The following is a 66,466-nucleotide window of genomic DNA, read 5'->3' as shown; positions in this document are numbered from 1 at the left end:
GAGCTTGTCTACATAATATTAGTCAAGTGGATGAGTAAGAATCTCTTTGATAGTGATTTTAGGAAACGTTTCCAATATTTTTAACATTTCAAAATTTTTATCATTTAAGTATTAGGAATATTATAAACGTTTTATAGAATGACTGTCCAATGTACTCTAAATATCAAGATAACGTAAAAGGTAAGATATCCATATGAGTTTAGCAACAATGGAGAAGGGTTTGCAACCTGCCATTTGAGCTCATTCCTGTAAGGGATTCACATACTTAGATTGGTATAGAAATAGTACTTCTCCATCAATCTTCTAAACAACACAGCCTAAGAAATAATGAAGGGACTCAATATATCTTCTATGGCGAATCCTCTTTAATGACACTGGGTAATGCGTTGAAGGGGGATTGCTTTGCTGCTTGTTAAAATAATATTATGATCAAGGTACGTAAAGTAAAAGAATGATAATGCCTTCATCATGGTAATGAACAAACAAGATCAAACCAAGTTCATGGGTCTTCAATTTGCAAACATAGTAGAGATGAGTAAAATTCTTAAAACCCGGAGGTTTTTCCATACTAGTAAGTTTTGGAGAAGAACCTTAAATCATATAGATTGTCTGATAAAAATAAGTTTTGTCAAGTGCCCATGTAAAAGGGTGTCTTCAGTATCATGTTGATATAAACCCTAATCGCGGGCGATGGAAAGGAGATTGTATATGTGGGGTTCAAGTTGGTGGACGATAAATGAGCCGAACTGCAATCATAAAAGCCTCCCACCTAAAGTCTTCTTGGGAACCTGCCATGATACATCAAAGAGTCTAAGACCAAGCTCTAATATGTGGGCGATGCTTTCTTGCTAACTCTAGCCCATTCTTCTTTGGTGTATGCACACATGACATATAATGGATAATTTTATTTTTGGTTAAATATTAATTAGTAAATGATTTCCCAACAAATTAGCCACCTCCATCCAGTTGAAAAATACAAATCCCTCCGTTAAATTGTATGTGGATCCTCATGTGAAAGTTTATAAGCTAGCGAGTGAAGTAAAATTTCAATTTCAGAAGAAAAATCCATCGAAATTGAGAGTATTCATCAATAAATATCTCCTAATATTGGAACCATTAAAAGATGATATAAGAGCAAATCAAGTATCATTTAAGCTTTAAAATGTAACCTAAGAGTTTTGCCCGATGACAACTTTGACAAAAGCTTCTATTCATAATAATACTAGAAATTACTTTAGGTTGTTTGGTAATTGTTTTTTTTTTTTTTAAACAATTTTTTAAAATAATTTTTTAAAATAATTTTTTTTATATTTTATGGAACAAAAGTCCATTTAAGAACTTAAAATATTTTTAACTTATTTTTAAAAATAATTCTTATGTCCGATGATTTATTTTTTATCAATTATTTTTTAAAAATAATTATCAGAAAATAAGTAAAAATAACTGAAAATAACTAAAAAATGTTATCTTAAAAAATCATATTTTTTATTTTTAAAAACAAAAAAATATAAAACAATTTGAAATCTAAACATATTTTCCTATTTTTTTATTTTAAAAAACAGAAAACTATTTTAAAAAATTATTTTTGAAAATAGTTGTGTGGACCCCGTATTTCGGCTCAATGTGCTTCCACTCGATGACGAACTTGATTTTATTTGAAAAAAAATGATTTATTGTTATTTAGAAAATGATTTACAGTCATCACTTATTTTTGTTATTATTTTTTTTAAGGGTAAAACAAAATAAGAAAAAAAAACCCTAAGTGTGACTCCTTATTTGGAAAAGGTGGTCTGTGAAAACAGCATTAGGCTTGGGGGTCAGGTTACTTATCGGGAAGGTACGGTAAAGACCATAACACCCCTCTAAGTCCCTAAAGTCGAATCTCTACTAATAAAATGAAGCTGACGTGACCATCGATAAGAGAATCAATGAATATCGACATGATCACATATTGAAAGTCAAAGCATATATGGATGATGGTCAGAGTGAGAAAAGATGCGTACCTGATCAGCAAACAATAACACGCTATCATCAAATGAGGTTAGTGCATAGTAATGAACATAAAATATGTCACTCATATCGCCAAACAAGAGGAAGAACCACCAATAGCACGCATGACATTTCATTCGAATTCATTTTTATTTTAAAGAAAATTTATTTGATGTTGGGCTCCCACCAAAGCCCAATTTTATTTTTGCATGAATTAATTTCGTAATTTCCATTAATAAGAATCATAAAATTAAATTCATGCTTATTTTTAAAACATTTTAAAAATCATGAAAGTTCTTGAAAATTGCATGCCAAAGAAAATGACAAAAACTTTATTAAGAATGTGATTTTTGGGGACCTAAAGACTCAAAGGATGAAAAATGGGAGAGTTGGGATCATTTAAGAAACTAAAGTCCTGAAAATTATTTGAGGAAAAGAGATTTGGAAAATTATTTTCGAGAGCAAAGGCAGTGAGATAGAGGATGGTATATGGCCCAAAGATGGCCATGCAAACTAAAGTCATGAAAGTGGGTCCGGAATGTAAGTGCTAAGGATGGGAATAGATTTATGCACTCCTCCCGCTTTAGATCCAGGTAGACAACACACGGCTGTCGAGGAAATTCAAACTCCACAACCTTGACTGAACAATACTTGTAGGCCCGCTCCACGAAGCAACGGTAGATGAGGGCAGTGTCCTCTGCAGCCAGGCTTCGCTGCCGATGAGGGGCCTCGGCCTTGAAAAATGGAGCCTCCAGCACAGCCTTGGATGTAAGGTCGTGATCAAAGTCATGGAAAATTCTAGGGTACCTCTTCGGTACCTACCCAAAAAGCTTTTCAAGCCATTAGATGTCCAAGATTACATCTTGGCCATCCATTTTAAATTTGAAATAAGAATTCCACTTAACCAGTTAAGGGAAGAACCGGTTATGGCATTCTTTCTTCCTCCATTCTCAACAATTTTGGGTTTAAATAAAATAAATATTAGATAAAAATAGAATTGGAAAAAAATAAAAAATAAAATGATATAAAATTTGAAAACATATTTATTAACAAAAAAAATCATCATATATCATAATTACATTATTTTATTTTTAACAAATTATTAAACATTTAAATTCAACATAAAAATGAATATGGTAATATTTTAATATGAAATGAGTATTTTCATAAAAATTCAACATTTTGGTAATCATACGTAAAGTTTAGGTAATTAGATCGTCCTAATTTTTTTTCCGTACTTTCCAAATTTTACATTTTTTGAATTTAAGGTTTTTAAAGTTAAATTACAATAAAATAAATTACTAATACTCTTTTAAGTTACTAATGATAGTATTTTCAAAAATAAATTTGTAATTTCAAAAATTTTTAAACTAAAAATCAATATGAAAAATGTGATAAAAGTACCAAACATGTATTTATCACATTTTTCATACCATTCTCATATTTTTCGTACCCTAAATTATTTATATTTTTAAAATTTAAAATTTACTTTTTAACTTGAAATAACAATAACATAGTTTAATAATATTATTTTGAGTTATTATTGATAGAATTGTTATAAAAAAAAATTAAGCATTAAAAAAATTTTAAATTGGAAATAATGTAAATTATCCTAAAAAATTAAAAAATTAAAACACTAAAAAATTAGAGAGGATATGAAAAATGTGAGAAAAGGTATGAAGATTATGAGAAATCCTCACATTCTTCATACCTTACCTCACATTCTCCGTACCCTAAAATTTAACAATTTTTCGATTTTTTTTCCACTTAAAAATATAAATAATATTGTTTATTGATATTAATCAAGCTTAGAAATGATGAATATTACTTTTAAGAAAATTAAAAAATTTAAACACTAAGTAATTGTAGAAGGTACGAATAATGTGAGGAATTGTACAAAGAATGTGAGGATTCCTCACATTCTTAGCACCCTTCGTCACATTCTCTTTACCCTCGAAAATTTTACAAATTTTCAAACTTTTCAAAAAAAATTTCCACATGGAAATACAATAATATTATTTATTGATACTAATTAAGCTTAGAAATGATGGAAATTACTATTAAAAGAAATTAAAAAAATTACTCTTAAAGAAATTATGGAAGTTCGTAGCCCATCTCACAAAGTTCGTACCCTCTCTCACAAAGTTCGTACTCTCTCTTAGAAAGTTCGTACCCTCTTTTAGAAAGTTCGTACCCTCTCTTAGAAAGATCGTACCCTTTCTTAAAAAGTTTGTAAGTTCGTACCCTCTCTTAGAAAGTTCGTACCCACTCTTAGAAAGTTCGTACCCTCTCTTAGAAAGTTCGTACTCACTCTTAGAAAGTCCGTACCATCTTTTAGAAAGTTCGCATACTCTATTAGAAAGTTCGCACCCTCTCTTAGAAAGTTCGCACACTGTCTTAGAAAGTTCGCACTCACTCTTAGAAAGTTCGTACCATCTCTTAGAAAGTTCGTACCATGTCTTAGAAAGTTTGTACCCTGTCTTAGAAAGTTCGTACCCACTCTTAGAAACTTTGTACCATCTCTTAGAAAATTCGTACCATCTCTTAGAAAGTTCGTACCCACTCTTAGAAACTTCGTACCATCTCTTAGAAAGTTCGTACTCTCTCTTAGAAAGTTTGTACCCATTTTTAGAAAGTTTGTACCCTCTCTTAGAAAGTTCGTATCCACTCTGAGAAAGTTCGTACTCTCTCTTAGAAAGTTCGTACCATGTCTTAGAAAGTTCGTACCCATTCTTAGAAAGTTCGTACCTTCTCTTAGAAAGTTCGTACCTTCTCTTAGAAAGTTCGTACTATCTCTTATAAAGTTCGTACTGTAAGGGAAACATGCGTGGATTCTACTCAAATCAAAACAGAGCATGTTTAGCCTAAAAATCATGACAAATATTCGGTCATCAATTCCATACTTGTAGCTGATTCTATTTTTGTATTATATAGCTGTCTGCTGTAAACTTTAGCATAATTCTAGCATTACCGTATATGTATTTCCTAAATTAGCTTCTCTTCATTCTTGTATATAACAATACAGATTTCTATCAATGAGAGTGTGGGAATATATTCATTGAAACCTCTGCAGTACTTATTCACTATATGGTATCAGAGCAGCCGATCTCCACCGAGCCACCGATCCAAGTACCTATAATGTCTTCCTCCTCCGATCAAACTCCCAATTTTACCCTTCACACCCAACCCCCTTCCGCATCCGAAAAATCTCTCGTCGCTCTCAACATCACTGCCCAAATCAATGAAAAATTAACTCCCTCCACCTTTCCTCAATGGCGTGCTCAATTTGAAGCACTTCTTATTGGTTATGACCTCCTCGACTATGTTGAAGGCACCTTTCGGTGTCCCTCTTCAGATGGCACCCCGGCTGAAGCACTACGCAAGACCCACTGGGTCCGACAAGACAAGCTTATCCTGAGTGCGATTTTAGCCTCTACCTCTCCTTCCATCACACCCCTCATTGCTACAGCTAAATCCTCTCATGAAGCTTGGAAAAAGCTTACTCACCTTTATGCTAGCCGATCTCGAACTCGTGCAATGCAGTTAAAGGAAGAACTTACCTTAATCCAGCGTGGAAACAGGACCATCACCGAATATCTCCATGCTGTGAAGGCTTTAGCCGATGAACTAGCCATCATCGATCATCCAATTTCGGATGATGATCTAACCCTTTATGTGTTGAATGGTTTAGGTCCAGATTTTCGGGAGATTGCAGCGCCGATTCGTGCCTGAGAGTCATCTCTCACCTTTGAGGAGTTGCACGACCTGCTGGTTGGCCACGAGGCCTATCTGAGGCGCCTAGAAACTGCAACGCAAAACTTAGTTACGTCTGCCAATTTTACGAAGACAAAGCCGTCTGCAAATGGGGGAAGTCATCAGCGTTTCTTTAAACAACATGATCATTCCCGTGGGCCTCAAGCCTCCAGTCCAGGCCGGTACTCAAATGGAGCCCAACGTGATGGACGACGCCCCAATTCAAGTACTGGTAAGCCCAACCACTCTACTCGGCGCTATCAGCCCAAGTGCCAACTGTGTGACCAGTTGGGCCACATTGCCAAGGCCTGTCCTCAGTTTCATTCACAGAATGTCTATAAATTGTGCCACCACTTCTACGGGCAAAGATAAAAATTGGCTGCTTGATTCAGCCGCTTCTCATAATATTACGGGTGATCTTTCAAATTTATCTATTTATTTTGAATATGATGGAACTAACGAAGTAATTCTCGGTGATGGTTCAGGTTTGGCCGTCTCACACATTGGTTCTTTGGCTTTACACTCTTCGCACCGCACATTTACCTTACGTGATACTCTTTATGTTCCCAATCTTTGCAAAAATTTAATTTCTGTGCATCATCTCACCAAACAAAATGATGTCTTTATTGAATTTCATCCCTTTCATTTTTTTGTGAAGGACAAGATCACGGGGGCGATCCTACTAAAAGGAGCATATAACAATGGCATCTACACCTTCCCGAAATCATTGGTGGTATCCAAAAAGGTTGCTAATGTGCATGAAAGGACCTCCATTGATGGATGGCACAAGCGTCTTGGGCATCCTTCTCTTAAAATTGTCCATCATCTTGTTAAGAATTTTTCTCTTCCTATTTCCTCGCATAAAAGGTTATCTTCATTATGTCATTCATGCTCTATTAATAAAGCACATCAACAACCTTTTCGTATCACCAGTCTCCAAAGTCATGAGGCCCTTGAACTTATTTACACGGATGTGTGGGGACCCGCTAGTTATACTGGGATTGATGGATCACGATATTACCTTATTTTTGTTGATCATTATACAAAATATATATGGTTTTATCCCATGACCACTAAATCTGGTGTTTCTACAATTTTTCCGCACTTCAAAAAATTTGTTGAAACCCGCTTTCAAAAATCCATCAAAACATTATACTCCGATAATGGAGGTGAGTTTATTGCTTTAAAATCCTATCTCTTACTTCATGGCATAACTCACCTCACCACTGCCCCTCACACTCCACAACAAAATGGTGTTTCTGAACGTCGTCACCGTCATCTCGTTGAAACGGGTCTCACGCTCCTGTCTGATGCAAATCTTGATTTTTCATATTGGCCCCACGCTTTTCAAACAGCCTCTTATCTCATAAACCGTCAACCCACGCCTCTCCTAAAAAACAAATCACCCTTTGAAGGCCTTTTTGGTCACTCACCAAATTATTTAAAATTTAAAAAATTTGGGTGTATTTGTTATCCTCTCACAAGGGCCTATAACTCAAATAAAATGCAACCCAAATCCAAAGCCTGTATTTTTCTCGGCTATTCACCAACTCAAAATGGCTACAAGTGTTTTGAGCCCCAAACAAAAAAATTCTTCATATCGCGCCACGTGTTGTTTGATGAAACCCAAAATCACGTTAGCCCATCCTCACCCGTGCCTTCCGAGCTCACTCTGCTCCTTCGAGACCTTCATCAACTGCTTCCTCTTCACTTCGGTGCCCAGCCGACTGCAGTGCCATCCTCAACGGTTTCCGATGCACCGGCACCCTCGCTGCCTCCGGAACGTTCACCTGCCATTGCTGCGTCCTCCCCAGGTAATTTCGCACCCTCTGTTCCTTTATTTTCGGATTCATTGCAAGCTGTAGATCCCAACCCCGCCCATCCGAATCCTCATCCAGGTGACAATCGGACTGGGTCTTTCTTGGATTTACCGCTGTCTCTTTCACATGATACAACTTCCCGTACAGCTAATCCTCTTCCCAATCCGAATCTCACAAACCCCAACCCAACAAATCCTCAACCTCAACGCACTCACACCATGACCACAAGATCAATGAACCAAATCTTTAAACCTAAACAAATCCACACCGTGTCCAAACATCCTCTCCCTCCTACCATTGAACCAACAAGTGTGAGTCAAGCCATCTCTCAACCTCACTAGCGTGAGGCCATGTCCACAGAGCTTACTGCTTTGATGAAACATGGGACTTGGGATCTCGTTTTACCCACTGCTGATTGTAAACCCGTAGGGTGTAAGTGGATATTTCGGGTAAAACGGAAAGCTGATGGTTCTGTTGATAAATTCAAAGCCAGACTCGTGGCTAAGGGCTACAATCAACGTCCTAGTGTTGATTACACCGAGACCTTTAGCCCTGTAGTTAAACCAGCTACTATTAGAGCTGTACTGTCTATTGCAGTGATGAATGGATGGAATTTAAGGCAGATGGACGTTAATAATGCTTTTCTAAATGGTGACTTAACTGAAACTGTTTTTATGGCACAACCTCCGGGATTCAAAGATCTGTCCAAACCCCACCATGTGTGCAGACTCAAAAAGGCTATCTATGGGCTTAAACAAGCCCCACGGGCTTGGTACACTGCCCTCAAAACGGCCATTCTTCAACTGGGTTTTCGAAACTCCAAGGCAGACACTTCTCTCTTCATCTACAGCCACGGCTCCACTCTTTGCTATCTCTTGGTGTATGTTGATGATCTCATCATCACAGGAAATAATCCATCTCTTGTGACTTCCATCATTAAACAGTTGGGTGATAAGTTTTCTCTCAAGGATATGGGTTCCCTTCATTTTTTCTTGGGGATTGAAGTTATTCCTACCAGAGCAGGGTTATTTCTCTCACAACATAAATACATCCGTGAGCTGTTAGACACTACAAGTATGAGTGGTGCGAAAGATGTCTCAACCCCTCTCTCCACTACTCAACCTCTTCAACTGATTGATGGCATGGCTGCTGTGGACAACTCTGTTTTTCGTCGAATCATTGGCAGTCTTCAATATCTGTCCTTGACACGTCCAGATATCTCCTTTGCAGTCAACAAACTATCTCAATTTATGCATAAGCCAACTGCAAATCACTGGACAGCAACCAAACGGCTCCTCCGCTACTTAAAACAAACCATTTTTTATGGTATTCAGATCCAAAAAGCTGGACCTTCTGTCCTAAGGACATACACTGATGCCGATTGGGCTGGCAATATGGATGACCGCACGTCAACTTCTGCTTACATCAGTTTCTTGGGTCCTAATCCAATTTCTTGGAGCTCCAAGAAACAACGTGCAGTTGCAAGATCCTCAACCGAGGCTGAATACCGGGCACTAGCTAATGCGGCTTCCGAGACAATGTGGTTGTTTACACTTTTCCAAGAACTTGAACTTCCATTCAAAGACTCTCCTCATCTGTTATGTGACAATATTGGAGCCACACACTTAAGTTTCAACCCAGTCAATCATTCGCGCATGAAACACATTCAAATCGATCTTCACTTTGTGCGTGACTTAGTCCAAAAAGGAAGCCTTCAAGTCAGACATGTACACACTCAAGACCAGTTAGCTGATCTCCTCACCAAGCCACTGTCCAAACAGCGTACAGAATTGCTGCGTTCCAAGATTGGTCTTGCCGATGGAAGCCCAATCTTGCGGGGGCGTATAAGGGAAACATGCGTGGATTCTACTCAAATCAAAACAGAGCATGTTTAGCCTAAAAATCATGACAAATATTCGGTCATCAATTCCATACTTGTAGCTGATTCTATTTTTGTATTATATAGCTGTCTGCTGTAAACTTTAGCATAATTCTAGCATTACCGTATATGTATTTCCTAAATTAGCTTCTCTTCATTCTTGTATATAACAATACAGATTTCTATCAATGAGAGTGTGGGAATATATTCATTGAAACCTCTGCAGTACTTATTCACTATACGTACCCTCTCTTAGAATATTAGTATTATGTCTTAGAAAGTTCGTACCATCTCTTAGAAATTTCGTACCATCTTTTACAAAATATTGATGACAATTTCATAACAAATTACTAAATGCTCTCAATTTGATTAAAAATAACTCAGAAAAAAAATTAAAAAATCTAGATATTATAAATCATTACATATTTAAATGTCATTTAACATGACATTTCTACCTACAATAGTTATATGTAAATGGAAAAAAAAAAAAATCAAATGTTACCTTTTAACACTTGTAATCACTTGACATCCTTCAAGACATATAAAGCTTCATCTTCAAATTTAATATATGAACAAAAAAAAATTATATAAAAATATTAATAACAATTTGAGAACAAAATTTTATAATAAATTCATAAAAAATTCTAAAATCGTTATTTAACATCACATTTCTTCCTACAACAATTATATTTGGATAAAAAAATATAAAATATTACCTTTGACATTTGTAATCACTTGAAATCCTTCATCTTCTTCATATAATACAAATTTTAAATTTTCTCTCTCAAAAAGTTTTAAACTTGATCTTGAAATTTGATTCATCAAAATACATCTTACATATTTTGTAATTTGGTAATTGAAATTATGTAATTTTCATATTAAATTACTATCTTTTTTTATATATATGAATAATGAGAGTATAAAAGTAGTAAGTAAGATTTTCTTTTTTTAGATAAGAGTTAGGTAATGTATTAAATAACAAATTATATTTGATATTTAATAATAAATTATAAAAAAGTTGTAATATTTAGATATATATGAAATGCATGTGATTATTTCTCACCAACAAGTTATCTTTACCGGTTTGACAAGTTTTTATAAATTTTTTAATGATATGCACTTTACACATGTCATATTTTTATTAGAGTCAAATGGGTAGGTACCCCCAAAATGAAAAGTGGGTACCATAGAACAACCCCAAAGTCATTGCAGGTTAGAACCTTCTTAAGCTTCCTGCATGTCACCTAGGCGCGTACCAAGGATTTCATGTCGCTCCAATTTTGGGTACCGAGCCCTGGCCCACTTCAACACAAAATCATACACTGCATCCTCTGACGCAACCTGGAGATCATCACTGGACAAAACTGCTTCAATCCCGACAAGGGGTAAGGCCATCGCCTCTTCTTGAAACTTGGTTGTGTCTTTGTAACGACTAGCAAGGTATTGCTTGGCTGCATCTGTCAAAGGCTGAACTGCCTCAGCCATTAGGGCACTAGAAGGAAGCTCTAGACAGAGCAATGCAGATTCAGGTATCATGGGTAAGTTCCTTAAGAGTCTGCTGCAGTGCCTCATACATGAAACAACCTCAAATTCATCAGCAGCCATCGGCACATCCAGCGAACCAGGAGCTGTACTTGTGGACAGGGTATTGCTATACATGAAATTCAAGAGCTCCATGAGAGCAGCTTCCTCAGACGCATTAATTCGTAATGTTACACGCCTCTGCTCTGACTCCCTCATCTCATTTGAGAAGAGCTTGTAGAAAAATAGCTAAAATAGGGGAGCTAATGTGTAGAGTTTTAATTCTCACGACTGTAGAACAATCCATGTTCCAGGCTGAATTATTGCCAACTTCAGCTTCATCACCTGATGCAGATTCTTCAATAATCGCGACTGCTTCTTTGTCTTCATTTTCACAGGCCACAACATCATCCACGTCAGACTGGTTACAATTTAAAATCTGTTCTTCAGGACAAGTAACAATATCTGCACCGTTCTCCTTCTTGATATCCTCTCTCCTCCTCTTACGGTGCCTAGCCCAATCAGCGATGCTCGTGCATCCCTCACCTTCAGACCTCGAATCCGATCGGAGAAGTTAATGTCATTGAAGGCGCATCCGAAATCGCAAGACGAAACCGTGGGTGTGGATCCCGGCGAGGAATCAGAATCCATGGCCGTTCTTGGGTCGAACAGATCCGTGTTGGAATCTCTCATCTGGGGTGTATTCCCTTTCTTCTCTTCTATCTTCTTCCCTCTCCTCCAAACATACAACTCTCTCCCTCTCACTCTCAGCTGGTATTTTATCCTCAGCGAGCTTCACTTCCTGTAACTTCCAGAAACTCTCAGAAAAAAAAACTTGCTTCCCCCCCAAGCTTAAACTCTCTTCCCCTCAGTCTTTTCCTTATCTCAAGCTATTTCTCCTGAAGAAATGCTCTGTTACTCCCCCTCTTCCCCTAGGCTGTTCATTCTGGTTCTCTCTCTAAAAACAATGCTGTAACAAAACCAGTCATCATCCCATGTCCTGCTCTTTTGTTGGCATCTCTATGAGCTTCCTTTAACATGAACTTACTCGTCTTTGCCCTTCCATAAATCTCAACCCATACATGGCATTGATGAAGCAGTTACTAAGGAACTGGAGCATCTCTTCGAGCAACAACAAATAGTGAAAGAGAAGAAAGAAAAAGAAAAAGAAAATAAAATAGAAGAAAATAATAATCACTAAAGATAGGGATCCCATGTAGTCTCATCTCAAGATCAATCTATGGGCTCAAAACAGGTGGGATGAAAAAGGAAGTTAAATCAATTCATACGGATCCACGTGATAACTTCAAATGAAACCCAAGAGAATGATATATTAGCAAGGCAAGCATATCTAAACAACGAATGAGAGAGTTAGGTGGTGTTTGTTTTTTTGGTTTTTTACTTAAAACAATTTGTTTTCGTAATTTAGGTTGTTTGTTTTTCTACTTTTTTATAACTTATTATAAACTTTTTACTAAATAGAAAAAGTTAAAATATGTAACTTTTTCTAAATAGAAAAAATAACATATTGGTTTTTTTTTACTTTTTAATACTTAACAGAAATAAAATACTATAAAAACAAACGACCTAATATTTAATACTATTAAACATTAAATTTCTATTTAGAATTAAGTAAAAAAATAAACATCACCTTAAACAATTAGAAAAACGCATGAAAAACAATGTGATAGGAAAATATGAACTGAAAATCAACCATGCCCGCACTAGGAAGAACTCCTCTCTAGCAGAAATGAACAGGAAACTCACAAGCTCCTCTTCTTCCTGGCTTCTTTGCTCTCCTTTCCTTTTTCCCCTGCTTTTTCTCTCTAGCTAGATACTCTCTTCTCTTTGCTCTGTTACCTTGCTTCCTCCTTTCTTTGGCCTCCTTCCCCAGCTCAAATAATACCCTCCAAAAATCTCCCCAAAAACAGCAACGAAAAACAACCCCCAACCCCCTGCAGCTTGCTGCCCCTAGCTAAACAAATACTCCCTCAGAAGCTCCCGGACCTTTCCTCCTCCATCTAGCTCCTTTTTTTTTCAAGAAAGAATCCCCCTCCAAAATATCTCCAGCCAGCACGTCTTAGGTAGCAGGATACCTCTCCCTCTCAAGCAACTCAGAAAATCTCCGGTGTCCTCTCCCTCAAGGCAAAACTTGCCCCTCTAGCTTGCTGCCTCAAGCTCCAGTAAAACCCCCAAAAATATCTCACCCAAAACGGCAGCCAAAAGCACCACCCTCCCTGGCAACGGGCTACGCTTCCCTCACAGAAGAACGCTTCTTTGATTTCTCCTTTACAGGTATTTCACTCTCATTGCCTTGGAACCACTAAGGTGATTCTACAAAAAGGTAACGTGATTCTAAAAAAAAAAGGGAGCCCCAAAATGGGGTCTACAAGTTGTCAAAACCACTTGTTATTCATCCACCAATAAACTACATTAGAAACTAGAATGCACAAACTTTGATGTCATATATCACCACTTTCTGCTCTTAGCCAGTTTGAAAAGAATGCTACTTTGTTTGTGCTGAGCCAACTTTCTACGTTTCCGTATTCTTTAATAAGAAAACCATTTGAAAGAGAATTGAGACACGTATGGATGGGCAGTTGACAATTTGGCTAATTGAGATAAGATTTTTCTTGATTTAATAATCTAACCGTCCTAAACCAAAGCAAATCAGAGATGAAATTTCAAATCTTTATCAAAAACTCCCAAAATGAAATTGCCCAACCAAAAATTGTTTAGCCACTCATAAATTTCAAGATGGAACTCCTTCCTCATATTTGGTTTTATAGGCATGAAAATGTAATTTGTAACTGATTTTCATTCTCAGGTATGAAAATGACTGTAAGCCCACTGCCATCGCACATCCCAGAAGCCATGACAACTATCAATAATTTACGTTGGGAGACATTGAAATAAAGAAACAAGATTAAAGAAAAGGGCAGCTGTTCAATTTAAGAAGACGCGGCTAAGCAACCGACTGGCTGATTTAGTCAAGGCATTGGGCTTCACAGTCACCCTTCTCTGCCCTTGGTTGCTTTTTTCTGCTTCTAGAAACACTCAAGGAAAACTATCTCGATGCCTAATAACAACCCCTTGCGACCGCTGGTAGTCTTCGACCTCCTATAAATAATGGCCTCAGATCTCCTCAAAATTCCAAATTAATCTAGCTTCCAGAACCAGCAACGATCTCGTCCTCACAATTTTCATCTGCTCCAACCAAAGATGGACAGCACCACCCAAGGATCGCAGCCTCTTTACCCCTCCTTGTCCCCAACCACGCCTGAGGAAACTGCCCAAGAAGGATCGAAGCCTCTTTACCCCTCCTTGTCCCCAATCACGCCTGAGGAAACTGCCCATGAACCATTAACATCCCTGCCTTCATCTTCTTCACAGCAGGTCAACCCTGAAGAAGCTCAGCCTCATCATCAAGCCGGTCCATCGTCATCAGCGCCGCCTGTTCCACCGTGTAAAGAGAACGCTGAGAAGTGGGGGACACAAATCATGGGGCCTCCCGCAGTCCCAACATGCCACCCAGACAACAAGAAGGCAGCGTTGTGGGGTGCTGCTCATGATCAGCAAAACAACCACCATCATCACCCTTATCTCCAGTACAACCCCATTGAAAAGCCGAGCAGCAGCCCTATGGAATCTGTTCTCCATATGTTCAACTCCTGGAGCAACAAGGCTGAGAGCACCGCCAACAATATCTGGCATAACTGTATGTTTCTTTTTTCTTCTGCTTTCGATTTCCATGAAAAACGCCTTGGTTTATTTACCAATTGTTGCCAAGTCATTGACATTTTTGCTTTCGATTACCAGTGAAAACGGGGCCATCTGTATCCAAAGCGGCTTGGGGGAAGGTGAATTTGACCGCCAAAGCAATAACAGGAGGTGGGTTTGAGTCCTTGTACAAGCAGACTTTCGCAACTCATTCCAGCGAGAAGCTGAAGAAGTCTTTTGCCTGTTATCTTTCCACATCAACTGGACCAGTAGCTGGAACTCTTTATCTCTCAAATATTCATGTAGCTTTCTGCAGCGACCGCCCCTTGTCCTTCACTGCACCATCTGGCCAGGAAACTTGGAGCTACTACAAGGTGAGATAAACTGTTACAACACTAGTATTAAAATGATCAGCCACACACGGACACTACAAACAAATTCTTAGTTTTACGAATTGACATATTTACTTGGAACAGGTCATGGTACCTTTGAGCAAAATCGGTACAATCAACCCTGTAATCATGAGGGAAAATCCATCTGAAAAGGAAAATCCATCTGAAAGATATATCCAGACTGTCACAGTGGATGGGCATGATTTCTGGTTCATGGGTTTTGTTAATTATGACAAAGCATCTCAGCATCTCTCCGAAAGTATGACAAATGTTATAGCAACTGACATAGCAGTACAGCCGCCCGTTGCATAACATAAGAGTGGATTATTGTCTTCCTTTTTAAGTTTTCTTGGACTCCAGCCTTTTTCTGATATGAGAGATCGTCTTCTCTTCCATATTTTCCCCTTTCTTTTCAAATTTTTGATATATATAATATACGTGTGTAATAATGACATAGCTATGTTTCACGGGTTTTTTTTTTTTAATATATATAACATTTTATTCTCATTGAATATGTTTTGATGCTGATACATTTAAATTATACTTTCGGTGAGAAAAATCAGAGGTGGATCTCCAATATCACTAATCTCATCACAAGTAGGTTGCAAATGCCTACAAAATAAAATATGCATCCTTTCTTCGGGTACATCATTCAGACCATGATAAAGAACAAGACTCAATCGGTTACTCTTAAACTGTCTCTGTACATCCACGTTCAACTTATGTGCAACTTACAGCATCATTACCTTCCAATAATTCCTGGCTCTACAGAGTACAACAAACAATTCCTTGATTAATTTCCAGTTCCTGCTGTATTCCAAATGCTCTACTTGTCAATAGATATCGTTATTTTTTACCACATACAGTGTTGGTTTCCTATTTTACCGTGGGATTTCTCTTTATTATTCCTGATATATATATATATATATTTTATAAAAAAAAGGCAATCCGAATTGTTCAGTATGCCAAACAATTCTTAATCTCCAAAACTAGTGTCCCCAACCACTATAAACCCTCCATCAAATGGAAGGCAAACCAGAGGAGTCAGGTACCATATCAGAGTCCTAGTCAGGGCATTAGATAATAACGAAGGACAAAGGTATCCATATCAGAGTCCTAGTCAGGGCATTAGATAATAACGAAGGGCAAAGGTATCCAATGCAAAATTTTAAGTAGTCACCAGATATGAAAAATATACAAAGTCAAATAAAACATAAAGATTAAATCCCTTCTGGCGGGCGCTGACCAACCAATCTGCTCATCTTGAAGTTTCTAATTAGAAACTACCTATTCTGAAGTTCTCAAAAACAGTCTCATGAATTCAGGGCAAGAAAACTGTGACAGGTCATAATAGGGGATGCTCTTTGCCCAACCCAATCACATATATGCTACCCAATTGTTTTGTTTTTCAGCTTGAATGGTTAACGCTTCTTCTTGCTTCCTTTCCCAGCACCGGATTTTGATGGACTGGCAACCAGATACACAAAGACAGACACAATGGAGATCACAGAGATCTGGGACCCATATTTTGCCAACAACCTCTGCAAATAGAAAAAGTTGAAAGCAATGAAAAAGAAGGATTTTATGTCACATTGTCCTAATTTCATAAAAGAAATACTTGAGGCATGATAATATACCATTAAAGAATGGTGCCAATTTTCAAAAGAACTTATTTGAAGGGAAAAAGAAATAAGGCACTAGCTTCCACATCACCAACATACATGTGGTCGTTTTGCTATCATTTAACAGTACCACTTTCAGATGTCGTCAGGCCAAGATTAACCTTTAAAGATGATTGTAATGCTACAAGTGAAACACATTTATCCTTGCCATTGTTGAGGGACAAGATGACCCAGGAAATTGAGAGCATGCAACTATTTTTGTGGTCATTTTTACTATCATTAATGGCACCTAGTACCAATGCCTAACCATTCCCATGCAAGTTTTAACAACCTCTTACATACTCTAGGTATTTAACCATTGCGAGAATAACAGGAATGAGTCATACCTTAGCCTGCAATTTGACCACCATCGAAGATAATTCCATGGAAAAACAAAGAAAAGGCTTAAGTCAACACAGAAAAAGGTGCATAAAAGATAATGATTAATATAACTGCTACTTTTATGGGAAACTTACCCACTCAAACTTCTTCTCTGGAGGTCTCACTGCAAGGATATCTAAAGGTAATATTGGAGTTGAATATGCCTCCTAAAAACAGGCAAAAGTCAAGAGATTAGAAATTCTTCACATGAAACGAGAAACAAATCATAAATAAAAAATGTCAAACCTGCAGAGCAGCCGTGGTAGGGATGCGGAATGTAATGACTGCTGGTGCACCATAAAACATTCCTTCCACTTTGGACTCCAATTCAAAAGCATGTGATAGAAGACCACCACTGCATGTTATACATGTTTATACTTACAAAAAAATAAACAACTAAAAAATTGGAACACATGGTTATGTTAAGTGATTGCTATTAGAAAGAGGAACTCACGCATCAAGCCTTTCCCATGATATTGAAGTGTTGCCACTGACAACATTAAATACATCTTGAGACCAGCTATCATCAGTGAGACTTACATCATATGCAGTCCTACAAATTTTAACAAGAGAAAACCAAGAATGCATGAAAATTCTATATAAGCAAACATGAGAAAATTTTAAAATTACCCAAGTAGATGAAATTGATTGTATATAAATTGAATTATTGAACATGAAAAATTAAATAAAAATCTACGTAAAGATGAAAATAGAGATATACAAAGAGATGGTAGTTTTTCGATTCCTTTACATACATACACATAGTAGGTGGGAGGCAAAAATAAGTAAGAGCATTCATCAGAAACAAGCATTTATTGCAAAACATCAGTAAAGGCAAAATGTTCCTTTCAAGTTCCACAAAGTAAAAGGGCTAAAAGGAGCAAATACCATTCATTGTTAAACACCTCATCCATAGAATCGATATAAACAAAATGATGCAATGAAGATCATGGTCCCGATATTTTATTTTATTTTTTTGATAGGTTAGAACAAAAAGCGTATATAAATAAAGGGGAGACCCCAAAACAGCGCCCCCAATCATATAGGATGTATATAGCAGAAGCCTAAAGGCTCACCCAAGAGGGAAAGGAAAAGAAACAAAAAACAACACCTGCCCTTACTTAGAGCTTAACCAATCAATGAAACTAACAAGAGAATTTGGGCACATATCTACAACACCATCCCGATATTAAAATGCAGATTGGCAGAAGATACAACTAGATTCCTTGGGTTCACTCAATGTCTTGCCATATGTTACTTCAATAGATACTAGCTAAAATAATTTCAAGATTCCTAGGGAAGTGTCTGCAAGATATATGCATGACGAGATCAAGGTGACAGCAAGAAAAGGGAAGTTGCCGAGAATAAATTAGCATAGCCTCAACCCTCAAACTGAAGAGTTTGATGACAAAACCTAACCAGTATTATGTTGCATACCTCAATTCAAACACCTGCTAATATGAATATTCACTGAACAAATCTAACAGGTTTCTCTTTTCACTAATCTAATTCTACCCATTACAAAGTTCCCCCACATAAATCCTTACATATTTAAGATGTAGTTTTCAGTCAATCCAATATTCAAATATTAGATTCCATTTTTTCAAAAACTAAATTCTATATCAGAACCAGAAAATCTCTACAATTTCAGCTGTTCCTAAACACCCTTTTCAGGCCATTCCCTCAAGATTACTCTCCAAAGACCAAATCCATCCTTATACAAAATCACAGACATTAGGAAAACCTCTTCTTTTCTCACCATCAAACTCTTCCTTCAGGAATTCCTACTTCTTCATGAAAAGACAACACCAAAAGGGTTATCAATTGCATCACACAAAAGAGGACAAAGAAGAATCTTCTAAAGCATACCTATGAAGTGCTTCCCCCGTATTAGAGCCAGACTTAGATGACTCCACACCATAAAAGATCTTTCTTCAAACAAAATACAAATCAATTATGAAATTAGAGAATCCCATCAATAACTTGGCAATTCTTTTTCTCTCAACTATGTTAGATAAAACCCAATACACTGAAGGGCATTTTCTAAACAAGTGAAGGATCCAAACAAAGCAATTCAAGTAACCGAATAAATGAACATTTACATTCCGTATCAACTCCAAAATCATGAAAAATAAATTGATCCCAACAATTAAATAAAGCAAAATCAAAGATATATACACAACAAGTGTTTCACATCACATTACATATTCGATAGCACAATTGACCTAAATCAAGGCAATAATCATGAAAATAAGTGTCAAAAAATTGCATCTATATTTACTTATATGACCAGGAACAGTATAACATGAAAATAATCCCATTATCTTTTATTCTTTCCTCACATGTCTTTAAATAGGGAAAGAAAGGTTTAAAAATGCTTAAATTTTTAGATAATCTTAACTATATGAAGTTTTCCTTCGCAGTTTCCATCCCAAGCAAACGTGGGAAATGAAGATTCCTTCAAGAAAAAAAAAGAATACACATCTTAGTAATTTCCAAGATCCAATCGAAGCTTACAATCAAACACCAAAATCTGATCTCAGATCACAAGCATCCATTCGCAGATCCATCCGATAACTTTACGAAGTAGAATCACGAACAGAAATTTTAAAGAAAGCTAATTCAAATATAAAATATTTGGATCAGAGAGGGCAGATCCACATAGTTAACATATCAGATCTAACAGAATGAAAACGTACGTGGATCCTTGATTGTAGATGTCGATGGACACGGAGACTCGCTCGGCGCCGGACTTAAGCCTGGTGAGAGAGGCCTTCTTGTGGGCCACGATGAACGGAACATCTGAGCTCCCGAGCGTCGACGAAACGAGTATCAGAGCCACGACTACAGAGATCAGAGTCTTCGCCATCGCTTATTGCTTCGGCTCAGCGCACTAGATGGCTCGAACAAGGTGAACGACTAGGGTTCGTCCCTTACCAAACCCAGAATACATATAGGGTTTGGTTGAATTTTCTTTGTCAACGACGACGAGGGCCCCAATGTGAGAAAGTAAAACGCTGTCGTTTTGACTTCACCCTTACGTAGAATCAAAACGACAGCGTTTTATTAGCTCTTTCCCACTCTCTCAATTCTATTTTACTTTTTTTTTAACGTTAACATTATTTTATAAAATGTTATTACCATACAACAAATTTAATAATTTAAAATAACTTAATAATTTAATTTAAATTATTAAATATATTTGATAAAATAATTTAATGATATGATTTAAATTAAAAAATAACTTTTAAATAATAAATAAAAATAATTAACTTATTTTTAAATCCACATTTTCATTTAATCTTTTTATCCTTGTTTATCTCAATTACCTCTAAAATCTCTTTTATTACTCCAGAATCTCCATTATTACTCAATATTATTTATTATAATTTTAATTTATAAGAATAAATATATTAAATATTATAAAAAATTTTAAATTAATTTTATCAAACAACCTTATACTTAAAATAAGAATTAAATACTAAGTTTTAAATTATAATTTAAGTATAATTTAAATTAAATTTTTAATTAATAAATATTAAATTTTACCAAACGATGCCAAACTTGCATATTGGTTATAAGGTAAACATGTAAAATTAAAACCAAATTCGAGTTTGATAAACTTTAATAATATTAAAACAAATAATTCATTTTAATAAAATTTAACAATGTCAAAATAATATTTTTTTTAATGTGTTTTTAATAATATATTATATAATAAATGTTTTTTTTTTTTTTGAAAGAATCTACTATGAGTTATCGTACAATAATCACTTTAAATGATTTTTTCAATTTTAAAAAATTTATCACATATTTAATTTTTTATAAAATAAGCTTCCAAGCATTAATCATTTTTATCTCAAAGATCGAATTAGCTCAATTTTATGTATGTTTAGATGAGAAATAAATTTATTATAAATTAATAAAATTAACATAAAAAATAATAGAAGATAACTAAAATATATTATATTTATTTTTATCTTTTCTCTATTTTTTTTTTAAAATTACATTTAAATTTTTCTCATGAATTATTACATAAGAACAATACCAATAATATAAAAATTATTTGAAGAAAGTTTCAAAATGGGAGCCAAAATTTAGCATCTAAAACCATAATGTTGCATCATAACTCATCCATTCTCAACAAAATTAAATCCTATAAGAGAGTGTTTGGTACTAGGGAATAAAAAGTGAGAATAGACATCTCATTTATTATCTCTATTATTCCCATGTATGGATAAATTTTATCAAGATAGGAATGAAATAAAAAATAATTTTGGTAAAAATCAAATCTCACTTATATAAATAAATTTTCAATTCACCGCAAGTAAGTAATATTATGATACATTTATTCTATAAGAAAATATAAAATAGTTTAAAATTACTATTTTATTATTTGATTTCATTCATCAAAATGCCTCTTTATCCAATAATAAGACCTTTTTTAGTCTTATTATTTAGTTAAAAAAAAAATTTAATTATGTGTAAGGGTATTATTGTAAGTTTAAATTATTACCAAATATTAGAACACAAATAAATAATTATTCCAATATTAAATTCCTAGATTTATCCAAACATTAAAAATAAAATTATCAAATTCATTTCCATTTACTAAAAAATAGGAATGAAAAAAATATTCATTTCTATTCCTTACCAAACACCCCCTAAAATTCTATAGTTTCCTCATTAAAAATGACAATAATATTGCTAAAATCATAATTTTTGGATTAGAAATAAATTTATAGAAAATTCTCAAAATTGAACCTCTTACCATACAATAAAACAAAAATAAATTACCATCTTTTCAGACAAAATACTTTTAATCAAACTCCAAAATATAATTTATACTTGTCTAAATATCCAAATAATCAATAATTTTCAATTAACTTAAAAAATAAAATATTATGATTTGATGTCTTTTACTAATTAAAAATTTAAAAATTAATGGATTAATCTCAATAATGTAATTTCAATAACAAATTCATAAATCCAAAAAATATACTAATCAATAAAACTTAGAAAATCTCTAACATTTTCTTATCAACAAGCATAACTAGAAAACAATAATTACCATCTAATTATCATTTTATTACATAATTACATATTTTTTTTATTATTGAAATAAATTTTGGTATTTTGGGATATTTGGAAATATATTAATTTATTATTTTTTAATTATTAATTTTTTATAACTCAATTTAAAAAACATTTTTTAGTTTTTATTTCCTATTTGAAAAAGAAAACATTTTATTTCTTATTTTGTTTCTGTTTTCTAAAATGCATTCGATTCCATTATGAAAAGTGAAAACTATTTTGAAAAAATAAAATTTGTGAAATCTTGTTTGGGGTTGAATTTTCCACTAACAAAAAAAAAGTGAAAAAAAATATGATTAAAAATTTATATAATATACATATCATGATATAAGATATATCATTAAAAAGGATAATATATTTGCTATATATATATATGGCTTTATTATTATATTGTATCTGTTCATTATTTTTTATAATTTTTATTTTAGAATAATTTGATAAATATTTTAATATAAAAATATATTAGTTTATGATAATACATAGTCTAATAAATAAATAAAATATTTATATCATAATTCTAAGATAATATTTGATTTCAAATATATATATATATAAAAGGTCTTTTATTTTATTATTTTATTTTTTATTTTTTTTGTTTTTAGTAGTTTAAAAAACATTTGTTACTTCTTGTTAAAGAAAAAAATTGAAAACATCAAATTGGTATTTTCATTTTTTTCAGCTCAATTTTCTAGAAAATAGAAAAATACCATCCAAATATGTTTTCCATCTTAATTTATAATTTATTTTTAAAAAAAAAATGAAAATAGAAAACAACCTAAATAAATAGAATCTAAATATTCCTAAAACATGAAATGTGAATCAAATTCATATTTGAATTGAAATTGAGATTCTGAAGTTATTTTCTTCCTTTGTGATGTAATATTCTTTCCCTTTTCGATAAAAGGATTCATATTTTAAAAAGGTTGAAAACAAGGTCTTTCAAAATCGACGATTTATCCTTCAAATAGATCTATACATGGAAAAGCATGGATGCATTCGTTATCAGCATATTTTGAGTAGCAAACTTAGAATTCAGATAGTCTTTTTCAACTTAATCTTTGTTTTTTCCACCTTTTTAGCATAGAATACAAATAATTTCAAGACGTAGATAGGATGCAGAGAATTTGGATGCAATCGATGTGTATTTCAATGTCTTGTGGAAAAAATATGAAGGAGAAAAGAAGTTTGTAGTGGTGCACATTCCTGATGTGAGCAGTAGATCGATGGTTTACCAATATCGGTGAGATAGTGCAGAGCAGTGTTATAAGGAAGACATGGAATGAAGGAACAATGGAATATTGGTGAAGAAGAGAAGGCCTAGCATGAAAGAGAAGTGCCTGTCAAGTTAGCCAAGGTGACTGCCTGAGGACCACACAGGGGTCTATAATCTATATCCCCACGAACCACTCGGGAGGAGCAGGCAAGTCATCCTTGGCTACCACACAAGGCGCTTATCTTCATGTTACACCTCTCTTCCTCTCAAATTCACTCTGCAATGTCCTGCTAATGAGGGGCTCGGGCCGAAGAAGAGAAGGCCTATCATGAGAGAGAAGAGCCTGTAAAATTAGCCAAGGTGACTGCCTGGAACCCAAACAACCGGATTCATGATATATCAAATATCAAACACTACTTGGAAAAAAGAAAGAAAATTGACCCACTTGGGATAGGAGCAGGCAAGTCATCCTTGGCTATCAGACAAGACTCTTATCTTCATGTAAGACCTCTCTTCCTCTCATTACTCATGCTCCAACACGACGCTCCCAATGTCTCCATATATAGGCCAATGAGAGAATAGAGACCAGATTCGTATCGCCACATGAATTTTCGGCACCCTCTTCTCTCCTCAATTTGCCTTGTCCATAACCTTTTTTTTTTCCCTTATTTTTCTTCCACCTCTCATCTGCGTTATAGCTAGGTGCCCATAAAGGAATATATTCTTCTACAGTTGCAGGGACCCCATTGTATTTAAGTTCATGACCTACCAGCTCTACGGTGGGGATGCAATTTCCAGGACAAAGATGAAAAAACCCCTCATTAAGAATTCAATTGTGGCACTGCTCTCCCTGCCACATTGCCCCAGCAACTTGCGCTGAGCCCATTTTTTGGCCCCACCTTTCCCTCCAACAAGAGTTGCTTGATTTAATATGAGCTACCAAAGTTTTGTCCACTCCCCCATCGATTCATTAAATATTGAGATGCCAATTTTGGGGGCTCGGTTACGGCCCTGTGAGCTCAAGCTCAGCTTGGCTCACCTAAAGTGGATTTTTCCACTGAAAGATTCCGATTAACTCCGGGTCCAAATTGCTGGGTTTTGAGGCTAATTCGACACTGTTTTTTGAGTAAATAGTGATTTAACAAGATTAAATAGGATCGTGGAGCTAAAATTTAGCTAAATAAATATGAATGACAACTTGCAGACGGCTAAAAAGCAGCAACACCGAACCATGGCTAGCTACTCTTATCTGTTTATGTGGAACCAAGCTCTGAGTTTCTTGATCCTATCCTCATGTATGGTCCTGTCTGACGACCTGCGTGCTCTTTCCAGTATTTTCTGACCTTCTCAGTGGCTTGATATCAGATATGGCTTTGACCTCATCCCAAAGGCCGGCAAGAAAAAAGGGAAAGAAAAAGGGAAAAAAAGGAAGAAAAAAGCACAAAATCTATATAAAGAATAAAGACGTGTAATTGATTGTTGATGAGGCCCTAACAAGGAGATTGCGGGGTCATGCAATCCCTTCATGTCCTCTACTTTATAAGCTCAGGATTCCATTGGCGACATCAGCCCATTTGACACGCCCCACCCATAAAGTAAAGTCAATCCCTTTATTTGTTCTCATTGGATCTAATTTTTGACTCTCCTCATGCATGATGCATCCTATCGAACCCTTTTCTTTTCTTTCCTGCATAGTCTCTGCAACCGGGCTAAGAATATAAGTATATAATGGAGTTTCATGCTCCCAAGACCCCCAATTTTTTAGGTAATTTTTCCATTAGCATCGTTAAAAAAATCAGCCTCTTAATGGGCACTTAGAAAAAGTAATTCTGCTGTATGGGAATCTTTAATGATCGTAAAACTTTATGGATCGGTCAAACAATAAGGGAATTTCTAAAATCATGCCCCACGATAAAGGAGAAAGTATGGGAACCTTCCCTAGTAGGCTGGTACATATCAGCATACAACCACCTATTTATATTCGGTCATTTAATTAAAAAATAATTATTTTCTAATTTTATTTATTTTTAAATTTGATTTTCATAATAATAAATTTTTTATTTCAATTTTTAATTTAAAAACATTTCGAATATGGAAATGGTAATGGAAATGAAATTGATTTCGCGGGCATATTTTAAGCATATTCCAAAGGAAATCACATATAATGACCCAGAGCCCATCACCTGATCTAGGGAGATAAATCTTAGCCTAAACCCATGTATGAAAAGTCCAACCCAGGGCCCAATTTCTTCCTTGTTCATCGAGTCCAATAATTTGGGCCTTGAAACGGCCCAAGGGAGGGTGTCAGCGCCAGCTTGGCCAAAAAGCGAGGATATTTTCACACGTCGGCCCCACCTATCATTATGTCCTGGCCCATTACGTGTACGGACTTTTTCAAGCTTATCATGAGCTCATATACATCTTCTCTCGCTTTCGGGTATTAGGATTCTGATTTAAATTTCTGTATCAACTTCTCTGATATTTTTAGTAAGGTTTGATGTGATTTTTTTATCAGGTTCCACAAAAAAGGGTAGAAAAAAAAAACATTTCTTCTAAAAATGGAAACCTCGTCTAAATCCAGACCCTCTGCGGCGGTTCCCTGCGATTTCTGCGACTCAAAAACGGCGGTTGTACACTGCAGAGCCGACTCGGCAAAGCTCTGTCTGTTGTGCGATCGACATGTGCACTCGGCCAATGCCCTGTCTCGCAAGCACCTCCGCTCACAGATCTGTGACAACTGCAGGACCGAACCGGTGTCCTTTCGATGCTTCACCGACAATCTTGCTCTCTGCCAGAGCTGCGACTGGGACTCTCATGGTAATTGCTCAGTCCTGTCTCTCCACAAGAGGACTCCCGTGGAAAGCTTCTCAGGGTGTCCCTCTCCACTCGAGCTCGCTTCTGTGTTTCGAGTGGATTTGAAGGATGGGAATTGGAGTAGTTGGAATTTCGGGTCGGTGAATGTTCAGGATTTTGTGGTTCCGGGCGAGAATTGCTATGTTGGGTGTGGTACGAAAGTAGAGAAGAACGGGATAAGCGTGGTGTATGAGCAATTGGTGGACTTAATACGGAGCGATGTGGATGTGGTGCGGGGGGATGTGGACGGAGATGGAGATGAGGGTGAGGATGGTGCTGAACTGGGTCCAGGGACGCCGGGTAGGTGTGCTAATATGGGGAATTTTCAAGGTGTTGATTTAGATAATGGTGGTGATGAAGAGTTGTTGCGGCAGCAAACGCCGTTTACGTCTTTGCTTATGTTGCCGACGCCTGTTGATGCCAGAGACACTGGCTGTGGTTATGGTTGCGCAGTGGAAGGAGACGCTATGTGGGATCGTGGCCACCTTTCATATCAGGCACCCCAGGTTTTGTATTCGACATTGTGATGAATTGCTTCTTGTCTCTTCGGTTTCTCTAAGTGTAGTGCTATGAGATTATACTTAAAAGTTAAACCCCACAATCAAACAAAAATCATAATTCAAGTGTGTGCACAGTTGCAGTAGCCTTGGAATGAACTTCCAAGCCCTTTATTGCTTCTCTATAAATTTTCCGGTCATGTGGCATTTAAGGAGTATGCTAGTTTTGGGGATTTTTTTTTTTACTTTTGAGCAAGATATCCTCTAATCAATTCCAATTTTTCATCTAGCTGTCTAGTTTCATGTTTGTTGTGCTGATAACATACTGTGATATGGGTATTCGGTATGTGGAGGCCTCTTTTCCATATTTATAGTGTATGTTCTGTGAAATGTCATTTCCTAGTGGCTAAAGGTGGATGGATGATCTTCCCTCTCTTCCTTTGGCATCTGCTAGTAATAGAGCAAGCATGAACCAACATGGGAACACACCATGAACTTGTGGAATTCTAGGTTGTTGCATAGAGTTGTGAAAATCATGGTTGGGTTTTGGGTGATTGGAAGAGTTGGTGTGAGTTTAGTTTTCAGTAGATTTGTTGGGCTCTGCTAAAAAATTTCAGCCAACAAACGTTTTTTTCATTACCCACTCCCAACTCTATTGCCGGCAAATCTGGCAGTTTGGGATAATGCTTGTACAAACTCAGTTGTTCGCTATCGTGGTACCTATCTTTTACACCCATCTTGCTTGTACCTTCTTTGTAAGTGTATGCGTAAATATACTAAAGTAGTATTTGCAATGTATGTTTCTGTATTTGGTTGAAAATTTAGCAGTTGCATTTCTGTTTGTGTAATCTTGTCCAATGTAAGGGCTCCTTATATGCTTTATATTGGACTCAAATTAGAAACATGTGCTGCTGGTAATCTTCATTTGTACCCTCACAGATATGGGATTTTCATTTGGGAAGATCAAGGATTTGCAAAGAAACTAGTCCAGAAGCAGGATACGATGTGAACAATTCTGGTTTTGTGATCAAGAATTATAGTGAAATTACCAAGGGATCTTCCTTGACAAGAACAAAAGCGTTACAAGGCATGTATGAGATGAATTGCACAACAACCCATGAGGATATCCTGTCAAAAAATGTAAGCCATTCTGACTTCTGTAAGATATATGATTAGAAATATCATCATTCAAATCATTGCCAAAGAACATTCATACATTAATGGGTTTAGTATGTGACAATTAACAATGGTCAACTTGCTACTTGATCTGTCATGCAGGCTGTTCTGGTTGTGACTCATGATTGGAGAAATAGGATGAAGTTACTCTTATGTACTTGTTCCATTCAATTAGAGTACATGGACACATAATGGTTAAGTTCAAATTATAAACTTATGCAAGATATGTTTTAAATTTAGTTGCAATGTTTATGGTGAAAATCAGAAATTTTTATTCACTCAAAGAGTTATCCCTGTTAGGCTTCTCTTTAAAGTATGCCAATGTTTCTCTAGCTCACCATTTGCTTTTATGTGTGGGGTATATGTGACAACACTTGGTTTGTAAACCTACATTTCTTAGTATCCTTTAGGTGATATGTAGTAGTATTTGGTTTCTCCAGGGTTCTTTAAATTAAGGAAGGAAAAAAAAAAAGAATCATTTTTTTGTTTGACTATTTCTTGAAATTTAAGTGCACTCTGGGACATGGCTCTATGATTTACTCCAAGACTGGTGGTTTAGGCACTCCTTTGAACCATGTGGCAATCTGTAAGGGGTTAGAATTTTGTTCATGCTGCCCTTTTGAGAAGCACACATCGCGCTATTGCTGTGAGTTCAGTGAAGATACAGGAACACCTGATGGAGGAAATGGGATTGGGGTTATAGTGGTCCCATTTCTCAAAAATGTGAACAAACAAAGGCTCTATGTATAATATCAGCCTTAGGAACTCCTGATGGAGGAAATGGTATTGGGGTCATGGTGATGGTGACCCTACTTCTCAAAAATGCAAGCAACAGAGGCTGTAAACGGGTTTGCAGATCTCAGTCTCTTATCTATAATATTAGTCTTACTATTGACATAACATCATAGTTTATGAATTTATTTGTTCTTTCATGGATTGTTTTTATCACAGCTGGTATTTATAAGCCTGATAAAAAAAATGCAGTGTCATTCAAATAAAGCATTGTCAAGCCAGGGAACAACGACGGCAGAGAGCAACAACATACCTATAGTAGGGCCATCATCAGAGTCCTGGTCAGCTGAACCCAATACAAACAGCATTAAAAGTATGCAGTTCAAGGATCTCCTTATTGGGAGTGGAACTGCAAGAACAGAGACAACCAATGTTGATATGGAGCTGCTGGCACAGAACAGAGGCCATGCCATGTTACGCTACAAGGAGAAGAAGAAAACTCGAAGGCACGTTTCCCATGTCATTTTCTTTTATTGCTATATGTTTATCCTTCTTTTTTGCATTTTAAGAAGTACAATAAGTTCAATGTATTCTTGTGACTGGTGTGATAAAATGATGAACATTGAACAGATACGAGAAGCACATCCGCTATGAGTCAAGGAAGGCCAGAGCTGACACTAGAAAGCGAGTGAAAGGTAGGTTTGTGAAGGCAAGTGACTCCTGATGTCAAAATTTAGTAGCTGAGTGGTTGTATCAGTTCCCTGCATTAGGCCTTGTGTTACATCAGAAGAACCTCTCTTTTTCTTCGTTTCTTTTTTGTAATAAAATAGGTTTAGTTTCAGCATTATATGTGTCTATGTTTGTATGCAAAGCTATGGAATCCGATCTCAATTATCTACAAGAGTTTTCTCAGGGGGCTTCTACATGGGTTTTGTTTTATTTTATTTTATTTTATTTTTTAAAATAAAGTGCAACATTATCATCTTGATTCTTGCTTCATACATTTACAAATTACTACTCCATTAATATAGTGTCAATTGGTACAACCACTACTCTGATGTGATGTTTGTTAATCAAACAACACTTACATGAAAGGAAAAAAAAATAAAAATTAAAGTAGTTTGACAATTAATATAATCTATATGTTCATTGAGTGCACCGACATTCAAAAATCCATTAATAAAATGAAAGCGAAAGAGTACAATGGTAAAAACTTTCACTATTCCTTCGATTCCAACCACAAACTTTAAAAATAAATACCTTAAGTCATAAAAGGTTTAAATTTATAACGGGTTAAACTCGTTATTCATCAAATAAATTTTAAAACTTTTCGAAAAGGTGTTGTCCCTTCTTTAACCCTGCAAGTTGATTGGATAGCTCAATCCCCACTAACTCAATGGGGCACTCGATTCTCGATATCCCTACAAATTGTAATAAAATTGATTTATTTTTTACAATTTAACAATATCATAACAAACTTAAGTTTGAGCAAATAAAAAACAATCCAACAATATTATAATCAACTTAAGTTTGAGTTCCCTTTTAACCTTGTGTACTGATTAGATAGCTCAATCCCCAGTAGCTCAATGGGGTGATCATAACAAAATTGATTTAAGTTTCATAATCCAATAATGTTAGAACAAACTTAAGTTTGAGCAAATAAAAAAAAAAGTCAACAATATTATAACAAACTTAAGTTTGAGCAAGTAAAAAGAAAAAGACAATTTCTTTGTAGATATTTATTCTAAAATTCACATTCTATTACTAATATCACTTTAAAAACATTGGTTTGCTTTATACTTAAATAGCAAATGATTCTCTATAAAAGTATTTTAGATTAAAAAAAAAAAAAGAGTTATTAACAAAGGCATTATACACTTGAACATTTGTAGATTGACGAGAATTACTCCCAAACGGATTCTAAGTTTGAGGGAATTGGAATGGAGTTATTCCTAAGGTTGGACAAGAACTTCGAGCAAGTCAAACAAGGGAGACACTGTGATTGAATGTTGAAAGCAACAAAGGCAAGGAAGCATTTTGTGATCTAAAATGCAGGCAAGGGATTGAGGGTGTTTAGTGGGAATTACAAGCATATCAAACAGAGAGCGAAACCCATGAAATTGAAAGCCCGAGGGGTTTAGCCTCAGATCAAAAGATATTCAAAAACCTGAAAACAGCTGTTCTCTTGGTAAACATAAGGCATCTTTGAGACTAGGAAACTGGAAGATCTGTTTCAAAGATACATGGGTCGGTCGACAGAGGATCCATCAACAACCGTGAATTTTTTCTGTCTGTGTTTCCTCAACACTAGATATCTATTTTTATTGGATTTCGCTTTACCCAAAGGGTTCCTTGTGACATGGCAGAGCCTGTTCTTTGGAATGAAAGGGAGCATGCATACTACTACCTTCGACTGCTGCATAGAAAATTATTATGTATTTGCCATTTGGTAACCAGTTTGGAAATACATACATGTCATGTCACTTTTACTTATCATAATATCTCTAGACCTTTTGGTGGAAGAAGATACGGCCTACCCATTTAGTGCCGGATCACAAGGCCACATGTCCACATCGAATAGGGACAAGGATGGAGCAGATGTAGGGCTGGGATTTTATAGGATTTACCCTTGGTGGGCCCAACCTAAGACACTGAACCATCTCACCCAGTTGGGATTAAAGAAATAATTAAATTGATGGCAACGTCAATGCCAACTCCATCATCGACGCTGAGATGCAGCTTCTCTTCCTTCTCCTCCGCCATGTGAGTGATTTCTCGGTCCCAGAGCTCCTTTTCCCCAGATTCCTCTTTCTCTCTCTTTCCCATGAATCCCCCATTCACTACAACTCTCCTCCTCTCTCCCTCTGGAGACCAGTAAGCCTCTTTTATTTTCCTCCTTCCGCCTCATGCTCTGAATTTTTGTTTTGATTTTTTGTTCTTCCAAATTTTGTTGGATTCTGTAGGATGTTATGTTTGGTAGTGATCGGAGGAGGCCAGAAGAATGGGGTGCACAACTTCAATCTCGAAGATATACACAGTTGGGAGGAGGAAGAAGACGATAAGTATTCCCGAAACTGTGGTTTTCGTCCCCTCAATGCGTGTTCCGGTTCGGTCTGACCTTCAGAGGACTCTTAGAGGGTTGATTCCGCCGGATGTTGCTGATAAGTTATCTTCACTTCGGAATCAGATTGTTTTAGTGGCGGAGGAGACTGGTCTGGTCTTACAACGCCTGTTATATCTTTGTATTTTCTGTTTGGTTGCTGAGAAAATGTAGGAAAAATTGGAATTCAAAAGTTTAGCCTAGATAGCGGTGAACGTCGAGTCAAGCGATCCTACTAGAAAAATTGCTTGATTTCTAACTTATGCCTCTTTCCTCAGTTTCCCGAGCAACCAAATGGATCTTTGTTGAATTTTCCCTTCTAAAGAGAAGTTAATAGTTTTTGCAGGTGGATCTGCTGTTACAGAACTAATGCGGGTTCTAGAGGAGTACTATTCTGTTCTTCTTGGATTGACTAAAAATGGTTTTAGTACTAATCCTCTCTGTAATTCTGCCTTTCTATCTTGAAAAGTGAATGATGTGCATATATCTATATCAAACAGAATATGGGCTTGAAGAGTTGGTGGAATTCAAGTGGAAAAATCTTGAAGGTGGACTGCAAGTGAGAAAATAGTAAAGTTATAAGTTGCCTTTCTTTAGTAGCATTTGTGATCGTATACAGTCTGCTAATTGGATCTGAAATTTGATGACTAGGAAACAAATGTAGCAAACTCCTGGTTTGAATTACTGTCCATTGTCCACATGATGGCTGTTCTGACACTTTCTGAGGCTAACTCTTTGCTGATTCCTAAGGATCACTCTGGTTCTGGTGAAAGAACGGTGTCTGCAGGTGTATCTCTTTGTCTATACGGCCTTTTATATGTTTGTAGCCTGAAATTTTTCTTGGGTGATATCCCAATTTGGTGCTCTAAACCTTAACTAATTGCTAATAGTAAGAAATGTGGGCCACCAGATTTCAAGAGGGATGCTGTGGAATTATTGCTCAAGGCTTCAGGTTACTTGGAATTCTGTGTTCGGGATGTACTGGCTCACTTACGACCAGATATTAAGTATATAAATGCACTCATGTAGAATAATGCTATTCTTAGACTATTCCCTATCAAACTTTGTCATTGATAATCGATATACATATATCCAGAAGGAGGTTTCCAAAAGATCTGCAGGAGGGTGTATTGGAGGCTATGTCAATTCAAGCACTAGGCCAGGTATTTGTTGATCATGGTCTGTCTAATTTTGCGAAACTAATTTGGGTTTATGGTTCAAAACATTAACACCGGTTTGCAAGTATCGGTAAGGTACTAGACACTGATCCTGGCGAGAATTTCAGGGAACTGAATTGCAGCTCAGTTTAGCTGTTGAAAGCCAAAAGGCCACTTTATCCGTGAAGAGGAGGCTGGCATGTGAACAAATGAGCTATTTCAGTCAGGTCTGTAGTTGTTGTCTAAACTTTCACAAGTGAATATTTTACTTTCATGTATTGCTCTAACTAGTGGAGTTCCTTCTGCTTATTTTTTATTGATGACTCTGATTAACATGGTATTCCCTTATTAAGGTGATGCAACTGATGGATTTTAAGTAACTTTCAAGTGAATTTGATTGAAAAAATTGTATGTTTACCTGAACCTCAGAAACTGTTTTACTCTCAAGATTTAATCCCCTTGCTTTTTTGTTTGATCAGGCTCATTACTGTTTGTCAGGATGTGACATGAGTCATGGATATGGAAAGAAGCATCTCCTGTTCATAAAATGGAAGTACCTTGAAGCAAAGGTACCTCTGAATTTTTAGAACATTCCTCTTCCTAGATTTGACTGATTAGATTCTACTTTTCTAATTGACTATCCTCTGATATTATTAGGCTGCAGCATACTACTACCACGGCCTGATCCTTGACAAGGGTAATGAACCATCTTGTCATGTTAGTGCTGTATGTTGTTTTCTTGCTGCCGAAGAACTTCTCGCAGATAGCAAGAAGGTCTTTTTGAGCTTTTGCCTTGCAGTTCCTGTGACCAGGTTGGCACTGAAGCTGTTGTTTCGTGTAGTGCAGGAGAACCTGTTCCCTTGTAGTATTCTTATTCTTTGGAAAATTAATTATTTGGTTCTTTTTCCTTCTTTCCTTTATTTCTTTTGTTAAGGGCTCCTCCTTTGTGTGACGCCATGAAGCATTTACATCAGAAAATTCCCGATATTGCATTGAAAAAGTCTCAGATGTATGGCTATCTCTTAGAACAAGAGAAGTACGTGCAGGGTTTCCTTTCCTACCTTTCTATGTCATTGGATTCATTTCACCTTTCTATATATGTGATTGTATTCATTTGATTTTAGCTCATTGATACATTATTGTCTGCCAGATTAATAGAGAGGTTTTTTGTAGCTTTATTTAATTGGTGATTATTTATGCAGGTCTCTCCAAGTACTACCTGATCTTCCAGAGTTTCAGCTGTCCTTAAGACCCGATGACTACCAGTTGCCTGAAATCCATCCAGCTTGGAACAATGAAACATGGGAAAACCAGTGCCAGACCCTCAAAGAGCACCTCAGAGATGGTGAAGATGAGACTGAAACTGAATGATAGGGCATTGTCTTCTCTCCTTGCCTAAAGATGTACCATTTTTCCCTTCTGAACTTTATCCCCAGTTGTGAGGACTTGACATTCTCAAACAAGCTTAAATATTTACTACAAGATTACAGTTACGATGGTTTCATGTTTCATTTTTCGTTAGGTTGGGAAGTATTGGAAGTTCTGTTGATCATCTTTGCATCTCCCTGTCAATTGTAAAACCTTGTCATGACTCATGATTTACTAAAAACCAGGTGGGGAAAGTAGGAATGGATTCATGCAATCAGTACATGTACCTTGATTTTGTCTTGCAGCTACCCTTTGTCTAGCTCTTCACTTCATATAAAAACTACAGTGATGATGGATCTCCAGATATGGGGCTCCAAATTAACATTCTTTGGGAGAGGGTAGACTTGCAAGATTTGATGGTTGCCATAAACACTTGGTTTTGCCGGAAATCACATCTTAGCTAGCTTGGGAACTTCTGAGTCTGTCTGTATATAATTACAGTTTGAAGTTCTTATTGTAGGCCATCTTAGTGTGCTGATGCATGTTTGGAATGTAATGATGAGACTTTTTTAGCATATTTAGAGGAAGATCGAATAGTAAATTTATTCAAATCTAAGCTCAGGCCAATGCGAAAAAAATTTTCAAACAAAAATTCATTTATATCTTGGTGGCTTACGAATATAAATTCATATAGGTTGATCAAGCAAAGTCCAGCAACTCATCCGAATGCTGCTTGATGACCACACTAAACTCCTGCAAATAAAGATAGTTGGGCGTCCCCAACTATGCCTTCGGACGTTCAAGTTAGTGAGAGAACTACAGGAAAGAGGAAATCAATAAGAATTGTTTGGCTTAAGATGGGGGCTTAAACCGGTGTGGGACGAACATGCCAAAGATGGTTGCTGTTTTTTAAAATTGGAAAATAATTTTTGAGAACAGTTTTTTGTGTTTTCAGAAAAAAAAAATAAATAAATAAATTGTGTTTGGGAACTGGAAAATAGTTTTTGATATATATATATAAAAAAAATGTTTGGTTGAGTTAATAAAAAAGTTTTTTAGAATAAGTAAAAAGAAATATATATGTTTGAAAGTTTTTAATTAATAAAGTGTTTTCTTCTATCAACTTGATATTATAAATATACAAATAATTTTCATATGCACAATTTATTTAAATTAAAAAAAAATATTTAATTTTGAAATTTTTACACCAGTTATAATTTTCTTAAACAAATAATGACTTTATCATCATATGTAAGTATATTAATTTCAATAATTTAAGAAAGAAGAAAGGGTTTGCGGGTGGTGGTGTGATGATTAGGTGAAGCTCACATTTGTGGAAATACAAAAAACAGTTAAGAAAACACAAAAAACAATTTATTCTTTGAGCATCCAAAAACAACGAAAATATCTTTTTATTGTTCTAAAAAAAGTGGTTTTTAATAATATAGAAAATACAAAAAACAAAAACATATCCCTTTCCCTAAACAAGTTTTTTGTGTTTTTTGTTTTCAAGAACAGAAAACAGTTCTTAAAAACAGGAACCAAACAAGCCCCAATATTTTCATAGTCTGGAAATATTATAGAACCAAAAAAGTTATCAATTAAAGGTTGATAGTTCATTTGTTGAATTGGTGGTCATACCCTAGTCTGACCATTATAAATATATAATAAATTACATAAAATTAAAATTAATTATAATAAATTAGAGATATAAATATAATCCAAACTTTTAAGAATATTTTATCTTTTATACTTGGTATCATCAAATTAAATTACGATAAGTTTAAATATAAATATATTAATATTTTTAATTTTATTTAATAAAATATATATAATATTTAAATGTAAAGATAGATTTAAAAATTGAAGGAAAAAATATAATATTCAATTCTATTATGAAAATAGTATTTACATATAAATATTACATTTTATAATTTTAATACTTATCATTATAAAAATAAATATTCACATAAATATTTATGTTTATTTAAGGATTTAAATTAACGAAACTTTAAAAGAAAACAAAAACAAAAAAACAAAAGCCCTTACATTATTGTTTTTCGTAAAAATTTAAATAACGCTTACAAATAAGGGAGAATTATGTTTTAGGGGTAGATGGACCCCCAAATTAACAAAAGGTCCGTGTAACTCTTCAAATTGAGCCAAAGACTCAATGAAAGTATGGAAATTGAGTTGAAGGATATTATCTTTCAGTATTTCCAAAAATACCCTTTGTTGATTTTGAGAAAAAAATTAATATTTTTGAAAAATATTTTTATTTAATTTAATATTTTTTTTGAAATATTTTTGATTTAATTTAATATTTTTAAAAAATACTTTTATGTAATTTAATATTTTTTAAAAATACTTTTATTTAATTTAATATTTTTGATTTAATTTAATATTTTTTTAAAATAATTTTATTTAATTTAATATTTTTTTAAAATAAATTTATTTAATTTAATATTTAAAAAAATTATTTAATTTAATATTTTTTAAAATAGTTTTATTTAATTTAATTTTTTTTATAAAATATTTAATTTAATATTTTTGAAAACCACTTTTATTTAATTTAGTATTTTTGAAAAAAAATTATTTAACTTAATTTTATAAAATATTTTATATGTGTTCTTAAAGGGTATATTTGTCCGTTACTATTTCATATCCTTCAACTCAATTTGAAGAGTTATATGGACTTTTTATTAATTTTTGGGCTCAGCTGGACCCAAAACACAATTCTCCCTACAAATAACCTAGTGATAGCTATTTCCTTATTTGTGTGCTACAACCCAAGTTTGATTCCCCACCTTACCCACGCTGCCGCTTTTATTTTCTACCCATCCAGATACAAAAATCCCCCCGCCCCCACATAACTTTTGATGAGCTTCAATGCAAATTAGCAAATTGGCCCATTAGGCCTGTGCATATAGTTTCTGGCCCGCTCGGTTCACATTGACCCGCCCGGTTCAATTCGGTTCATGGTTGGACTGCTGGTTTAGGCAGTTCACATCCGATTGGACCTGCAACAGGGTTGATAATGTGAACCAAACCGGAAACTGGACCGTTCGATTTTAGAAAAACTGGTAAAACGTCAATCCACATGTAAGAACCCATAAGACGAAATTGCCTAAACAGTTGTAAACTTTCCCTTTTGCTAGGGCATAAATGCCTTTTATAGATGACCCCAACCCTAGTTGTCTAACCTTGATTTGGCTAGTGCGAACTTTTCATGGAGAGTGCGCACATGAACACGTTTAGGTCTCAGTGATTCTATTCAACTGAACAACCCCATCCAGATTCATCATCTTGTACCCAACTTGGATCAGGGCCTTCGACCCGACCAATCAAGGTATGGCACCACCATATCTCATGTTTGAAACCCTATCATTTAAAAATAAAAAAAAAGTTCATTTGTATCGGATTTTGGAAACACTTCGTCTTCTCCAACATCGTTTGTTTCATTAAATAGAGACTAAGGTCGTTCATCCCGACGGGCAGTATGCTTATGCGTTGACCTTCTCCAATAGCACCATCTATGCATATGATTTCCAGAAGCTATAGCCTCAAGAAAATTTGGAAAAGTTACTTGATTCCGCCTCTTATTGTGCTAGCTTTGGACTCCACACATTCCAAAACATTTTTTTTTTCCTTTTTCTTTTGATTACTCTAGGCTTTGCAACCACATCGTTTTTAGATAAAAGAAAATTTTATTCCTGAAAATAAAAAATAAAAAATAAATTGATGCCTTAGTTTATGAAACTATCTTTTATTCACAAAAGTAATTAATAAATATTAATGATAACATAATAAATTTGCATATTTAACTAGACAACTAGTGTTGAAAGTAGTTGCTATCCGTTATGGTCACACTGAGCAATCTCTAATAACCGCCAAGAACATGAACTAAATATCATTTTTGAGGAAACGAATCAATTGCCATGTTCTCAAAAACACGGATTAGACATCATGTTCTCGAGAACACAGACTAGACGTTGTGTTCTCAAGAACACGAATTAGATGTCGCGTTCTTAAGAATATGACTACATAAAATTAAAAGAGGATCATTTATGTTATAAAAAGTTATTATTCGCATTAATGGAAAATGACTCGTGGACTCCTAATAAATATAAATATGGAAGAACATTTAAGAAAAATACAATAAAAAATTAGTGTGCTTATAAGTGGAAGTGATAATCTCTTATTACATTTTAAAGCACATTTTAGCCGTTGACTTAATTAACATGACCCAGAAAATACTAAAATGAAACTGAAAAAATTTAATTACCGTGGAAAAAGGATTAAACCATTTGGCTCGAGTCATTGATTACCCACATCCATAAATTATTTGATTATTTTTATTATGTTTTACTAAAAGAGGATAAATGGCATAATGGAACTTACTGTTATTTCCAATCAACCAAACAGCTTTTCATATCTCATCCTCTTTTTCCCTAAAAAAAAAAAGCTTCTCTATTCCACTCTCAGATCAAATGGCCAGAGGCTCTAAGATTTCTGGCAGCCATGATTGTAAGAAGGAAGAGACAGATGAAACCAATAAGAGACAATAATATAGAGGCTAAGGCCTTGTCGCAAAACATCTTCACATTTCCGCAAACAGCCATCCAAGCTGCCTTGTCTTGTCCATAGCGACCCACATACCCAACCGCGGTTGCGGCAGCGCAAGCCGACATGGACAGCACCATCAGTATCTGAAGACAGATCGATATAAGAAAGAAGCATTAATTCATAAATAATTTTCTTTTTCAATTAAAAAAAAAAGGCACAAGACTGGCTTACCAGATCATGGAAATACAAGAAGAAATAGTGATTTGATTTTCCTTTGTTGAAAATCGAAACGAAGATCAATGACAGCATAGAGAAGCCGCATACAACTGCGTCTGCACCCACTAGAAACCTGCAAAAAAATAAAAATAAATAAATAAATAAAATAACAATATAACATTGTTTCTCTTTGTGGGATAGGATCATTTACTTGAACGCTGACAAGTAGCTATAACGGACAGTGAAGGAGATGGAGAAGACCTCGACAGTCTCCTTGGCGGTGACCATAACAGCAATGGCCGCCGCTGTAAACGCAATAGTAAAAAACCTAAGCACCACTTGGGCAATAAAGAAACCCATCTGGGGCGGGCTTGAGGTTTCTCGGCTTACGCCCAGGGCGGTACTCTTCCCATTTGCCACCTCCAGTGACTCCATTGAAAGACCTTGGCAACAAGAGACGAAGCAAACAATTTCAGAGGTGGCTGGTGGCCTCACGGGTTTTGCCACTATACGTATATATATATAAAAAAAAGCAAGTACGGTGGAGACTGATAAAATGTCCAACTCAAAATCTTAGTAGGCAAAATCTGTAGGGCTAGTAACCTACACATAAATGGAAAATGTGTACTAAAGATGGAAAAGGATTTCGTTTCTCACAGCCTTTTGGCCACCTGACATGGACGTGGTGCCGTGGAGTAATCAACGTGGTTTTCCATTTTGTTTGGTACTATCTGATGGGCTCGGTAATGGATCATGTGGGCCCATCATTAAGCCCACCTAACTCAGTTGACCAGGATCCACTGGATCGGCCCACGAAACTTCCTTTCTACTATGATGGTGGGTAGAACATTTTTTTGTTTCGTTCCAAAAATTTCCATGTGTTTGCCAAATCCTTTACGGAGAAGAGTACACGGTTTTTGAAAAAAAAAAAAAAAGAAGAAAAAGACTAGCAAGGGAATTGTGTTTTTACTTTTTAGCTCCCTTCAACTAGGACCCACACATTTGAGTTTTAATGTTTTTATTCCAAAAAATAAAAATGTTTGCTAAAAACGATTTACTTTTACATTTTAGGTTATTTATTTTTTTACTTTTTCATAACTTATTATAATTTTTTAAAAATAAAAAAAATAAAAATATTTAACTTTTTCTAAATAGAAAAAGTGATATATTGATTTTTATTACCTTTAGGACCTGTTTGGCATGTGGGAATGACGAGTAAGAATAGATATCTCATTTATTCTCTCTCTTATTCTCATGTTTGAATAAATTTTATGAAGATAAGAACGAAATAAAAAATGATTCCAACAAAAATAAAATCTCACTTATAATTAAAATTTTAATTTATCCAAAGCAAGTGGTATTCTAATTCATTTATCGCATAAAAAAAATATAAAAATAAAATTACTATTTTACCCTCATATTTCATTCATTTGCCCTAATGCTTCTTTATCCAATAATAAGACTATTTTTTTTACTCTTATTATTTAGTAACAAAAAAACTCTCAAATTTTATTTTTAAAAAATAAAAATTTTAAAAAACTTATTTTAAACTATATAAGGATATTATTATCAATTTTTTTTTTCATTCACATTCATATTATTACCGAATAGTAGAATGGAAACAAATAGTCATTCTAATATTGAATTCCTGATTTATCCAAATACTATAAATAGAATCACGAAATTCATTTTCATTTATTAAAAAATAGGAATGAAACAAAATATTCATTTTCATTTCCTATATTCCTATAAATCAAACACCTCCTTGATATTTAATAAAAATAAAATATTATAAAAACAAACCATCAATACTTAATATTATTATACACTATTTGGTTTTAAGTAATATTTAAAATTAAAGAAAAAACAAACAAACAAACATCACCTAATTCGGTGACTAATGTTGGTTTTAAATTCAAAGGGAGGAAAATAGAATACCATGAGCGGCGCCGACATTGAATTTAATCAGGGCATCACAAGTAATAAAGATAGCAATATGAAGTAGTAAACCAAATTAAATGACTGAAATTGATTAAGTAAAATTATTTGTTTCCCATTTTGACACTATTTATGGAATACAGCCTCATCTCCTTCTTCTGTTTATCAGCTTGGTCTTTGGTTATAATAATGAGGATTTATCGGAGGGGCATATTTGTAATAAATTTTAATGGCTAACCATTTTGGTCATAGTAAAGAGGATTTGTTGCTGGTGCGCATTGCGCATTTATGATGAAAGCTGAATAAATATTTGGTTGCTTGATGAGGTTCGTATGGTCTTTTGAACGCCTTAAATATCTTGTATATAGCCGGGAAAAGAAATGTTATTAAGGTTATGTTTGTTCTCCAAAACAAAGAAAAAAAAATACTTAGGCTATGTTTGGTTCCCGGAAAGTATAAAGGAAAGATAAAAATGCTAAGAAAATTGATTTTCTCATGTTTGGTTTTCCTATGAAAAATATAAAAAAAAAATCAAATATAATTAAAACTAATTAAAAACTTATATATTTTTAAATCATTTAATCTTTATATTGATGAGTTAAAATAAATAAAACGAGTTTGAAGTAACAAAAAAAATAATTTATCAACTTTTAATCTATTTTTTTATTTTCCTTCACTTTTTCTTTTCTTATACTTTTCCTTTGTATTTTCTTTCCCTCGCATTTTCCCTCAAATTTTCCAGGAACCAAACATAGCCTTAAAAAATGAGTTTCTTTTTGTTCGGTTTTATTATAAAAAATATATAAAAAATTAAAATATAATTAAAATTAATTAAAATTTTATATATTTTAAAATCATTTAATTTTTATATAATCTAGAAAAATAAGTAATACGAGTTTGAAGAAGCATATAAAAATAATTTATTAGTTTTGAATCTAATTTTTATTTTATTTTATTTTATTTTTACTTTTCATTCTTATTTTCTTTTCAATCCATTTTCTCTCAAATTTTTTGAAACCAAATATAGTTTAAGTATTTAAGTAGTTAATTTGTTTTTATTAATTTTAATGTCTACAAAATTAATTATTATTATTTTTTCTTATTTTGATTTAAAAGAATGTAATTAAAAATATTTTCAAATATTACAAAGTATTAAAATTTATTATTATAATAAGATTTTTATAATGATTAATTATGTAATTAGTTGGACAATCATAATGGGATAATTAGAATTTCTATAGAAAAAATTTAAATCAAACTTTTAATTTAATTATTTCCTTTTTGACTATTAAGAAAGGAATTCATTTTATTATTAATAGAATAAACATATACTTTCTATAAGAAACAACATAAACATAGTGGTTGTTTAGTGAATTGTATGATGTTTATTCTAGGGATTTTTTATAAGAGTACTATAATTTTAAAAAATAATTCTTAAATTTGATAGAGATTATAAGGAAAGTTTCTAACTTTTTGGTTATAGAAAATGTTCATTTTATAGTAATTTTAAAAAGCATTTCTATTAAGTGAGTTAATGTGTTTGGTAGTGATTTTAAAAAGTGTTTCTAATTTTTTCAACTTGAAAGATAAAAAATTTTAAGTGTTAAAAAAACTAAAAACACTTCCTAAAATCACTATAAAACGCATCAGAGAGTGCGTTTGGGAGTGATTCTAACAAATGTTTCTAGTATTTTTAATACTTAAATAATAAAAAAATTTAAGTATTAAGACCCCAAAATTTGTCCAAATTTTATTTTTATATTAATTTTGAACCCCATTTTATCCTTAAATTTTAAATCCCAACTACATATAATTTTTTTTTAGTACACTCACCATTTAATTATTAACTTTTATTATTTTATTACTATTACTTTTTTTTTATTATTATTATTATTATTATTATATTATATTATATTTTTATTTCTTTTTCTTTTTCTTTTCTCTTTTCTCTCTCATTTCTCTTCTTACATTCCCCACACACTTTCTTTCTACCCTCACCAACCCCCCATTCCCCCACGTGAGTTTCTTCTTTGTTTTTTTTTATTATTATTATTTTTTTTTTCTCCTACCCACTCTCCTTTCTTCCCTTTGGCCGTCCTTTCCCCTATTTTTTTTCTTTCTCATTCTCTCATTTCCCAAGAACAACCGACCCTCCATTTTTTTCCCTCTCTTCCCTCTAGATTCTTCTTCTAGATCCTCCCACACACAGCCACCTATTCCAAAAAAGACCGTCCGGGCCCCCCATTCCTCGCTTCATTTTTTTTTCTTTTTCTGCTTTATTAAAGCATATTGGCATTTCTGTAATAAAGGCTGGTAGTACCCCTGATTATTACCCTTTGGTTGTTATTACCCTTTCTCTGTTTTTTTTTTTTTTTTTTATCTGAGCTGAGAGTCGATTACAGTTTGTTACTCTAGCTCCCGTATAAAAACTAGCCTTTTTGGTTTTATTCTGAAGTAATGCAGAGAATAAAAAGAATCAGAGCATTCACTCCGTTTTCTCTCCCTTTCATTTCTTTTTGGTTAAACTAGTAATATGGTATCAGAGCAGTTCCTTCTACTCATTCTCTAATATTTTCTTTGATGACTTGGGGTAATCAACCAAATCAACGAGCTGTGATTGGATCATATAAAGTGTCAGCAATGGAGGATGTGAGTAGCCCTTTTTTTCTTCACAGTGGTGATCATCCCAGACTCATCTTTGTCTCACACAACTTAACTGGGAGCAATTACAACACATGGAGCAGAGTTATGGCCATGGCATTAACAGCGAAAAACAAGATCGGTTGCGTTGATGGAACCATTTCTCATGCAGCTCAAACCAATATCCTCTTTAACGCTTGGAATCGCTGCAATAGCATGGTGACCTCGTGGATTATCAACTCTGTTTCAAAGGATATTGCAGATAGCTTGATGTATATTGCTATAGCAGTCGAGATCTGGATCGATCTGCTGGATCGTTTTTGACACAGCAATGCTCCTCGGGTTTTTCAGCTCAAGAAACATCTTACAATGCTTTAGCAAGGATCTCTTGACATTAGCACTTATTACACCAAATTCAAGGTTCTTTGGGAAGAACTCAAGAATTTTCAGCCATTACTGGCTTGTCATTGTGGAGGTTTTCAAGCGTGGTTAGAATATCAGCAGCAAGAGAATGTGGTTCAACTTTTAATCGGCTTAAATGATTCTTATGCCCATACTGGAATTTCATCTTTGTTGGAGCCTCTTCATTTGGGTAATACAGGTTCTGCTTCGGTTAATGCTCATACTGGGAATTCAGCTTCGAAGGGAAAACGTGAGCGACCTCAGTGTCCATTGTGGACTGCAGGGTCATACCATCGATCGCTATTACAAATTGCATGGATACCCACCTGGGTACAAGCCCATATCTAGGACTCAATTGGGCCAGGCCCAATCTAATCAGGCCACTTTTGTTGTGTATGAGGATTTAGGAACCACAAATATGATGCTCAACAGTCTCTCCCCTAGCTAGTGCCAGACACTAATTGTCTTTTTGAGTTCACAACTACAACATAGCTCACCTGCAATTGTGGAATCGCAACAACAGGATGGTCCCTCAGTTTCTAGCTTCAGTGGTAAATTGACTTTCTCTTCTTCTTATAATTCATTCCCTCATAATTCATGGATTTTGGATACTGGGGCAACACACCATGCCTGTTGCTCCCTTAATTTGTTCAAGAATTTTTTCCCGTCCTTCAATTCAAGCGTTACTCTTCCCACTAGTGAATATGTTACTATTACTCGTATAGGATTAGTCGAGTTATTTAACCATTTCACTCTTGAAAATGTCCTGTATGTTCCACAATTTCGATTCAACCTCATTTTGATTAGTGCTCTCACTCAATCTCATTGTTGCTCTGTCAAATTTGAGTCTGAATCTTGTTTCATTCAAGACCGTATGCAGAGGCAAATGATTGGGAAAGGTAGGCGCGATGGGAATCTCTATGTTTTGAATCCAGCCAATCTTTTTCCCACACTTGCTCGCACTTCAGGTCTTTGTAATAATGTTTCTAAGACTGATCATGAACTTTGACATACTCATTTAGGCCACCCTTCCTATGTAAGACTTAATCTGTTGAAAAATATATTGAACTTCAAGCATATTGTTGATCATTCACCTCAGCTAAGCAAAAACGGTTGCCCTTTCCCATTTCCAATTTTGTTTCACAATGTCCCTTTGATTTGTTGCATATAAACATATAAGGTGCTTTTCATTTACCAACACATGATGGTTTTCAATATTTCCTGACAATTGTGGATGATTATTCTCGTTTTACTTGGGTGTACTTGTTGAAATCAAAATCTGATGTCAATAGTATTTTTCCTGCCCTTTATACTCTCATTCACACACAATTTGGGCCCAACATTAAATCAGTTCGTAGTAATCATGCACTCGAACTTGCTTTTTCGGATTACTTTTGTAAAAAGGGGATTTTGCCATTCCACTCATGTGTTGACACTCCTCAACAAAATTATGTGGTAGAGCGTAAGCATCAACACCTTTTGAATGTGGCCCGAGCATGACTGTTTCAATCCAATATTCCTCTAGCTTACTGGGGTGATTGCATTTTAACTGCTACTTATCTCATAAATAGAATTCCATCTCTCATTCTTTCTAATGAAACCCCATTTGAAATTTTGTACAATAGAGTCCCCTCATATAGTCATCTCTGTGTCTTTGGATGTCTATGTTATGGTTCTACACTAGCACGTCATCGTACCAAACTCTCACCTAGAGCCATTCATTCAGTATTTCTTGGGTATCCATCGGGTTACAAAGGTTATAAATTGTTGAATCTTTCCACTAATGTCATATATATTACTCAGGCTGTTATTTTTCATGAAACATCGTTTTCTTTTCAATCCAACGGCTTATCTTCCATTTTTTTTTTTTCTGACATTGTCCTTCCATCATCCCATGCCAGTACATTTCGTTCACTTTTTCCTTCTTTTATTGATTCTAATCCAACCACTTCCACTAAGTCCCATGTTTCTTCCATTTCTCGACCAACTCGTGTAACTAGACCACCAACTTATCTTCAAGACTACCACTATTATTCCGCCACACTTGCTTCCATAGCTACCTTATATCCACTCTCTAGTGTTCTCGGTTATGACAAAACTTCCCTCCTCACATCGGGCTCTCGTCCATGCCATTTCTTCTCATGTTGAGCCAACTTCTTACACTCAAGCTGCTATGATTCCAGAATGGTAGGAGGCTATGAGAGTTGAACTCCATGCTCTTTAGGAGAATGGTACTTGATCCTTAACAACTTTGCCTCATGGCAAATGGGCTGTGGGATGTAAATGGGTGTACAAGCTCAAGTTTCGAGCTGATGGGTCTCTTGAGCGGCATAAAACTTGACTAGTTGCCAAAGGGTACACTCAACAAGAAGGCGTGGATTACATTGATACTTTCTCACCTGTTGTAAAATTGGTAATTGTTAAGCTTTTATTGGCTTTAGCTGCTATCCATAGTTGGTTTCTTGTTCAATTAGATGTCAATAATGCTTTCTTTCATGGTGCTTTAACTGAAGAAGTTTATATGAGCTTGCCTCAAGGGCATTCACATGAGGATGAGACACTACCATCTAACAATGTTTGCAGATTACACAAATCAATTTATGGCTTACAGAAAGCTTCAAGGCAATGGTTTGTTAAAATTTCTGGCGTTTTATTGGACAAAGGATTTACTCAACCAGCCTCAGATCATTCATTGTTTACCAAGCATAATGGTTAGTCATTCCTTGCATTGCTAGTCTATGTTGATGACATTGTCATTGCCGACAATGATTATAGAACTATTGAAAAGCTAAAAACCTTCCTTGACAGTCAATTTAAGCCGAAGAATCTCGGAAAACTCAAATACTTTCTCGGTCTTGAAGTTGCCAGGTCACGAAAGGGTATCTCTGTTAGCCAAAGACACTATGCACTTCAATTATTATCAGATTTTGGTTTTTTAGGTTGCAAACTTGCAAGCACGCCCATGGAGGCTAACATTAATCTCTCACAAGATGATGGAGAGTTATTGGAGGACCCCAGCTTGTATAGACGTCTAATTGGCAAGCTCTTATATCTTACAATCACACGACCAAATTTGGCTTACTCAGTGAATCGTCTCACTCAATACTTGGCCAGCCCTAGATCAACTCATCTGCAAGGAGTTCATCGAATTCTACAATATATCAAGGGTACAGTAGGGCATGGTCTTTACTTTTCTACTACATCATCAATTCATCTTAAGGCTTTTGCTGATTCGGATTGGGGAGCTTGCAAAGATATGAGGAGATCCATTAGTGGTTTTTGTGTCTTTCTTGGGGACTCCTTAATCTCATGGAAATCTAAGAAACAGGCCATTATTTCTCGATCTTCAGCTGAGGCAAGATACCGAGCAATGGCCAACGTGACTTGTGAGCTGATTTGATTGACTGCTCTTCTTCGTGATTTTGGTATTCAAAGCAAAGAACCTATTACACTGTTTTGTGACAATGAAGCGACTCTTCATATTGCGGCTAATCCTGTTTTCCACGAAAGGACGAAGCACATTGAAATCGATCGTCACCTTATCCAAGAGAAGATACAAGCAGGTTGTCTCAAAACAATGCACGTGTCCTCACAGAATCAGCTTGTCGACCTTTTCATCAAGGCTCTATTTCCAGCACAGTTCAAATATCTCCCCAGCAAGATGGGAATTCATAATTTTCATTCTCCATCTTGAGGGGGAGTATTAAAGCATATTGACATTTTTGTAATAAAGGCTGGTAGTACCCTTGATTATTACCCTTTCTTTGTTTTTTTTTTTTTTTATCTGAGTTGAGAGTCAGTTACGGTTTGTTACTCTAGCTCCCATATAAAACTAGCATCTTTGGCTTTATTCTAAAGTAATGCAGAGAATAAAAAGAATCAGAGCATTCACTCTATTTTCTCTCTCTTTCCTTTCTTTCTGGTTAAAACAATAATATGCTTCTCTTCAGGAACTCTCACCGGGGCAGCAGATTTTTCTTTCTCCATTTTTCTTCCCCTCCCCCAATTTTCTCCATTTTGCTCCACACAGCCGGCCGGGGACCAGCTTCAGATTTTTTTTCTTCCCCATTTTTTTTCTAGGTTTTTTTCCCTTCGAACACCCACTGTCACTTTCCTCTCTTCCCTTTCCATTCTTTCCCTCTTTTCTAGCCTTTCTTCACGACTCTAGCAGAGACGCCAACCTTCATATTTTTTTTTTAGCTTCCATTTTTCTTCTCCCTACAGTCCTTCCCACACACTGCCACTCACCACTCACACTTATTATTATTATTATTATTATTGTTATTATTATTATTATTATTATTATTATTATTATTGTCGTTATTATCACTATATGTTTGTTTGTGAACCTTATGTTTAGGCTTTGTTAATTAATATGGAATTTAGTTTAATTTATTGTTGGTAAATTAATATGAAATTTGAGATAATTTATTGTTGATAAAGTAATTTAGAATTGGCTAATTTGGGTTAGATTAATTGATAATTTATATGGTTGTACTCTTTTTAATTATTTAATTCGAATGTGATATAATATTGTGGTATATTTTGGATGTGGGTTTGAATATTAAATTAAGTTGATTTCGATTGTGGATTTAGGTTTGCATATAAAATTGAGTTTGAATTATGAGATTTATTTTAATTTATCATGCTTTGGGTTTGATTAATTGAGCTTATATTTTGGGTATTAATTTGAAAATTTTATATTAGGGCTTATGACATGTGATATATTTTTGTTGGGTTATATTTGTTAATTTGAGCCCAATTTTAGTTGTTGAAATTTATTGAACTAATTTGAAACTTAAATAATTATTTTGGACTCTATATATTTTTGGATATTTATATTTGTGTTATTTTTGTTTTTGCATGAGCCCATTCTGCAATTTTGTTGGTTGAGTATGAATTTATGACACATGAAGCTTATTATAAGTTTATTTGAGTACATATTTTATTTTTCACTTTTATTTGATTTTATTTTTATTAGTTCTTGTAAATATTCGTTTGTATATATTTATTGAGTGTGTACAAAATTGAACATCAAACAAATTAGAAATTTTGTTTAAATGAGAGGAGGAATTTAGTAAATGCATGTGTTTTGATAAACTGATAATTTTAAAATATTATTTTTAATAAAAAGAAAGTTTTTTATTTATTTATAAAAATTCAGAAAAATGCATTTCGAAAAATTCAAAAGAATTGTTTTTAATATAATTCGAAATATAAATCTTTAATAAATTGTCCAAAAATATTTTTTTTTAAATGAATTTTTTTCCTCAATTAAAATTTATTTTGCAAATAAAGTTGTGTCGTTTTAAATAATTTGTAAAAATCACTTTTTTTTTTAAATGAAAATGAATCAAAATATTTTTGTAAATAAAATTGTAAAAATTCATTATTTTATAAAAAAAAAAGCAAGTAAAATAATTTTTGTTGCCAAATTAAAATTTTGTAATAAATTTTTTTGATACAATGAGTACAAATAACTTTTTTTATAAAAAATTAAATATAAATAAAATTGAATCAAATCATTAATTGAAAATAAATTGAATTTTTTTTAAATAAATAAATTAAAATCATTAATTCGAAATCATTCTTTATAAAATCCTTTGAAATTTCTTGAAAACTATTTTTTTAATATTTTTTTTAGTTCAATAAATCATTTTGCATAATTCCTCGTCAATTATTTTGTATATTCTTGTAATTAGATTCCATTATTATTTTTGTGTATATTAATTTTCACTATGTGTACATTGATTATTTTTCTTGGTATCCATAATTAATTAATTAATTACCACACTACGGCTCACCATCATACATTCCCAATAAGTAACCTTACCCCGTACTCAAATTCGGTTTTTCACAGACCTATTTTTTTCTTCAAGAGTCACACTTAGGGTTTTTTTTTTTTTCCTTCAAAAATAAAACAAAAATAAGTGGCGACTCCAATTCTTTTCAAAAAATTAAATTTTCGTCAAATAAATAAAAAAACGAGTTTCGCCATCAAGTGGAAACACATCGAGCAAATGGCGGGATCCATAATTATAAATATTAAAAATGCTTCTTATAATCACTATCAAACGGACTCTTATTTTCAAGTATTAAAAAAAAAAAGACTAAAAACACTTTATAAAATAATTGTTTAACAAGCTCAAAGTTTTTCAACTCCTCAATTTCCATAAATGATGGAGGACGAAAGGGGGGACTTTCTTAAGAATCCTTCTCCCTACCCAAAGCCTTCAACCACTAACATTGGCCATATGTCTCATATCCATCATAATCATCAAATGCATCCCCAAGCTTGTGTGAACAATGCGATTGCAATTAACAGGATGATATTCCTTTTCATTTTTTTGTTATTGAATTTTCTAAAGAAATTCAGACTTGTAGATATTTCAAGCTTGACCTATACACCTTTTCCACAAAAGTATTTTGATAATGTTTCTATTATTAGTATTTTTAGTGAAAATATTTTCTTTAGAAGTATATTTGAAAAAACCAACCATCAAATATTTCTTAAAAAAGCATTACAATTGATGTTTTGATTTTTGTCTAACATCTTATTCTTCTTCAAAAACACCTTTTAAATTAGAAGTACTTTTTAGAAACATTGTCAAAAGAACTATTAATTGGTTACTAGATTTGAATTCATCTCTAATCATGAATGCTTAATTTCATGTTCATTGTTAGATGTAGTCGTTGATTATGATGACTTTACGAAGATTTCCTATTTTAGTGATCGAGTGGTAGAGATTCATAACAAGACTATAACATGAAGGTATTAGTAGTCTCCCATGCTGGCTTTGAATCCCAAGGAATCTTCCTTATATATACCCTTATATTTGTACTTGTATTATATTTTTGAGTCAAGCTCTACTCTCTGAAAACAAAATGAAATAACACAGACTTTATATATATATATATATATATATATATATATTAACATGTTTATATTTGAATTTTTATTTTTTAAATCAAATGTAAGAAAATAAATTTTTAAATATTTTTTTATTTAGTACTTTTCGATAATCAAACATAATATTTGAAACTTCATTCATATTGTACGCTTTTAATAAATCTAAAAATTAAGAATTTGTTTAAGAACTATTTTTTTTAAAATAATTTTATATTCTTTATAATAAAAAAGCATATAAAACATATTTGACAACAAAAAACTGTTCTTTAATTTTTGTTTTTAAGAATATAAATATGATATTTTTGGATAACATTTTTTAATTATTTTATATTATTTTTACTTGTTTTTTAATGACTATTTTAAAAAATAATTATACAAACACACACACACACATGTATATATATAAATTATTTTTAAAATATTCAAATCATGTTAAAAACAGTTTAGGTAATTATTTGAACATAGCAAGACTACCATAACCACTACTAGCTAGTTGCCTCACGGTAGACTACAACTCAATGCAGAATAACAGTAACTTCTTTTGGTCTCCTGAGAATAAAATTTATCAACGTAGAGCATGTTTTTGTCATCGAGTATTATTGGGTGAATGAGATGTACTCCTTCGTAGTAAAATCTTTTCTAAATTTTCATGGTTCAGAATTGGTGAAGCTGGTTGAAACAACTGTTAGGTCAGAGAGCCACCGTTCACCCAATAAACCCATACACCTTGTTGGAGAATCTCTTGGGGGATGCCTTGCTCTAGCTGTTGCAGCTCGTAATCCTGACATTGACCTTGCACTAATTTTGGCCAACCCAGGTGAGAAGCTCCTTTCTTATATATGGATGATGTCGATGGGAGCTTAGAGATTTGCTCATTTTCTTTTTATGCCTATGATACTTGGGAATTCCTGGTGAACTTGAAACAATAATTAGGAGTGTTTATTGAGCAGTAACGTAGGTAGGATGAACTTTTGGCAATACATTCCATGATATGCATCTCTATTCTTACTAGTAAAAGGGGGAAGTTAATGTTCATTGAGCCCAATTGATAAATTTTTTTGATATACTATATGTAGGTCCTAACTAGTGTTTCTTTTGGCAGCTACATCTGTCAACAAGTTACCGCTGCAAGCTCTAATAACAGGTTTGCTTTCCTTCTTCCTTGGTACTTTTGATATACTGGCTGAGTGGCTGGGCTGTTGCTTGAAACATCTATTTCTTTCCATTTGGAGTTCAGAATGCATGGAGTCTTCTTATTGCCAGTCCAGAACTCCCCAACTATCAATCCTTACCGACAAAGATTATTAGTGAAAACATACATTTCTTAAGAACTAAATACCTTTATTATATTACCAATTGATGCCAGTAACTGTACTGAATATAAATTTAGGCGATCCTTTGAGGATGGTGTTCGCAAATGCAGAGAAAGGACTTCCTCTGCAACAAAGAGTTGGGGAGATACTGCAGGGTCTTGTTGCACTGTCATCTCATCTTTCTGTAAGATTTTCTTACTCCAGAACATAAAAAGACCATCAGAACTATTTTACTTTTGTTTAAGGGATAAAGGCATGACTAATGACTATGTTTGTCACTATGTCAAGGACACTGTTATAGGTTGCAGTTTTTCTCAATTTGCATTGTCTTCGTCATTATAGAAATGATATACTTTACATCTTCTTAAGAACATTTAATATTTTATTTCTATTAAGCGTTAAAATTTATTGTTTTTTATTTACTAAAAATCAACATCTCAATGTATTAAGAGAAATAGTTTTTTAATTAGTTCTTATTTAACCAAAAAATAGTTGAACATGTTTCTAAAAATTTTAAAATAATAAAAATTATTTTAGAATTTGTCGAAGTTGATTAAAGAGAAGAAGATGGTGGTCAAGGAAGGTGAAATGGTAGAAGAGAAAAATGATAAGTACAGAGAGATTTATTATCATAACAAGCATCAGGGTTGAGATTTTTTAATGAATTCAAAAATGTTATTTTTATTTATTTAGAAAAAACTAAATATTTTGAGTTTTTTATTTAATGAAAAATATTTAAAAATAAGTAATAAATTAAATTAAATAAAAAGTTAAATACAAACATCTAAAATATAAAAACAATTAAAAAAACAAATACCTTCTTTTCTTAAATGATATGAGCAACATATTCGAGGAGGTTCTAATTTTTATTTTAAAAAAAAAACAAAAAACAAAAGGTAGGACTTTTGCCTACTGCAATGATATTTTTTTGGTATGGATCGGGGGAGGAGCACTCCTATTCCAAGCAGGGAAATCATCTATAGCTAAACATTTTGCCTCCTATTTCTATTAAGCATATAAACAAAGGCTAAATAAGTGATCAACCTAGTTTAATTTAAATAGTATTGTATAATCAGAAAACTAAATCTAAACTATTTGGTAACTTTTCTATAAGGTAGGACTTTGGCAGTTTGCAGAAGGATTTGACTTCTATTCCAGAAACACTTAGAACTCTTACCTTGAAGAGCTTGTAAACAAATACTTTATCCACTCCTACTATGTGTGTGTGTGTCCATTCAGAGGAGTGGGCAAAGGAAATTTTAAAGACTTAGGTCTTGAACTCTAATTGATTCTTATCAACTGGTAGAAGCTTTAATTCCCAGCATTGTTGAGCTCATTGATGATGAGTAAATAAGAAAAAAAAATCTATTAGACACAATTACTTCTGATAAGAAAACTAAACCTAACCCTAGCCTTTTGATTTTTATTTTTTATAGTTCAAGAACCACTTCGAATCATAGTTCAATTAAACTCACAAAACTTGATTAAACAAGATAAACCTAATCTAATTAAACAATAGGATCTAACAAGGAAACTAAATCCTATAGCCCTTTTTATATAGTCTCATGTTGCTAAAAGGTTTTTTTATTTTTTTTTTATTCCTGTTTTTTTGGCTGACCCTTATTTAGATGGGGGTTTCAAAAGGTTTCATGTACAAATTTTGATTTTTACTTCTTTAACATTTTGTTACTTCTCAATTGGGACAAACAATCCATAACTAACTCTAGATCTACTTCGATTGCAACATTTAACACTAAACATAAATTCAACCTCCATTGCACATTTGCTCTACCAACTCAAACTCTTGGGAGGATCATCCATTATCACTAGAAGTGAATAATGTAGTGATTGTAAATATTTATATCAAAGTGATGTAAATGTTTTGGTGTTGGTGTCATGTACTTCATCCCTTTATAATGTGTCGTGTGTGAATTAAAGTAAAATGCCTCGTCTTGTCTTGAATTCAAAGTTTGAGTTGCCTCAAGTGATACTTCTAATATTATCGAAGGTACAATTTACTATCCTTCAACCTTTATGATTATACTTTTATAAAATTGTTTGTAATGGATATACTTATACCACTTTCTATACTGAAGTTTTTAGTTTCTTTTGATAATGATGGAATTGATGAGTGTTTATCTTTTCGGTGGAAAGGTTCAATTGTTATCGAGGCAAAAAGAATGTGAGAGACTTTTTCATATACTGTCCAATTGTGAGATTCGTAAGTTTACCAATAATAGTCATTTCCTCTTCTTGGTATGATGATCTCTTTCTCTTTCTCTCTCTCACCCTCACATAATTAAAGAAGCTTTGATTAGAAGTAGATATGTTTTTTTGGGGATTAAGAAAGGGAACATAACTATTATATATTAATAAAAAAGAAACATACTTGTGGTCATTTTAACACAAGTCTTTTACAATATCATATTGTTAATACGAGACAAACTAGGCAAGTATCGAAGAACATATTCTAGAAACAAAAGGAAAAATATTAATCTAAAACGGAAGTGAATGAAAAGTAATTATTAATTCCTAGAATTGGTTTTTGAATATTCATTCAAATGAGGTCGGTTTAGAAGCAACAATTTGATCTACTCCTCGTTTAATTGATTCATAAATTCATAACATAACATCAATTGATGCTTATTAGCACAAAACTAATGGCGGTGTGCAAATGGTGGCAACAACATAGCATAATCATCCCTTCAAAGTTGCTAGCTCCAAGGGTTGAGCACTTCTCCAACTTCTACATGATGTTATTATATATCATGATAGCTTCTCCATTTACTACATCGATCTAGTCTCCTGATGTTGCTCATGGTAGGCATTGGATGAGATTTTTACCATAGTCTATGTTAGCTTGCTTATTCTGCATATATTAGATGTGAAAGGAAACAAAACCTTGTGAAACTCCATCAGTAATGTGAAGGAAATTTTTTTATTGATCTCATTCTTGCATTAACTTTGTTATGATTTTACTCAAAGATGTATTAGTTAATCTTTAGCACATGGTTCCAAGAGTCTGATGATGATCGAATCTTAGATTCCAATGTCTCATCAACTGAAAGAAACATCTATCAATTTGAAGTCTTGAGATAGTAAATAGAATGTCTTTCATTCAACAAATTTATCTCTTACTCTAAGTTACTAAATCAAGAATTTTCTTAAGGCAATATTTCTTTACTACCACATAAATAGATAGAATTGAAACTCTCATAGTTTGACCTAAATATATCTTCGTTAATTAGTATTTGTTGGTTTTATAAAATTGTAAAAAAAAAAAATTATCCATCTTAAAATTTATTATTATGTGATCCGGGTTTGGTTCACTAAATCAAGTTATTTTTGCTTTGGACCAATGTGGGAATCATCCAAACCAACAATCCATCTAGCTCTAACGATCAGGTCCAATTGACCCAACTTGCTAACAATTAAGTGTCACTAGATATTTGTACACCACAAATGGTCTACAATCTACTGATATGGGATTAATAATTGATTATAACTCAAAGATAAGAAAACGGACTTTGTGATGGGGGGATTTGATTGCACATCTAAGTGGTAAAACAAAGGTTCAACCATTTAGCTATGCATCACTTTGGAAATATTATTGTATAATACAAATCCATATATTTACATTCACATTTATTTTTATGACAACTATTAAATTATAAATACAAAAATAATTTAAATTAATTAATATAATAATTTTTAAAATTTTAAAATAATAAAATACATAAACATATAAATAAAATTAAATAAAATATTTTTCTTTTCATCTTGAATACATCTTCAAACTTAAATATTATACATGTTCTATTTAATAAAATTTAATACATTTATATTTATATTTATGATATAATTCAATATATCAACTATAAAAAATAAAATATTATTAAAATGCTTAATTATATATTCTTAAATGTATATAATATATAAATTATATATTTATGACATCAACAATTTGACCATGATTCAACCATTGGTCCGATCATTGAATCGTGAATTGATACTTTTTTTAGTTCAATGATCGATCCACTTAAGAAAACATTAATATTCACCGCATTTATAGAAATTATTTTTCACAGTGGTTGAATATATGGTTATGAAGTTGGAAGTTGTGAATTTTTTTACTTGAATTGTTACTTAGCCAGTTTCATTGATATAAATAAATAGTAGCTTCAATCATATGTAACAGGAAGATGGTGTTGATTTAGTAATTGTAATCAAAGGTGTTAGTTTTTATCATCGTGCAAAATTCATTGACTATATTTCGGATTACATACCACTAACTCCTTCAGAATTCAACAAAGCAACTAAAGGTAAATGACATTTAGTTACATTTGAAAAAATCAAATATGTTTTGAAATAACAATAAGAATGATCCATGCAAATTACCCAATTTGTGTACTAATGCCATATTATTTCATGTGTATCGATATTAAGTATGCTACTTGGTTATCAGAAAAAATGAATATCTAATTACATTTTGTTATTTATTAAATGTTTAGGAAAATGTGTCACCTTCATTTATGTAGACAAAAAGACATTCAAAACCCTAGTTTACCAAAAAAAAAAAAAAAAACCTTCATATTATTGTGACCATAAGTTAAGAAATAGAGAGACAAAAAAAAAAATAAGACTTTAGAGAGGGAGAAGGAGATGAATTGTGCTTTCCATATAGCTCTCTTACTCATACATGCAAGAGGAGAGAGGGTACATGATTGAAGGTGCGAGATGATAATACACAAGAACATTGTTAAATCGAGAAATTATATTATACCAAAGGGGGGGAATAGTCACAACATGCTTAGGTTCAATTTAAATGGTTAGTTCTCCATATGAAATCAGCTAGAAGAATCTCATTAGAAGCTAGACTCAATTCCCCATTTGTGTACCACTTTTATCATTATTCTATTTGTTAAAAATTCTCACAACTTACATAATGATTGCACAAACCATTCTCATTAGTGGTGTTGTTGTGATTAATCATTGTAAGAAAACAGAGTAGAACAGAGTGTTTTGGAAATCTGGAAATCTGGTGTATATTTCATTCTTCAACTTAAAGGGAAGAAGATACATATATACAAAGTATTGGTTAGCCTATTCTAGGAATCTATGAGCAAACGTATCAGTTACAATCAATCAAAATAATCTTCTATATACAATCAAATATCATCCTCAAATTACGGGATCCTTGATTCCTTTCCCTTAATACTCCCCCTCAAGTTGGAGCGTGTATGTCAAGAACGCCAAACTTGTTGAGAAGGGAATGAAAAATTGATGAATTGAGTGGCTTAGTGAACAAATCAGCAAGCTGGCAAGACGATGGAACATGAGCAGTTACTATGGCACCTGATTGAATTCGTTCTCGAACAACATGACAATCGATTTCTATATGCTTGGTACGTTCATGGTAAACTGGATTAGCAGCAATATGGAGTGCTGCTTTACTATCACAGAATAGTTTGGCAGGTTGCGAGTGTTCTACCTTCAAGTCATCCAACAAATACCTGAGCCATGTAAGTTCACATGTAATGGAAGCCATTGCTCGATATTCTGATTCAGCTGATGACCTTGACACTGTTGTCTGTTTCTTGGTTTTCCATGAAATGAGAGCTCCTCCAAGAAAAATGCAATATCCAGTCACAGATCGTCTTGTGATCTAACATCGAGCCCAATCTGCATCACAAAATCCTCTTAGTAGCAAATTTCCTTTTGCAGGAAAATATAATCTTTGTCCAGGTGCACCTTTAAGATATCGTAGAAGATGATGAACAGCATGCAAATGAGGCTTTCTTGGTTCTTGCATAAACTAGCTTAAAATGTGAACTGAATAACTTATCTCTGGCCGTGTAATGGTAAGATAAATGAGTTGTCCTACCAATCTTCTGTAAATGGATGGATTCTTTAATAAATCTCCTACTGTGGGCAGGAGTTTATTATTTTCTTCCATAGGTGTCGACAATGGTTTGGCCCCAAGCAAACCTGCTTCATCTAAAATATCAAGAGTGTATTTTCGTTGGGATATTGAAATACCATCAGTAGAACGAGCAACTTCAATACCAAGGAAATATCTTAATTGACCAAGGTCCTTGATGCGAAATTTGGTGTGGAGAGACTCCTTAAGAGCTGCAATTACATTCTCATCATTGCCGGTGATGATCATGTCATCTACATAGATGAGCACAGCTGTGAAAGAATTACCAGAGATCTTTGTGAAAAGTGAATAATCAACCCTTGATTGATGGAAACCATCTTGTTGAATGGTGGCAGAAAATTTCTGAAACCAGCTACGGGAGGCTTGTTTAAGTCCATATAATGACTTGTTGAGTCGACATACCATAGGCGTCTCCCCCTGTCGATGAAAACCGGGCGGCAATTGCATATAGACTTCTTCAAGCAAATCACCATGGAGAAAGGCATTTTGAACATCCATTTGGTGAAGTGACCAATGTCGGACAGCAGCTATAGCAAGTAAACATCGAACTGTAGTTAACTTAGCCACAGGAGAAAAGGTCTCCTTATAGTCAATCCCTTCGCGTTGAGTGAAGCCTTTCGCCACCAACCGAGCTTTGTATCGCTCAACTGTGCCATCAGAGTTATATTTGATCTTATACACCCATTTGCACCCAATTGGACGATGACCGGAAGGTAGAGGTGTGAGTGTCCAAGTGTGATTTTGTTCAAGAGCATGGAGTTCTGCAGCCATAGCTTCCTGCCATTTTGGATCCAATACTGCCTGTTCATAAGTTGTAGGTTCCACAAGGGTTGTGATGGCACAAACAAAATTCCGATATTTTGGTGAGAGTTGTGCATAGGAAATATACCGAGTCAAAGGGTGACGCGTACCTGACAAGGAAGAAGATTGGATGGAAGCAACCTTGGCGGTGTGGTAGAGATGAAAATTCCGGAGTTGGACATTTGGTTGCTTGATGCGGTCAGAACGACGAGTAGCAGGAGGTGGAGGTGACACAATGGTGTCAAGATCAAGTGTACGTTCATTAGAGGTAGACTCAAGAGATGAAAGCAAGGGTGGTGGCTGATCATCGGCTTGTGGTTTGGTTGTCTCTGTGGTTATGGGTTCATATGAGGTTTGTGGTAAAGGAAGAACGACCACATCATGTTGTTCTTCTTGTGGATTAGTGTGGAACGGAAATATATGTTCATGAAAGACAACATCTCGGGAAGAAAAGAATTTATTAGTTTCAAGATCATAAACCCGATAACCCTTTTGACCAAGAGGATAACCAACAAATATGCAACGACGAGCTCTTTGATCAAATTTATGTGTGGGTAAGAGATTGGTGGCATAACAAAGACATCCAAAAGTTCGTAGATGATGATATGAAGGTAGCTTGTTATAGAGAAGTTGGTATGGCGATTTGTGAGAAAGAAGGGGTGTAGGTAAGCGATTGATTAAATAGCAAGCCGTTTGAATACTTTCCCCCCAAAATTTTAACGGCAAGTTTGCTTGAAAACGAAGAGCTCTTCCCACATTTAAAAGATGACGATGTTTCCTCTCAACTACCCCATTTTGTTGGGGGGTGTAAGCACATGAATGATGGTAATTGATCCCCTTAGTATCCAAATACTGTTTCATAGAGGAAATTTCAGTCCCATTATCGGTTCGAAGGGTTTTAATGCAACGATCAAATTGGGTTTCCACCCAAGAAATGAATGATTGCAATATCCCTTGTGTTTCAGATTTAAAACTCATGAGATGTATCCAAGTATATCGAGTATGATCATCAACAATTGTTAGGAAATAACGAGCCCCAGAGTGGGAATTTATTCGATGTGGTCCCCAAATATCACAATGTATCAAATCAAAAGGTGCATGAGAAGAAATGAAACTAGAAGGAAAGGACAAACGAGTTTGTTTGGCTAAAGGGCAAATATCACAAACATGCTTGGAATCAAAATAAATTTCAGGATTAACTTTAGCAAGAACTTGAAGAGGACCGGATGATGGGTGCCCAAGACGTTGATGCCAAAGATCAGAATGTTTGTGAATGGCGTAAGCCAAGGCTGGATTTTGGTCTTGTGCGAGGTAGTAGAGGCCATTATGTTGCTTGCCTAGGCCAATCGTCTTCCTCGTAGTAGCGTCCTGCACAACACAAAAATCGGAAAAGAACATCACTATACATTGTAATGCCCGCGTTAGTTTACTAACTGATAGTAAATTAACTTGAAATTGTGGAACTTTGAGTACGTCGTCAAGTTTAATGTGGGGGGTAACATGCAATGAACCAATTGACTCAATATGTGCTTGACCACCATCTGGCAAACTAATGGTAGTGGTTTTGGGCAAATTTTTCGGATCTAATAATTCAGCTGAGGAAGTCACATGATCCGTGGCTCCACTATCAATAATCCAACACATATTTGAGTGTGAGCAATTCGGAATAATTTTGGATGATGGCATATTTATACCTGTGGCATTTGCAAAATGTTGTGAATTACCACCATTGTTTTTCCGAATCATAGCCATTAATTGGTTATATTCCTCAGTTGTGAGCCTTGGTCCATCATTTGTTGGAAGAAGTTTTGCTTCTGTCTCCACAGCCTTATTTGTTTCCACTTTCACATTGTTTGCATTTGAGTGACGTTGATTGGGAGGCTTCACGTTCTTCCCATGGAGCTTGTGGCCAATCGGAAAGCCATGTAGGTAGTAACACTTCTCAATGCTGTGATAATCACGGTCACAATAAGAGCAGTGCAGTGGAGTCTTTTGCTTTCGAACCTGGTGTGCTGAAGTCGCCTTATTGTCCCGATCTGCAAGCATGGCATAATGGTTCTTGTTCCCATTATTGAGAGAAACTTCAACCTGTTTTTCTTGTTGAAGGACAAGTGAGTAAACTCGGCGTGTATCGGGTAGAGGTTGCATCAATAAGATTTGTCCACGAATGGCAGCATAACTATCATTCAATCCCATGAGAAATTGCATAACTCTCTCTTTTTCATCTCTTTCCTTAAGTTTCTCTAATCCTCCACAAGAGCAAGATAACACTTCATGATAGGATGAAAGTTCATCCCAAAAAGCTTTAAGCTTTGTGTAATAAACCGAAATTGATTGCTGCCCCTGCCTATGCTCCACAATGTCTCGCTTGATTTGATAAATTCTTGAATCGTTTCCTTGCGAAAAACGTTCTCGTAGATCTGCCCAGATTTCTGATGCTGTTTCAGCATAAATCACACTACTGGCTATGTCTGGATGAATAGAATTCAATAGCCATGAGATCACCATATCATTGCAACGTTGCCAAGAAGGAAAACTATCATCAGTCGAAGAGGGTGGCTTAATGGAACCTGTGACGAATCCAATTTTGTCTTTAGCACTCAAACTGATCCTCATAGCCCGACTCCATGTGCTGTAGTTATCTCCTTCAAGTACTTTGGAGACAAGTACCATACCCGGGTGGTCCGAGTGGTGTAGAGAGAAGGGATCTAAAGCTTCTGTGGTAGCCTTAGATGATGTCAATCCCGTTTTGTTGATGTCCATGGCAGCAGCTGTAACGAGAAAATAAGTTGCGGAAGCGCTTGGAAGAATTCAGAGTCACCAGGTTTGGTGCTCTGATACCATGTAAGAAAACAGAGTAGAACAGAGTGTTTTGGAAATCTGGAAATCTGGTGTATATTTCATTCTTCAACTTAAAGGGAAGAAGATACATATATACAAAGTATTGGTTAGCCTATTCTAGGAATCTATGAGCAAATGTATCAGTTACAATCAATCAAAATAATCTTCTATATACAATCAAATATCATCCTCAAATTACGGGATCCTTGATTCCTTTCCCTTAATAATCATGTTATGCTAGAATTATATCAATTTATATTAAGAAATTAAGGAATGAAAAAAATAAATTTTTGAAAACATTGCCATATAACTAGAACTTCGTTTATTAAACAAAAAATATATTATAAATGTGTATATCTGAGGTACTAAAAGGTACTAAACATAGAGGGAAAGAACATAATCTTCAAGAAAACCTGGGACTGGAATTTCAAGTTTTACAGTATACTTTGATACACAAGCATCAAAAAGAGATCACTCAACCTACAAAGCTCTACAATTTGTAAATAACATTTCTCAGTTCTCACCATAAAAGGATTGTTAACTCCATTCTTGCCCCATAAATAGCGAAGAATGACAAAAAGGAAATCTTTCTAAGAGATCTTCTCCTTCCTTCCTTCCTTCCTTCCCTGCTTCCCAAGCCTTCAACAATAAATAACAAACCAAAGGCCGGCAACCAGTGCATCCCAAATCTAGATGAGCAATGGGGCTGCAGGAAGTGGATTAAGATATTTGCTGAGTCTTAACTTCCTAAGCTTTTTGAGGCCCCATATGCAACCCCAATTCTAATATCCATTAATGACATGGTCTAGGGCATCCCAGACGTAAATGAACAATAAGTTGGCATGTAATGACTAAAAAGAAACAGCTTCCACATGGCCTCTAGAGGATGCATAGGCAAGATACGCTAGAAATCAGCCAAAGAGATACAGTTGGACAACTAGAATCCACAGTGAATGCTCATAACAAAACATCAAACCTCAGCATCTAACCCACCTGTGGCGTTCATACCATCAAACCCAACCTCTGGATGGTCACTGTTCACCACCTTTGTGCCCAAACTTTGACGGGTCTCTTTCCCACCATATATTTAGTAGGCTCTTTTAACTATGTAGACACATTTTAAAACCATTTAAGGTTCATTAGAGTTATAGTAGATAATATATTTACACGAGTGAATTATTAATAGTATCATTGCCGATTCCTGACCTTGATATAGATTTTTGTTTGTCTAATCTCGTAAGGACGTCTATCTTACGTTACAATTTTGTGAGACATGGGGAGAACGTCATATCCACATGAGGATAGTTGTCATGTTCGACATGGGGATAATTTTCATGACTATGTATATGTATCTATCTCCTAGAGACTAGGGTCACTAAGATTTTTTTAATATATATATATATATTTTTTTTGTCAATTATCATAAATCATGTCAATTTTAAATTTAGTGTTTTGTACTTTTGTATTAATTCAGCTCTTTAGTTTTTTTTTTTTCCACTTCTACTTGTCATGAATATCTATTTAGTTCTCAAAGCATTTATATGGGAATTCAGTGTCTTAGTTTCATTCTTATTGTATTCCCTGAAGAGATTCTGACTTCCATACAGATCTCAAGCCTGACCTATGCCCTTTTTGTGGAAAATGCCATGCATAGCTTATTTCATCATTGGATTTGGATTCATTTTTTATCATCAATAATTGGTTACATCTTCATTATTTACAGGTAGTCATAGATTAGAATGACTTAACGAAGATTCCCTATTTTAGGGATCATATAGTGGAGAATACGAAGAAAACTGTGAAATTAAGGTATTATAAGTTTCTCATTTCTTTCCTGGTTTCTTTGTCTGAATTCCATCGTAATCTTGTGATGATAGGACTAATAGTAGTGGTGAGGTTGCAATCCAAGATTTGCACATGGCAGGAATTCTACCAAAACTTCGGGAAGCCAATCGAGACAGAAGGTATGCTTATCCAATGAATATATATCAAGTTGCTTGAAATGCTTCCGATCGATCTCCCTTAAACATGCATACAAATAAAAGGATTTTTAAGTTGCAAGCAACCTAAACATTGGGCTAAGATTTCTGTCTTCAATTCTTTTTTTTCTTTTTTCTTTTTCCAGTTCTTAGCATACACTGAATGACAAAGAATCTCCATTTTGTGTTGAAGGGAGGAAGCAGGAACTAAGAGAAAAGGAGAAGGCTCATGAACTGTATTTACATGTCAAATCTGAGGTTGAGAGTTGCCTTGCTTATCTGAAGGAGAAAAGGAAGGGTGATCCATATAGGAACATACTGCCCCGGTTATTGTACCAGGCCACACATGGCTTTACGTCTGAAATTCCCACATTTGAGCTTTGATTAATTATATGTTTGGCCCGGGGTGGAGTAAGCCCCATTGTAGGCTGTACACTCCAGACATGTTGTCAGGCGTTAGCCGCCCACTGCATGTCCCATACACCTTCCAAAAGACAGAACAAAAGTCGGCTCGAATTTATTTTTTTATACGAGACAATGGATTACTCAAATAAAACCCAGAATAGCAGTGACCTCAAGTTCAAGAGCCGTCTAGTCCTGTTTTTTTTAAAATTATTTTTAAAAACTATTTTTAAATTAAAAATTAAAAACAATTTTTATTTTATTTTATGTTTTTATAAAAAGAAGGGTGTTTGACAAGTTGTTCTACCAATTTATCTTGTTAATTTTTACTGCCATAAATTTAATTACAACACAATAAGTTTTGAATCGCAATCATCAACTAATACATGGATTAAATATAAAACAATTTATGAATTTACTCTTTTTTTTATAATTTTTGTAATATCGATAATTTTTTTACATTATCACCAAATTATTAATCATTAATAAAAATTGTTTTATAATAGCATTCTAAATTAATACTGACTCATATTTTTATTGATCGATTATTTTCAAGATTCATTTCATGTTACTTTTCCTAACTCACTACATCCATGGACAAAAAGATACCAAATAATATCAATATAACATACATCATTATAATCATAAGGGAGATGATTAATCAATCATATGTGATAGTTAGGAAGATATAAAATTGAGTTAAAATTGATAGGCTCATTTCTTATTGCTAAATATTATTTAATATTATAAAGATAATTAATTAATCCAAAATAGGCAAATACAAAATGTGTGTCGGCTATTGCCCGTCATTTTCATTACAACAAGACAAATTTAGTATCTCCAAAGATTTCATTTTTTGGGCATATTATATTTTATTTTGTAGCGTGACCCACTTTGTTTTATTATATTGGAATTTAAAACCTAATCATTTTTTTTAATCTCTTTCCATGCATGGAAACAATGTACTTTTCTTATTCTATTTTATTACTAAGCTTTCAAAATTATTTATTTAATTTTATGGAAGAAAGTGGGTATCCAAAGTGATCCTTCCTCGTCATATGCCAATACCATACCACCCTGGGATGTCATATTTCATTACCATATTGTAGTGATTAAAAAATTTTAATTACAAGAATAATTATTTCATATTGAAATATATTTTATTCGATACATTTGGTGTACAGATAGGATTATTCACTTTATTTTCTATGTTGTCCGCATATGTTGTCACATTGTTGTATTAAATTTATCAATTATTAGTTTAAAATTATTAATAAAATTCAAGATGTTGAGTCATAACCTAACCTCTTAAATGGAAGAAAAAAAATACAATTATTTATTAAATCATTAGTTTTAAATTATTAATAAAATTCAAGATGTTGAGTCATAACCTAACCTCTTAAATGGAAGAAAAAAAAATATAATTATTTATTTTAAAGAGACTAATCAGGGTTAAATTGATGACTATATCAAATAGAAAAATATGACTTATTTGGTTAAAAGTTGATTAAAGGGGGGGTTAGAAACCCAATTTTAAAAATCTAATCATTTATCTTTTTTTTAATCTCATTTTAATAAAATATCTTTATCATTTTATTATAAAAATAATTATTATTTTTAAATATATGGTGAATATTTAAAATAGTAAATAATATTTATGCCAAAAACGTATTTCTTTTCAAATAAAAATATAAAAAAAATGATAAATTTATTATAACTATTTCATCTCTTCTAAGCAATTATAAAAAAGAATTATTCTTAGAAAAAGTACTTCTTGAAGTAATTTTTACTTCTACCCTTCCTAGTTTTTACCAATTTTAATGGTCTAGCAGCCCTCCTGCCGCGTGGATACGCGTGGATATTTCATGTAGACTGAGCGATGATCCGAGTCTCCTTTGGTATACTTTCTTCAAACAAAGAAAATTAAAGAAAAATTGAGCAGATTTTCCTCTCAACTCAGAATGTGCTTACTCCACCTATGAACCCACGCCTACAGTAGGTCAATCAGAGGAAATTGGGTCCATTACGGAAGTGGGCTCCAGAAATTTCTGACGCACGACATCACACCCTCGGATGGTGGTAGAATCTCTTGGCGGCAGGTGATGCGATTGATCAGGCTTCCAAGCACCAGGTCGTACCTTCTTCGTCATCCAGTGAGTTAAGACTAGCCAGGTGTCAAATTTGGCATAGTTTCAGTTGAGATGGTGTCCA

The 66,466-nt window shown here is 34.1% G+C and overlaps 6 protein-coding genes and 1 pseudogene across 10 annotated transcripts in view; 4 read left to right on the top strand and 3 right to left on the bottom strand.

Annotated features, from left to right (window-relative positions):
• Positions 1-10,571: 10,571 nt before the first annotated feature.
• Positions 10,572-12,342, bottom strand: LOC117930054 (annotated as a pseudogene).
• A 1,677-nt stretch (positions 12,343-14,019) lies between these two features.
• LOC117930178 (GEM-like protein 5) lies at positions 14,020-15,586 on the top strand. Its single transcript, XM_034850672.1, has 3 exons — positions 14,020-14,680; positions 14,782-15,056; positions 15,159-15,586. Exons 1-3 carry the CDS (start codon positions 14,185-14,187, stop codon positions 15,384-15,386), a joined length of 999 nt encoding a protein of 332 aa, XP_034706563.1. The 5' UTR covers positions 14,020-14,184; the 3' UTR covers positions 15,387-15,586.
• A 590-nt stretch (positions 15,587-16,176) lies between these two features.
• Positions 16,177-20,054, bottom strand: LOC117930179 (translocon-associated protein subunit beta). Its single transcript, XM_034850673.1, has 6 exons — positions 19,816-20,054; positions 17,571-17,669; positions 17,363-17,471; positions 17,212-17,283; positions 17,083-17,088; positions 16,177-16,615 (listed from the first exon to the last, which is right to left on the bottom strand). The coding sequence occupies exons 1-6, from the start codon at positions 19,983-19,985 to the stop codon at positions 16,496-16,498; spliced, it is 576 nt and encodes a 191-aa protein (XP_034706564.1). The 5' UTR covers positions 19,986-20,054; the 3' UTR covers positions 16,177-16,495.
• Positions 20,055-25,876: 5,822 nt separating this feature from the next.
• Positions 25,877-29,604, top strand: LOC117931241 (zinc finger protein CONSTANS-LIKE 14-like). 2 transcript variants are annotated; one of them, XM_034852168.1, is made up of 4 exons: positions 25,877-26,782; positions 27,713-27,913; positions 28,052-28,143; positions 28,934-29,017. In XM_034852168.1, the coding sequence occupies exons 1-3, from the start codon at positions 25,982-25,984 to the stop codon at positions 28,139-28,141; spliced, it is 1,092 nt and encodes a 363-aa protein (XP_034708059.1). In that variant the 5' UTR covers positions 25,877-25,981; the 3' UTR covers positions 28,142-28,143; positions 28,934-29,017. The 2 variants fall into 2 exon arrangements, with proteins under 2 accessions (XP_034708059.1, XP_034708058.1); XM_034852167.1 differs by lacking the exon at positions 28,052-28,143 and adding an exon at positions 29,312-29,604 and having other exon boundaries at positions 25,880-26,782; positions 28,934-29,187.
• Positions 29,605-31,389: 1,785 nt separating this feature from the next.
• LOC117929898 (BRO1 domain-containing protein BROX homolog) lies at positions 31,390-34,580 on the top strand. Of its 3 annotated transcripts, none has more exons than XM_034850343.1 (12): positions 31,390-31,444; positions 31,645-31,893; positions 32,119-32,202; positions 32,282-32,340; positions 32,433-32,568; positions 32,692-32,788; positions 32,878-32,944; positions 33,067-33,165; positions 33,418-33,507; positions 33,596-33,750; positions 33,873-33,974; positions 34,141-34,580. In XM_034850343.1, exons 2-12 carry the CDS (start codon positions 31,683-31,685, stop codon positions 34,307-34,309), a joined length of 1,269 nt encoding a protein of 422 aa, XP_034706234.1. In that variant the 5' UTR covers positions 31,390-31,444; positions 31,645-31,682; the 3' UTR covers positions 34,310-34,580. The 3 variants fall into 3 exon arrangements, with proteins under 3 accessions (XP_034706234.1, XP_034706235.1, XP_034706233.1); XM_034850344.1 differs by lacking the exon at positions 31,390-31,444 and adding an exon at positions 31,451-31,555 and having other exon boundaries at positions 32,128-32,202; XM_034850342.1 differs by lacking the exon at positions 31,390-31,444 and adding an exon at positions 31,451-31,555.
• A 4,112-nt stretch (positions 34,581-38,692) lies between these two features.
• LOC117929465 (CASP-like protein 1F2) lies at positions 38,693-39,558 on the bottom strand. The gene is made up of 3 exons (XM_034849744.1): positions 39,300-39,558; positions 39,104-39,221; positions 38,693-39,015 (listed from the first exon to the last, which is right to left on the bottom strand). Exons 1-3 carry the CDS (start codon positions 39,521-39,523, stop codon positions 38,788-38,790), a joined length of 570 nt encoding a protein of 189 aa, XP_034705635.1. The 5' UTR covers positions 39,524-39,558; the 3' UTR covers positions 38,693-38,787.
• A 26,672-nt stretch (positions 39,559-66,230) lies between these two features.
• Positions 66,231-66,466, top strand: part of LOC117930284 (acyltransferase-like protein At3g26840, chloroplastic) — a 16,914-nt gene continuing 16,678 nt past the window's right edge. Inside the window, exon 1 of one of the 2 annotated variants that reach the window (XM_034850853.1) lies at positions 66,231-66,408. The gene's annotated coding sequence lies outside the window, so the exon portion shown is untranslated. The other variant, XM_034850854.1, reaches the window with a different exon arrangement.

This window comes from Vitis riparia, chromosome 14, assembly GCF_004353265.1.
Source record: "Vitis riparia cultivar Riparia Gloire de Montpellier isolate 1030 chromosome 14, EGFV_Vit.rip_1.0, whole genome shotgun sequence".
In the NCBI taxonomy this organism is placed as follows: domain Eukaryota; kingdom Viridiplantae; phylum Streptophyta; class Magnoliopsida; order Vitales; family Vitaceae; genus Vitis; species Vitis riparia.
The sequence above is the reverse complement of the archived record's forward strand: the minus strand, read 5'-3'. Positions and strand labels throughout refer to the sequence as shown.

Excerpts from the sequence above, each read along its gene's own strand:
- LOC117930178 (XM_034850672.1), top strand. The coding sequence starts at position 14,185 with ATGGACAGCACCACCCAAGGATCGCAGCCTCTTTACCCCTCCTTGTCC. Across the intron at positions 14,681-14,781 it reads CAACAATATCTGGCATAACT|TGAAAACGGGGCCATCTGTA; the intron begins GTATGTTTCTTT and ends TTCGATTACCAG. Across the intron at positions 15,057-15,158 it reads AAACTTGGAGCTACTACAAG|GTCATGGTACCTTTGAGCAA; the intron begins GTGAGATAAACT and ends TACTTGGAACAG.
- LOC117930179 (XM_034850673.1), bottom strand. The coding sequence starts at position 19,985 with ATGGCGAAGACTCTGATCTCTGTAGTCGTGGCTCTGATACTCGTTTCG. Across the intron at positions 17,670-19,815 it reads ATCTACAATCAAGGATCCAC|GACTGCATATGATGTAAGTC; the intron begins GTACGTTTTCAT and ends TAAAATTTGTAG. Across the intron at positions 17,472-17,570 it reads TCATGGGAAAGGCTTGATGC|TGGTGGTCTTCTATCACATG; the intron begins GTGAGTTCCTCT and ends TATAACATGCAG.
- LOC117931241 (XM_034852167.1), top strand. The coding sequence starts at position 25,982 with ATGGAAACCTCGTCTAAATCCAGACCCTCTGCGGCGGTTCCCTGCGAT. Across the intron at positions 27,914-28,933 it reads AGGATATCCTGTCAAAAAAT|TGTCATTCAAATAAAGCATT; the intron begins GTAAGCCATTCT and ends AAAAAAATGCAG. Across the intron at positions 29,188-29,311 it reads GAGAAGAAGAAAACTCGAAG|ATACGAGAAGCACATCCGCT; the intron begins GCACGTTTCCCA and ends AACATTGAACAG.
- LOC117929898 (XM_034850343.1), top strand. The coding sequence starts at position 31,683 with ATGGGGTGCACAACTTCAATCTCGAAGATATACACAGTTGGGAGGAGG. Across the intron at positions 32,341-32,432 it reads ATCTTGAAGGTGGACTGCAA|GAAACAAATGTAGCAAACTC; the intron begins GTGAGAAAATAG and ends TTTGATGACTAG. Across the intron at positions 33,166-33,417 it reads AAATGAGCTATTTCAGTCAG|GCTCATTACTGTTTGTCAGG; the intron begins GTCTGTAGTTGT and ends TTGTTTGATCAG.
- LOC117929465 (XM_034849744.1), bottom strand. The coding sequence starts at position 39,523 with ATGGAGTCACTGGAGGTGGCAAATGGGAAGAGTACCGCCCTGGGCGTA. Across the intron at positions 39,222-39,299 it reads AGCTACTTGTCAGCGTTCAA|GTTTCTAGTGGGTGCAGACG; the intron begins GTAAATGATCCT and ends ATTTTTTTGCAG. Across the intron at positions 39,016-39,103 it reads TCTTGTATTTCCATGATCTG|ATACTGATGGTGCTGTCCAT; the intron begins GTAAGCCAGTCT and ends ATCTGTCTTCAG.